The following is a 68,682-nucleotide window of genomic DNA, read 5'->3' as shown; positions in this document are numbered from 1 at the left end:
GTCCAGGTGAAAGTTTGGAGGGGAATGCAGGAGGCAGCGCTGGCCGGATCCTGGATTTATAGGGTTGGCTGGACTCGCTGAGAGGAAGAGAGGGGTCAGGGAGGACTTGAGGATGTGGGGTTAAGGGCGGTGGTGGAACAGGCTTGCCTAGGCGTGCAGTTGGCATTTGTGTGGTGGTCCTGGGGTTACTGAGTGCTTCCCCACAGAGACTCTGCTTACTTCCTGCAACAGACCCTCCAGGGCTAGGTGGAGGGACAGGTCTGGCATCAGCCCCAGGCTTTATGGCTCCAAGTTACTCAGAAAATGCCCTGGGCATCCTGGCAGATGTGGCTGGACGATCTGCAGTGTGCACGGCACCAGATTCCCCATGCATGAAATGCAACAAGGCCTGCCACCCGCAGGGCTGCCGGCAGTGTGATAGCAGATGATGGCACGAAGGTCCTTTAGGACATGGCCCGATGGGAGCAGTGATTCCATTTGCTTTGGCCTTGTGAGGTCTTGGAGAGGGTGGCACACAGTGTACTATAGAGGTTCCCTGACCCCTGTCCACTCCTCAGGCAGCTGCTGGCTTCTGCTCAAAGCCAGAGTGAGTGACCCCATACCTGGGAGAGCATTGGGTACAACTCCTGATTTTCAGACAAGGAAGCTGATGCCCAGAGAGGGGTGGGGCCACTCAGCAAGAGGCAGCGCCGGCACCTGGGTGCCTTCCACCTGCCTCCTGGCCCACACTGGTCTCCTGTACTGAGTCTGGCCTGTAGGTACTGGGCTTCCCGGGTGTCTGCTGTTCGCTGCTGTCTGGGCAGGTGCCTGCCGTGATGGGCTCTTTGTGTTTCAACAGAAATGACGAAGCTGGGCCATGAGCTGATGCTGTGTGCGCCAGATGACCAGGAACTCCTCAAGGTAAGGGGGCCCCTGTCTGCTCTGCAGATGACACGCACACTTTCTGCCCTGGGCAGGGAACCTCGTGGTGCCTGCTGACGTGGGAGAATTTTCCTCCCCTAGTGCCTTTGAAGTTCCTCAGGCCCTGGGGCTGGCTGAGTGCTCGGGCAGGCTGCTTCTCTAGGCATCCCTGGGGCCAGAACTGCTGGAATTCTCTTGGGTAGACCCTGGTTGTCCTTGGGGCACAGGGGAGAGGGCAGCTGTGCAGGTAGGGGCAGATCTCTGGCTTCTGATGACCAGTGGGGTGGAGAGTGTCCTGTCCTTGGTTGATGACTTCATTCTTCATTCATCCTGGCGCCTAGCTCCCAAGCCCTTGTGGCCTGAGAGTTTCTCCCGAGGTCCCTCATCTACCCCGCGGTAGGTCAAAGAAACCCCAGCACCCACCTTATCGTTTCTAAATTTTGAAATAATTGTTTTCACTCGATGATTATGAGTAACGCTACTATGAACATTCTTGCATGTGTTTTTTGACTGAACAGGTTTTCTTTTTTTTAATGTCTGAAGAGATTTATGACATAGTCCCAGGAGGTCCTGAGAACACGTGCCCAAGGTGGTCACTTATGCAGTGGCACACTGCATAAGATGTCAATGAATACATGTGAGATGCACATTGGCTGTTTGAACATGTGTTTTCAGTCCTCTTGGGTGTATAGCTAGGAGTGGAATTGCTGGGTCACAGGATCACTCTGTGCTTAACTTTTTGAGGAGCCACCAAACTGTTTTCCAGTGTGGCAGCACCATCTTCCTTTTCCAGCAGCAGTGCGGGACAGCTCCAGTTTCTCCTCATCCTCACGGGCACTCGCTGGCATCCGTCTTGTTGATTCTAGCCACCCTGCTCGGTGTGGGGTGGTATCTCATTATGGTTTTGATTTGCATTTCCCCATGACCGATGATATGGAGTGTCTTTTTGTGAGCTTGTTGGCCATTTCTGTATACACTTTGGAAACATTTCCATATTCATGTTCTTTGCTCACTTATTAATTGGATCACTTGTCCAGTGAAGTCTTTTTTTCTTTTTTTTTTTTAATTAATAGACTTAATATTTTAGGGTAGTTTTAGGTTCACAGCAAATTTAAGCAGAAAGCACAGAGAGTCCCCACAGGCCCCCTGCCCCACACATACACAGCCTCTCCCGCCATGGACACCCTGCACACGGTGGCCCCTTTGTCACAGTCCATGAACCAGCATGGACACATTGTCACCCAAAGTCCATATCCAGTGAGTCTTCTCTCCTGTGGTTGAGAGTCCGTGGTTCTTCACGTGCCAAGTAGTTCTCTGGACATTTTACCTATTACTTTGGCTCTGGGAGAATGTATTCTCCACACAATTTATATTTGTATAAATATTTGTGCTTTAGCAGGCACTTGACCTGCTTAGGTTTAAGCAGCAAGTTCAGCTGCCTCCCGCCTCTTGCCTGCGGTTCCTTCCAGCATCAGCTCTGTTTCTGCAGCCTTTGCATGGCTCTTCGGGTCCCCCCTGTGTGTGCGCCACCCAGTGGTCAACCTGGGAGTCTTTGCTGGGCTCATCAAGATCAGAGCCACTCATGCACAGGTGGGCCTGAGGCCAGGCATTATAGATTTGCGGGGTCACTTTCTTGAGCTGTTTCTTCTCCACTGTCTCTTCAATACTTTCTAGTTCCCTGGGGCTCCCTTTTTCTGTTCTCCGGACATAAACCACCCACTTCCGTGACGGTGGTGGCATGGCCAGCCCCCTGCCACTCTGCAGGAGAACTCAGAATCCTGGTGTTCCTCCCTGACCCACGTGCTGCCATTCGCTTCTCAGAGCGTGCCAGCACCTGCCCCGTGCTTTCTGCCCAGCCACGGGAGCGCTGTGCTTGCTTTATATTTCCACATTGGCATTGTGGCAAAATGCACTTTACATAAAATCTACCATGTCAGCCATGAAAAACAATTTCCTAACAGGCCCTGTGGGAGCTCGCTTCTTTTTTTTTTTTTTTTTTTTTAATTTAAAAAATTATGGTAAAATACACATCACCTCAATTGTACCACGTTCACTATTTTTAAGTGTGCAGTCCAGGAGCATAAGCACATTTACGGTGCTGTGCAGCCATCACCATCATCCAGCCGCAGAACTTGTTCATCTTCCCAAACTGAAACTTCGTCCTCAATTTTTAAGCTGTGTTATAGCACACAATTTAGTGGTCTTTAGTACATTCACAATGTTGTATGACCACCACCTGTATCCAGTTCCACATTTTCATCACCCCGAAAAGACCCTAAACCACTGAGTAGCCACTCCCCATTCCCCACAGGCCGTGGCAGCCACTGAGTTACCATCTGTCTGTATGTCATTGGAGTGGAGTGCTGGAATATGTGGCCTTTGGTGCCTGGCTTCCTCACTGAGCACAAGGTTTTCAAGGTTTGTCCATGTTGCAGCAGCACGTAGCAGGATTGCATTCCTTGTTATGGATAAACAAAGGAATTGGAGAATTCTGTTGCCATTATTGAGACCTGGGAGTTGAAGGAGGGAGAAAGGAGATACAGATTTAAGATCATTAGGTAGGGTCAACCCTTGTAGTCCTGAGTTTTAATTGGGAATATCTGCATGAGCCCCCGGGCTTCAAGCGATCCTCCCACTTCAGCCCTCTTGAGTAGCTGGGGTCACAGGCATACACCACCACACTCCACTAATTTTTAAAATTTTTGTAGAGACAGGGTCTTGCTATGTTGCCCAAGCTGGTCTCGAACTCCTGGGCTCAGGCGATCCTCCCGCTTTAGCCTCCCAAAGTGCTGGGATGACAGGCGTGAGCCACTGTGCCCATCCTCTTAATATATTCTTACCTTAAGGAACATGTATGTATTTCCTTATCTTATGCCCTGAAAATGCCTAGAACGATGACATCCCGGCTGTAACACAGGCGGAAACACAAAGAGCAGCAGTCACCCAAGACTTGGGTCATGTCCGAGGAACTCAGGAGCCAACTAGCAATAGTCAGAGAGGGGCCAGTGGGAGCCTCCTAAGCATAGGGGTTGCAGTAGGCAGGCACACTCCATATACGCCCAAATCCAGGTGTTCATAATGATGTTTTATGAAGTCATCAATTTGACACTAAAAACGTAAGTGACAAAAGAAAAAGCAGATCAATTGGACTTAATTAAAATGAAACACTTTGGTCCACCAAAGGACACCATGAAGAAAGTGAAGAGACAGAAAAACCTACAGAATGGGGGAAAATAGTTGTAAATCACATGACTGATGAGGGACTTGTATCCCAAATCTTTTAGCAACCTTTACAACTCAATAAGAAAGACAGAAAACCCAGTTCAAAACTGGACAAAGTGTCTGAATAGACATTTCTCCAAAGAAGATGAACAAATGGCCAACAAGCAGATGCAAACATGGCCAGCATCACTGGCCATTAGAGCAACACAAAGCAAAACCATCATGAGATGCCACTATACACACACTAGGATGGCTAGAATCAAAAAAGGAAAGGAGGCCAGGCCTGGTGGCTCATGCCTGTAATCCCAGCACTTTGGGAGACCAAGGCAGGAGGATCACTTGAGCTCAGGAGTTTAAGACCAGCCCGGACAACATCGTAAGACCCCGTCTCTACAGAAAGTAAAAAATTAGCTAGATGTGATGGCACACCCCTGTAGTCCCAGCTACTTGGGAAGCTGAGGCGGGAGGATCACGGAGAGCCTAGGAGTTCAAGGCTTCAGTGAGCTATGATGGTGCCATTGCACTCCAGCCTGAGCAACAGAGCAAGACCCTGTTGCTTAAGAAATAAAAGGAAAATCCCAGTGCTGACCAGGATGAGGAGAGACTGGAACCCTCCTGCATTGCTATAGGAATATAAAGTGGTGCAGCTGCTGTGGAAAAGTCTGTCAGTTCCTGAAAGATGGCAACACGGTTACCCCGTGGCCCAGCAGTTCCAGTCCCAGCTGTCCACCCAGGAGAAGTGAAAATACACATGCACACAAAATCCTATACCTGAGCGTCCATAGAAGTGTTATTCTTAATGGCCCGAAAGTGGAAAGAGCCCAGATGTCCATCAACTAGTGAATGTATAAACTAACTAGCAATAAAAAGGAAATCAACTGTTGATCTGCACTAGGACACACGTGATCCTCGCCAGCCTCATGCTTGGTTGTGTATGATTCCATTGCTGTGTAGCATCTAGATAGGCCAGGTCAGTGCTGTGGGGACGTGGCAGCCCGCTGCCCCCAGATCACCTTGGAGCACATGATTGTGGCCAGCACCACTATGCAGGCAGTGAGCCCTCCCAGTGCTATCACCCCTGTCCTGGGTGCCCTGAGCTGCTCGCACCTGTGCTCCTGAATCTGCCTCAGTTGGATGTCATGGTGATGCCCAGTCTCTATGCTATTGACAGTGTTGCCAATTTTACCTTATCATTGCCCCCGCCTGCCATACACTGTTCTGAGGAATGCACCAGAACGGACTGGCTCAGCCAGCCACTCTGGCAGCTTCACCAAGCCCCCCAAGGAGCATTTGCATGACAAGTTGGCACTGAAGGCACAGGCCACAGTAAAAGGGCCGAGGCACTCCCGGTGGCATTTCATACCCCATGGAGTTGACCCTTTTGACGTGGTTAGGAAGTTCAGAGCTCAAGAAGTGGGTCTGGATGGGGGCTTTCTGGAGCAGGCATAGCCTCTCAGGTCCTGGAAGTCCTCAGCGAACCTCTTCCCTTTTCTGGAAGGAGGAGAAAGCTGTGCTTCTGGAAGCCTTGAGCTCCTGGCCGGGTGGCTCCCATGGGCATCTCACTCACCTTTCCGGCGAGTGGGGCACTAAGTCAGCCCCTCAGGAGCTGCTGCTCCTGGAACCTGGGCCTTCCGGGCTGGAACGCCAGTCCCCTGGCTGGAAAGCAGGCCACCGCTCAGCCCCATCCTGTCAGCTTCATCTGTTCCCAGCGGGGACGGCAATCTTTGGAGGAGAACAGGCCTTGTCCTGGAGGTGTCCCTGTGGGCTGTGTTCTGTCACAGCAGACCCTGCTGTGTGCTGCCCGCCCACCCAGCAAGCCATGCTGTCAGCTGCACGACAGACACACGCTCTCATAGGTTTCCGCAGTGCTTAGCCCATTCCGGCATGTGGTCCCAGCATCATTACAGCCCAAGGCAGGGAGCACTCGCTAGTCCAAGACATTGCCGGGCAGGCACAGAGTCGTTGATGGGCCAGACCCCTCCTTTCCACTGGCTCCTGGCAGGGGTGGCATGTGGGGGCAGGGGCACTGGGGACAGCTGGTATTGGCCTGGCTTAGGGGGAGCCACTGAATGCCTGTGGCCTTCCTTGCCCAGGGCTGTGCCTGCGCCCAGAAGCAGCTGCACTTCATGGACCAGTTGCTTGATGCCATCCGGAACCTGACCGTTGGGTGCTCCAGTTGCTCGAGGTAAAGGTGTGGATGGCCCAGGTGGGCAGTATTCACGGGCTTCTCTTGGTCCTAGTTCTAGAGCTTTTAGGGGCTGGGGTGTCACTCCCCCTCTGATCCTGGCTGAGGTGGGACACCCCCCTTGGGAATCTGGCTGGCCAGTCGGGCCAGGCAGCGTACGGGCAAGGGGCGTCTGTGTCCCAAGGGTGCTGGCTGCTGCCCAAGGCCCTGGGGGTGAGTGAAGGTGGGATGTGGGACTCAGAGCAGACGGGCCAGGCACAGAAGAGGGTGAGCACCTAGGGTGCCCCATGGGTGGGTGGGTAGGCGGACATAAATGGAGGAGCCAGGGCAGACAGGTGGGGCAGGATTCCGCGCGGTGGGGCTGGTCCTGGCCTCTGTGCCTAGCCCCAATGTGCCTCTGGGGCCTTCCCTGTGGGGCTGAGGGCCTGCTGGGCCAGTGCTCTGGCCTGTGACGGTGTGGCCCTGGGGGCTGCCTTTGCAGCCTGATGGAGCACTTCGAGGACACCAGGGAGAAGAACGAGGCCTTGCTGGGGGAGCTCTTCTCCAGCCCCCACCTGCAGATGCTCCTGAATCCAGAGTGCGACCCATGGCCCCTGGACATGCAGTCCCTCCTCAACAAGCAGAGTGATGACTGGCAGTGGTATGTGCTCCTGGAGGCCTTGGCAGCAGCACCCTGGCCCTGCTATCCCAGCCCCAGGCTGCTTGGTTCTGTTACTGCAGACAACCCTGGCAGCGGTGAGTTGCAGGTGTCCCCTTTCTCTTCCTGCAGGGCCAGTGCCTCTGCCAAGTCCGAGGAGGAGGAGAAGCTGGCGGAGCTGGCCAGGCAGCTGCAGGAGAGCGCCGCCAAGTTGCATGCGCTTAGAACGGAGGTAAGGGTGCTAGCTCCTGGGAGGGGGAGCTTGGAGGCAAGGCCCTGCTTTGTGACCTCCTTCAGCATGTGAGGCTTAAGTGAGGTTGCTTGTGCACTGGGCCTGACATGTTCTAGAATACTGTGGTGCTCAGTCCATGGGGAGGTGAGAGGCGGGTGCCGTGGCTGGGGGAAGGGATCAGCCTCAGGTATTGGGCGGTGCCCATGCCTGAGCACATTGCCATGTGCCTTGCCGCACGTGGTCCTCCTGGCAGCCCTTGACCTGGCCTCTGTTTGATTGTGGAGGAGACTGGGGCCCACGGGAGAGTGAGTGACGGGGCTGAGGCTGGGAGCCAGAAGGTCTTGCCCTGGCTTGAGTTGCTCGGTACAGCTTCCCTGTCTCCCTGTTTCTGGAAGCTTTCTTCCTCGCCCTGATTGTGCAGTGTCTGAGGTGAGGGCTGGTGGCAGCCTGGCTGGCAGGCAGGGCAGCCTCGAGGGACTCTGCCTCTGGCTTTGCAGTACTTTGCACAACACAAGCAAGGGGCCGCTGCGGGCGCAGCCGACCTGAGCACCCTAGACCAGAAGCTGCGTCTGGTCACCTCCGACTTCCACCAGCTAATCTTGGCTTTCCTCCAAGTCTATGACGATGAGCTGGGCGAGTGCTGCCAGCGCCCAGGCCCCGACCTTCACCCGTGCGGCCCCATCATCCAGGCCACGCACCAGAATCTGACTTCCTACAGCCAAGTAAGGGTCCCCTTCCCCTCCCCTCTAACTGCCCCCCTCCCCTGTTCACTCAGAGCTTATATCCTGCTTGGGCTCAGGGGCCTCAGTAGTCCCTGACAAGGGACCACAGGGCGGGACCAGGGGCTGGGAGGGGCTGAGCTGGGCTGGGCTCCCTGCGGGCCAGTGGCGTGGCAGGGCTCTGGGCCCCTCAGTGGGCTGGGGCAGGTGCTACTTCTGGTCTGTAGACCTGCCCATCTCAGCGCCTGCCTGTCTGCCCATGAGACTGCTCAGACAGGACGGGAGGAAGCAGGCTCATCAATGTTTGCTTGTTTTGTTGTTCCACATGTGAGATCCCCAGAGGCCAACCTAAAAGGCCGGCTTTAGTTACGATGACTACAGTTGTTATATGCGCAACTCTGCCCTTGGCTCAAAGATTCCGTGATGTTTATTTTGTTTTTTTAACCGAGAGGCTCCAAGCCTTCCAACCTCTAACTGGCTGGTCCTGTGAGACTCCTCGATCAGGGATGGTGAGGCCAAAGGCCTCTCCTGTCCATTTTTCTTGGGACATTTATTTTCCCACCTTGCCAGTTGCTGGGGCTGGGAGGACATGCAGTGCTGGCTGGCATGTCCCTAGGCATCGAGGGTTGCTGGAGTGACATGATAGTGTGGCATCCCCGCTGGGTCAGGAAGAGGGGACTCAGGTCCGAGAACTCTGATTGGTGACTTTCCCGCTGGGAGTTCTGGCCCTTACCCTTGACTGTCTTTTGGGTGAGTGCCACCTGATCGTTGTGAACGGGGGTGGGAAGCAGGAGATGCCATCGCTAGGTGAGACTAGTGGCATTTAGTGCCCGGTTGCTGGCTTGCTCCCTCCCTCCCCGCCAGCTGCTGCAAGTGGTCGTGGCAGTTGCTGACACCTCTGCGAAAACCGTGGAGACGGTGAAGAAGCAGCAAGGCGAGCAGATCTGCTGGGGCGGCAGCAGCTCCGTCATGAGTCTAGGTATGTGGCCACCCTCCTGGTCCTCTGCCTGGGGCTGCCCCATGCGTGGGCTCCCTTTTCTGTGCTCCACTAACCCTGGAGGAGCATTTGGGGACCGGCCCCTTCTTTTGTTTTTCATTTTCTAATGCATGTTTTCCTTCACTTGAAAAAATGCTTTCAGTGGATTATCAAGTGAAAACACTCATCTTAGAAAATTGAGGTAACCCAGTAATAGAAAATGTGAAGCAAATGATAGCAAATGCCTGAATGGAATAGTATTTGGCAATTAAAAATGTTACTTGGGCCAGGCGTGGTGGCTCATGCCTGTAATCCCAGCACTTTGGGAAGCGGAGGAGGATGGACCACTTTGAGCCTAGGAGTTTGAGATCAGCCTGGGCAACATGGCAAAACTGCGTTTCTACTAAATTACAGAAACTAGCTGGGCATGGTGGCATGCACCTGCAGTCTCAGCTATGTGGGAGGCTGAGGTGGGAGGGTCACTTGAGCCCACGGGAGGGAAGTTGCAGTGAGCCGAGATCACGCCACTGTGCTCCAGCCTGGGTGACAAACCCTGTCTTTAAAAAAAAAAAAAAAAAAAAGTTAAGGAAAATGGGAAAATGCTTATAATGAGGGCCATCTTCCCAGAGTTGATTTTTGCATATGGAGTGAGGTGTGGGGGTCTAGTTTCCTTGTATCCTATATGGATACACATTTGTTGCAGCACCATTGACTGGAAATCACTCTTTCTCTCATTGATCTACAATACCATCACTCTTGTGAATTATTAAGTATCCGTACGTTATGTGTGGGTTTCTGGGTTCTCCTCTGTTCTGTTCATTCCTTTTTTTTTTTTTTTTTTTTGCTATCTCTGCACTAATACCACATTTCAGGGGGCTAGAAAATAAAATAAACAGCAAAATAAACTCAAAGAAAGAAGGTAAAGCCAGTTTTCTACCTCTTCTAATTTATTTTTTAAATAACAGATCTACTGAATTCAAATTCATATAACATAAAATCTGCCCTTTTAAAAGTGTACAATTTCATGGTCTTTAGGATATTCACAGAGTTGTGTAACCATCCTCTCATCACCATCTGAGTCCAGAACATTTTTATCACCCCCAGAAGAAACCCCACATGATTAGCAGCCAATCCCCATCCCTCCCTAGCCTCAACTCCTGGCAACCACTGTCATAGAAATGCTGTCTGTCTCTATGGGTTTGCCTGTGCTGGACATTTCCTATAAATGGAATAACAATGCGTGGCCTTTTGTGTCTGGTGTCTTTCACTGAGCATAAAGTTTTGTAAAGGTTATCCACGTAGTTCATTCCTTTTTATGGTTGAATAATATTTGATTGTCTGGATATACTACATTTTGTTGTAGTTTGTAGACGTGGGTTTCTACTTTTTGGCTATGTACATTGTAAGTCTTTGTGTGAACATATTTTTCTTTTTCTTTCTTTTTTTTTTTGGAGATGGAGTCTCACTCAGTCACCCAGGCTGGAGTGCAGTGGTGCAATCTCAGCTCACTGCAACCTCCACCTCCTGGGTTGAAGTGATTCCGCCTCAGCCTCCCGAGTAGCTGGGATTACAGGCACCCACCACCACGCCTGACTAATTTTTGTATTTTTAAGTAGAGATGGGGTTTTGCCATGTTGGCCAGGCTGGTCTCAAACTGCTGACCTCAGGTGATCCATCTGTGTTGGCCTCCCAAAGTACTGGGATTATAGGCATGAGCCACCGCGCCCAGCCTCTTTAACTCTGTTTTTTAAAGTTATTTTTTAAGTGGTTGCCTTTAGAATTACAGTTAGCATCCTAACTGAAAACAGTCTAGTACCAAATTAATTTCAGTAGTATACAAAAACTTTTTCCTATTAAAGCAAAATATGTTAGTGTTAGGTATTTTTGGGTATACCATTTTAATTCCCTTGTTGTTTCTTTAACACTTTTTTTAAAAGTTATTTTTAAGCGGTTACCCTTAGAATTGCATTTAGCATCCTAACTGAAAACAGTATATTACCAAACTAATTTCAATTGTATACAAAAACTTTGCTCATTAGAATGAAGCTGTATTAAATGTGTACATTTGTGCACATTTTCATATTTATCAATGTTGTTACCTTTATTGGAGTTCTTTATTTCCTCATGTGAATTTGTGTTACTGTCTAGTGTCCTTTCATGTCAGCCTGGAGGCCTACCTTTAGTATTTCCTGTAGGGAAGGCTCACTAGTGATGAACTCCCTCATTTTTTATCTGGGAATGTCTTCATTTCTCCTTCATCTTTGAAGGATAGTTTTGCTGAATATAGAATTCTTTTGTACTTTGAATGTGTCATTTCAGTGTCCTCTGGCTGCCAAAGCTTCTGATGTAAAGCCAGCTGGTATATGATGAGTCTCTTCACTTTCTTTTCAAAATTCTGTTGGTCCCTGGCTTTGGACACTTTGATTATAATGTGTCTTCGTGTGAATCACTGTGAATTTATTACATTGGGAGCTTTTTGAGCTTTGTAGATGTGTCATTCATGTTTTTCAACAACACTCAGCCAGGCAGTTGACAGCTGTTTCTCCTTCACGTCTTGCTTGCTCAGAACCTCAAGGTCAGCCAGAGGTGAGAGCTCAGGGCTTTCTCAGGTCTCTCTCTCTGGGATTTTCACAGCCCGGCACACACACATGGTCTTTCAGATTCCCAGGACTGTGCCAGAGCTTTGCAGAGCCTTTGTGGACCTCTGATTCTTCAGGCCCTCCTTCTGAGCTTCTTGTTTAGTCTCTTGTTTGCCCCGGCTATTATGCACTGCCTCAGGCAGCAGCAGCTAAAGCATTTGCTGTAAATGTTTTCCACTGTTGCACCCCCAAGTAGTGGTTTAAAGTCCATAGCCTCTGAGCCCTCGTTTTGGAGACTGTCTTTGAATGAACCCTCCAGCCAGCTGTCTCCTTGGAGAGCCAGGCTTCTCACTGCTCTTGGCCTTGGCACATATCTGCCCCGTGTATACCAGGCCCTGAGGAGTCTCTTCTTGCCGATTGAACTGCAACAGAACCCTCCACTTTAAAATTTATTATAAGCGTTTATCCTAATCACCACTGTCACTATGACTCTCTCCCCAGTTTTTATAATTGCTGTTAGTAAACTGCTTATAATCTATGCCATCATTCTTATAATGATAATTGGTATTCTTAACAGTGTGCCATCTCACCTGTGACTGTGGCACCATAGGACTGGTGGCAGGTCTTGCCTTTCAGAAAAGCCCTTTATCGCTTCTTGGCTAAGATCAAGTGTAGTGTCTGTTCTTACCAGAAGGGCACCCTTTGCGTCCAGGCTGTGTGAACTGGGCAGTGCGTTGTGTACAGGGAAGTGTCTGTTCACCCTCGAGCCCCATCCACTTCGGGGGTCTGGAGAGACGCCAGGGGAGCAGGCCCAGGGCGGGCATTGGCCTCTCTTGGGGCTCTCAACTCAGCTCTCATCAGTTCAGCATCCTGATTTGGTTTGAGATGAATTCTCAGTGTCTGGACACACCAGAGAAAGGGTCAGCATCAAATCCACAAAAGGCCACTCGGGACGGTTCTTTACTTGTCCCGTTTCCCATCTGACCCCTTGAGGGCCCTGGTCTCAGTGGCCCTCCTCCCATTGTGGAAGGCCTGTGTTTCTGTGCTGTTTCCCGTCCCAGCAATCTGCATGCCCGCAGCCAGGCTCTGTTGGAGGTGTGGCACCACCTATGAAGTGAGGAGCAGCCGGTGTGACTTCTGGGCTCTTGCCGGGGGGCGTGGCCTGTTGTGAGTTGGGAGGGCCTTGGCACTGTGGGTCAGCATCACCCACCAGGAGTCGCCCCCCAGGCTTCCTGAAACCTCACTGCCATGAAAACATCAATGTATTTGGAAACCGAAGCAATATTGTCAGTGCAAGAATGGGGCAAGAGAGTTGAGGGTACCAACAATGGAGAGATGCCACCGACCCTGGAAGTGGTGACGGGCTCAGCGGGCAAGGAAGGCGGCAGCCGAGAGGACAGCCCAAGGGGCAGCGGGGTGCCGGGGATGGGGCAGTGGTGAGCAGATGGAAGCAGAGGGCACAGGTGAAGCAGGTCTGGAGAGGGCCACCTGCATGGGGTAGTGGCCCCCGGCGAGACCCTAGCCTGTTCTTCTGTGAAGAAAATGATGGAAATGAATAAGCAAACCAGCTCCCAAGCCGCTGGCCTGGCCCCCACAGAGCCTGAGCGGCTCCTAGCTTGGCTCTTGATGTGGCTGATGTGGCTGATGTGGCTGGCGGCAGCCCGGGTGAAGCCTACCTTTTCGCAGCCTCTGAGGGTCCATGGGGCAAGAGCTGACCCCTGCCTCACCTCTGTGGAACTCCTCCAAACTGTCCTCCGGAGAGATACCCCACAGGCCATGGCTCCACCACAGCGGACCAGGGGGAGCGGCAGCTACCCAGATCCTCTCCCCAGCCGCGGCGGCTCGAAAAGCAGCCCCATGCAGGAGAGAAGAAAGCCCTGGATGAGCAGGAAATCTGACCCAAAGGACTTTCCGACACTGTTGAATACACTTAGTGCGACTTCCAGACGTGCCTGGACAGCTGTGAAAACCCAGCCACAAGGAGACTAGAAACGAAATGAGGCTGGGATCTCTAAGAAGAGAGAAAAGAGACAGAAAAACCAGCACAAAGATTAGCGTCGTGCAGGCCCCAGCCAGGCACAGGGTCTCCAGGAAAGGGGGCAGGGGAGATGGGGGGCAGGGGAGATGGAGGGCAGGGCTCCGGAGGAGGCGGGCACACAGAACAAGCCAGGTGAGTGCAGGTGCTGAGCACAGGGCGGGTGGGACCCACCTCCTGTCATCTGGAGTACAGGGGCCAAGGGCTGGGGCCAAAGCTTCGGGAGAGACAACCTGTGGCCTCAGGAGCAGCCAGGATGCCTTACAAGCACTGAGGGCCCTGCACACCCGGCCTTGGGCTCTGGACCCTGCCAAGCTCTGCACCAAGAGTGAGGGCAGAGCAGGAAGGCTGGGATGGAGGTCTAGACGATTTGATAAGGGCAGATGCCACACGAGGGACACCGTCTGGAGCCTAGGAAAACAGTCTAGAGCAGTGCGCATTGCGGCAGGAAGCCCCTTAGCTGGGACGCCACTGGAAGCTGATGGCTAGTGGAGAGGGTCCTGAGGCAATTCCGGGCGGGCTGAGCACATTCCCCAGCTCAGTGTCACCCCGAGGCACACCCCATGATTCTTGAGCTTCAGAGTCACCCTCGGGATGGGCAGAGGATGACAAATTCAGGGTTCACAGCACCTAATGTCAATGCTAATGACCTCAACATGTAAAAGGCAAAGTATAGCTGACAGTGGGGCCACGGATGGGGAGCGGACAGGCAGGGCAGGTGAGGGGCTGTGTTGTCGTCCTCTGCTGGGGGAGGGGGATGATGGCCATGGTCTGGCGACTGAGAGGCAGATGTGGTTATGGCAGATAAGGTGCGGTGCAGTCACCACGCCCGCCACCCGGCTGGGCAGCCAAGGCCTTAGGGCTGTCTGTGATTGGGTTTGTTGTGTGTGCAGTTATCCATCTGGTTAATACTGAACGTGCCACTGAAGTCAGGACAGTCCCTGCCTCCTCACTGTGTGCCATATGCTGCCCCTGGGACTCTGGGGGCAGGGGGCAGGTAGGCGGGGGCACAGCTGGGTCAGCAGACCCTGGCCTGGGTCTCGGAACTGTGCTGCGGTTGGTGTGACCCAGCCCAGGGCTCCCAAGCTGCTGTCCTAGCCCCCACAGAGCTTGAGCAGCTCCCAGTTCGGCAGTGCCTGTCCCTTCCCTGCCGTGCTGGTGGTAGCTGGGGCTCAAGGAGGATCAGCTGAGGACATGTGCGTTGGGCGGCGGGCAGGAGGCGCCTCGCCTCTTGCGCCAGGCTCGCTTTCCTGTTGGTTTCTTTCCTCTGCAGCTACCAAGATGAATGAACTGATGGAGAAATACAGAGTCTTCAGTGATGGCCCACGCGAAAGCACAGGATAGTGGGGGCAGGAAGCCCTCTCCCAAGATCGAGTTGGCCGAGGATGGATGATTGTGGCAGCAGAAGCCGTTGCAGCCCCACGTTGTGCTCTAGGCAGGGACCTTTGGCCCCTTTGGGGACAGAGAGACAAGATGGGTGGTTTGATTTGGACACAAAGAAAGCCTCGGTTTCTAAGCAGCCTCCTCCAGCCTGCTTTCTGCTTCCGCAGCTCCACGTCTCTCTCCTTCCCCCCCATCCTGAGCTGCTCAGGTGGCCCAGGTCTGGGCAGGCTGGCCGAGGCCTTCCTGTCGTCTTGGCGGGCCCGGGCTGTGTCCTCTTCCTGTGGCTTCACTCCTTCCTGCTGTTGCCAGCCACTTGCAAGCAGAGACCCGACTGCCGCCTCCCCTGGCTGGCCTCAGGGTCCTGTGTGAGACGTACCCCTCAGCCGCCCTCCTTGAGTGCTCCTGGATCCCACGCGGGGTACCTGTTTCCTGCTCCTCCCTGGCTGGGCACTCAGCTCTGGGCTGGGGAATTCAGCCTGACTGGTTGTCCAGGAAGATGCTGTCTGGGTTTCCCAGGGTGACCCAGTATCTCCCTGAGCAGTGTGCCTGTCACAGCTGCCTCCCTCCCTGCGAGCACTAGAACAGGCACAACTAGTGGGGCCTCTGCCTCTTTGGGGCCATTGTTGCACCTGCTGCTGCCCGCCCCACCCTGCTCCCTCCTGGTACCATCTCCTTTGCTTCCCCAAGGACCCCGTGGGCACACAAGACAAGGAGGCCAGAAGGAGCCAGGTGCCAGACCCCTCCATCCCAGTCGCCTGAGGCATCCCCCAGCCACCGCTGTGAGAGGTGGGAGGCCAGGCAGGCCTGTGGTCACCACGGTCCAGGTGCACCACCTGATTTACAGGCCAAGGGACTCCTCTTGGTCACCTCTCTGTGCCCCCAGCAGGGGGCTGGCCCTGCAGTGCACCCACCACCGAGGGTTTGCTCCAGAATGAGGTCTTCAGGGCACCACTCCTCCCAGGACCGGGAAGGACCTGGTGCCTTTTGCCTGGAGTGGGGTGGGCAGGGTGGGTCCCCGAGACTGGGGTCTGCAGGACTGGGCTTCACTCCTCCTGTAGTCCCGGTGCTCCCGGCCCATCCCCTAACATTGCTTGTCTCTGGTGGGGGAAGCATTAACTCAGCTGCACAGCTCCCAGGCCAGGCTCATCTCCCTTCCCCAGCAGCGCTGTTAGGTGCACGGTAGACATGATGAAGCGACGTCCTTAAAGCAGCATCTCCCCTTCGCAGTGGGAAATGAGCCGGCAAGCTGTGTGAGCTGGGGTGGGCGGTGTGTGGGCAGCCCCGAGGCTGCCCCATCCCTAGGTTTTGGGGGAGCACCCCATTCCCCTTTGGAGGCTGAGCACGGCATGTGTGGGCACCTTGTTCACACTCCAGAGCTTGCTTCATCCCCATGAGCAGCACCTGATCTCCAGTGACGGGAGACTGAGGCCTGGCAGAGAGGACCTGCTGCCTTTGTGTGACTGGCCCCAGCATGGGGGAGGCATTGGCCCCAGGCCTGTGAGGCCTGGCAGCCACAGCCTGGCTGGGTGGAGGTTACTGCCTTCTGCACCGCTCTGGCTTCCTCCCTGTGCCTGTGAAGAGCTCCTGGAGTCTGCGTGCGTCCCGGGGCCTGCTTCCTAATCTGTAAACACAGGGCGTGTGTCCCAGTGGCTGTGAGCTAGCGAGGGGGCGGAGAGCGAGCCGGCTGCACAGGTCCTGCGGCCCCAGGCCTCATTGTTGGCCAACAGGCAGCTGGGGGCGGGCCGCGGCCGCTGATTAAAGGCCGCCTGGAGCAGCCTATGTGGCGACAGGTGCCCAGAAGCCCAGGAAGCCGGTCAGTGCCCGCCCCAGGTAAGCTGGTGCGGTGGGGTTGGCAAGGACAGTCGCCCCAGGAACCTGGGGGCAAGCAGGCAGAGGCCAGCTCGGGGCCAGCACCTGTGTGCCAGGGACAAGGCCAGGGAGGTCGAGCCCAGGGGGAGCTGAGCGCACTGCATGGGCTCTTTTGGGTGGCTGCTTGCCTGCTTTCCCGAAGCTGGTTCCAGGGCTTGAGACCCAGCATGCTATGCCCCAGGTTCCCAGCCAAGGCATTCCGGTGAAGGGGCTGGACCCCGCTGAGGCGTGGTCCCTGAGCTGCCTCTGCCTCTCCCAATCCCTGCTGGGGACTGTGGCTGGAGGCAGGCAGTAGAGCGCTTGGAGGCCTGCCTTTTCTGTTCGGTAGGTGGCAGGAGTGGGGCTGATGCTCCCAGAGCCAAAGGTCACAGGCGCTGTGGTTGGGGGTGGCAGGAAGTGAGCCCCAGAAGGGTCAGAGCTTTGGCTAGGGGGAGGGTGGTACACAGCAGGGCCTGGGCGAACCCCTCTCTCCAGTCCTCAGAGTTTGTGCCTCTCGCTCTGGCAGTTTGAGGCCTGGCTATCCCCGTGGGAACATCACCATGTCAGAGACACCCCGGGCTGAGACCTTTGTCTTCCTGGACCTGGAAGCTACTGGGCTCCCCAGCATGGATCCTGAGATTGCTGAACTGTCCCTCTTTGCTGTCCACCGCTCCTCCCTGGAGAACCTGGAGCGCGACGAATCTGGTGCCCCAGTACTGCCCCGGGTCCTGGACAAGCTCACGCTGTGCATGTGCCCAGAGCGCCCCTTCACCGCCAAGGCCAGCGAGATCACTGGCCTGAGCAGCGAGGGCCTGGCGCGGTGCCGGAAGGCTGGCTTTGATGGTGCCGTGGTGCGGATGCTACAGGCGTTCCTGAGCCGCCAGGCAGGGCCCATCTGCCTTGTGGCCCACAATGGCTTTGATTATGATTTCCCCCTGCTGTGTGCCGAGCTGCGGCGCCTGGGTGCCCGCCTACCTCGGGACACTGTCTGCCTGGACACACTGCCGGCCCTGCGGGGCCTCGACCGTGCCCACAGCCACGGCACCCGGGCCCGAGGCCGCCAGGGTTACAGCCTTGGCAGCCTCTTCCACCGCTACTTCCAGGCAGAGCCAAGCGCGGCCCACTCAGCGGAGGGCGATGTGCACACTCTGCTCCTGATCTTCCTGCACCGCGCCGCAGAGCTGCTCGCCTGGGCAGATGAGCAGGCCCGCGGGTGGGCCCACATCGAGCCCATGTACTTGCCGCCCGATGACCCCAGCCTGGAGTCCTGAGCACCAGGGCCACCTCCTGTGCCACAGGCAGCGCCAGTCTCCACCGTTCAGCCGGCCTCTACCAACCCCGGCTCCTCATATCTGGGCAGCCTCAGGTCCATGCACCTGCCAGGCCTTCCCTGGCTGCCTGACCAGCCACAGAGCCCTGGATTCCTCTCCAGTCCCCGCTTCCAGGGCCGTGCTCTCCCAGCCAGCCTGTATGCCCAGCAGAGTTTGCTGTTTCCCAATAAACATTGCCAACTACTCACCCTCTGACTCACTGGCCAGATACTAGGGGCTGGACTCCCTTGACCCACTGCTGAGCAGGGCCAGGCGGTGAGCCATGCTAGGGGCCAGCACAAGACCTCCAGGGCTGCCTCCCTGTGGCCTCTTCCCGCGGTGAGGTCCGCGGGTGGCTGGGTGGGGAGATGTCAAGCTCTTGGGTTGGTGTGAGGGCTGATGGGTTGCGGCTGTGGGCTGAGTGCGGCTGTGGGCTGCATTGTCATCCCAGAGGCCCAAAGAAGCCATGAGTAGGGACTGAAGCCCACAGAGCCGGCCACCTGCCTGGGCACAAAGCTCAGCTGCAGTGCTCACCCGCCGTGGGACCTGGAGTGTCTGTCCCTGCTCTGTGAAGTGGTAACAGGGTGAAGTGTTAAGAAACAGGGTGCTGGGGAAAAGGGAGGTGCCCCCACATGCGGGCATGCACATATATATGCTGAGGGCTCTGAGGGTGCATGGAGCAGAGGTGGGGTGGCTGGTGCTGTGAGGGTGACACTGGAAGGGAGCCTATCTTGCACCCCATGTCCCCCTAGGGCCAGGAGGCCGCTCGGTGGGAGGGCAGCTTCTGCCCACCACACTGCACTTTGGGTTCCCTGCTAACCTACTTCAGGGGCCCCACCCTGAGGCACTCCCAGTCTTGCGAGAGGCCTCATGGGTGGGGAGAGACCTGTCACCAACGCCGGGTCAGGTAAGAAGGGGTGGGGTGGCCACGCCTGAGAGTGACTCACACGAGCAAAGCCTGAGCCTCCAGCCAGCTGGACAATCCGGGAAGCCCTAAGTAGGTCAGAATGACTGGAGCCACTGCAGCGTGCACGGTGGTAGGATGGTGAGGCCAGAGCACAGGCAGTGACCACCTCAGACCTTCCTTGTGGCCCGGGCCAGGCCTGACCCTGAGGGCAGCGGGGAACCGTGGAGGGTCATGAGCAGGAGAGGGGCAAAGTCTGGTGTAGGATTCTGCCATATGCTGCTTGGGCCACGTGCCGAGCCGTTCGCGAGTTGCTGTGAAGAAATACTTGAGGCTGGGTCATTTACAAAGACAGCGGGTTTGTTTTGGCTCAGCAGCACCGGCATCTGTTACTGGTGGGGCCTCAGGAAGCTTCCACTTATGGCAGAAGGCAAAGGGGGAGCAAGAGAGAGGCAGAGGAGGTGAACTCACAGTGAGAATTCAACTCCTTCCGGAGGTGAGGACAGCACCAAGCCATTCATAAGGGATCCAACCCCATGACCCAAACGCCTCCCACCAAGGCCCCACCTCCAACATTGGGGGTTGCATTTCAACCTGAGATTTGGAGGTGATGAACGTCCAAACCACATCAGGTTGCTGCATGGAGAATGGGCCAAACAAGAGAGAGGAGAGTGATGGCAAGGCAGGCAGAAGCAGAGCGTGGAGGGCTTTGGTGGAGGGAGGGAGAGCCATGGGCCTGGCCAAGGGGAAGGGGAGGGGCACAGTCTGGGGAAGCCCCACAGGGGCTAGTTTGGGAATGTGGTTTGTAACCAGAAGATCTTGTCACAGCCAAGCTTCCCGAGGAGAGCATCCACCTGGGAGAGTGTCACAAGGCCTGGGCTGGCCCTACAGAAGCTGGAGTAGGGGACACTGAGCTCCCAGATCTGCTGGTGCCCAGACAGGGCCTGCTTCTGTTTATCTGACTGGCCAGGCTCCAGCTGTGCAGCCGAATCCAGCAGGTGGTACCCTTAAAACCCTGGCCTGTTGGGCACGGTGGCTCACGCCTATAATCCCAGCACTTTGGGAGGCCAAGGCAGGCGGATTGCTTGAGCCCAGGAGTTTGAGACTGACCTGGGCAACATAGCAAGAACCTATCTCTACAAAAATTAAAAAGAAAAATTAGGAGTGGAGGCACACATCTGTAGTCCCAGCTACTCAGGAGGTCGAGGGCCAGTGGATCACTTGAGCCTGGGAAGGTGAGGCTGCAGTGAGCCATGATGGCACCACTGCACTCCAGCCTGGGCGACAGTGAGACCCCCCTCCAGATCAAAAAACAAGAGAAAAAGCCCAGTCTTGCCACTGACTTGCTAGGTAGGTGACACCAGGTGGGGCCCTTCTCATTGGGCATGCTAGAAGAGTCTCAATCCCGGGATGGGACAGGCAGGCAGATGACAGCCTGATTTTGGCTGCTGCTGCCTCTGTGGAGGGATCTCTGGTTTTGGGCCCTCTCACCTGTCTTGAGCTGAGGTGCCTCTCTCTCATCACTCTGGGCTCCCCTGGCCTCACGGTGGCCTGGCCTCAGGTGCCCTCCCCAAGTCCATGTTGGGATTGGCTAGGCCAGGCGTCTTGCATACCATGCTTCACAGACAGGCTGTGACCTGCCTCTCTGCTGCCTCAAAGCAGCAATGTGCTTATAAATGGTTAACAACCAGCTTTCCAGGAAAGGAAATGTACATGTATGTATGTAGGCATGGATCTCTCTCCCTTCCTCCCCTGTCTCTTTCTCTATATACACACAGGCACATGCATACATATACATGAACACACGATTTACAAATAATAAAATCCACAATATATAAAAAATGCAACAAAATATACAATATACTCTTCACTGTAAATTCCACATGGCCAATCGATACTCACAAAATACCTCCATTGACTTTTACTGAGTTCTTGTATCTGTATCCAGTACTTGATTGCAACGGATGGACAGGGGTGGTTCCCACATATATGTTGGCTGATGTTTTCATTTATTTTAATAAGATAAACTTGAAGCAGCTAAGATGAACAACTTCTTTGCTTAATTGGATGATAGTTTTCAAATACCAGAAATGTTTCTTTTTCTTTTTGTTTTCTATTTATAATGTAATGACCACAGACCCAGCGTTCTTCAGTTTAATCTGCAATGTTAGCATTTTTCTCATCGCTTTCTAAAGTCTAGGCAATCAACAAAGCAGTAATACATCAAGCCCTGGCATGCCGTGGCATGCCGAGCTCTGTGGTGTAATACTTCCACTTGGCCAGTCTTGAGCTACCAACATGAAGTCACTGAAGGTGACCTTGGGAAGAGATTCCAGGATTTCCACCACACACATCTGACAGATGTCAACACACAGCAACAGTAAAGCATGCTCGAATCATGAAGATGTGAGTTTTGAGTATCTCCTTTGTTTTTCATATAATTTGTCAGTTTACATAATTTAACTTTTAATAATGATATTGTTTGTTTAGCTCTCAAAATTCCTGGACGTTTAACATCTATTAGAATGGGTAAAACAAAAACTACTGACCACACCAAGTGTTGGTTTAACACGGAGGAGATGTGGAGCACCGGGGGTACCTGTGCGTTTCTGGTGGGAAGGGAAAATGGGGCAGCCACTTGGGAAGACACTTCGGCAGTGTCTGAAAACGTTAAACATGCACCTACCACATCAGCCAACAATTCCACTCCTAGATATTTACTCAAGACAAAGGGGTCGATGTAACCATACAAAGACTCATACTCCAATGTTCACAGCAGCTTTTTCATAATAGCCCCAAACAGGAAACAGCCCAAATGTTCATCAGGTGAGTGGTTGGACAAGCCGCAGTGCATCCACACCACGGAATACTACTCAGCAGGGAGAAGTGAGCTCCCAATGTGCGAGCTCATTTTCATGGGACTCACGGTGACGCTGCGGAGCCAACAGTGAACCGACTCCACTGCTCCAGCTCGCCCCTGGCCAGCTGCCTGCCCCTCGTCAAGCTGCGTCACTGACTGATGAGCCACATGAGGCCACCAGGGGTGTCTGCCAGTGGGGAGACAGTGGTGATCACAGAAGTGTGCCTGGGGGACATGTGACATAAGCCTATTGAAAATGGAGTTCACTATGGAGAGGGATGAATACTAAAATCAAAGGCCATAGCATTTCCAGCTTGTCTTTGTGCAGAAGACAATGTGAGGAGCACATTGAAAGCCGCAGCAGAAGGTTGGGGAGTGCCACGGGAACACAGCAGGATGTCTGCATTTCTTGTAAATGATATCCGCCCCCTGCCTGTTGCAAAGAATTCAAGCAGCATTGATGAGTGTCAGCTGCAGAGGTTTCATGTAGGGGACCTCCAGAAACAGTATCAGCATTGTGGGGACACTGCTTTCCTGCAGCTCAGCTTGTGAACACACCTCCCACTCACAGACGTGCACACTCACACACTTGCCCGCATGCAGACACACTTGCACACACACCCTCACACATACATACACGCACACACGTGTGTGTGCACACACGTGTGTGCACACACCTGCACACACTTGCACACACCTGTGAACACACTCGTATACATCTGCACACTTGCACACACACATTACCACGTGTGCACACCTGCATGCACACACACACCCACACAGACTCACTCTTGCACACACCCACACACTTGTCCACACACCCATACACTCACAACCACACTCAAGCACTCACACACCTGAGCACATACACCCCCCAAACACTTGTGCACACACACATGCACACACCTGCACACATACTTGCACACATTCGTACACCCACACACACACTAGCACACTCACACACCTGCACACAGTTGCACACACCACACGCATGTACATACACTTGCACATACACTCAGACACTCGCACACACACTTGTACACACTGTCAATCCATTCTAGACTTGTATTTGCCATTTAATGTCTCTTGAGCATCAACCTCTTCTAAGGGATTCAGCTGGGACAAGGACCTGGGAAGTGTTACTTGCATTTTGTCTTAGTCCCTATGGGCTGCTATAACAAAAATACTTTAGGTGGCTTACAAACAACAAACAGTTATTGCTCACAGTTCTGGAGTCTGGGAAGGCCATGATCAAGGCACCAGCAGGTTCAGAGTCTGGCGAGGGCTGGTTTCTCAAATTGTGGAAAGGACAAGCTGGCTCACAGGGTCTCCTGTAAGGGCACTAATCTCATTCATGGTGGTGCAGCCCTCGTGACCTACTCACCTTCTAAATGCCCCATCTCCTACTACTGTCACCTTGGTTATTCAGTTTTAACATGAATTTTGGGGGTACACATGCAAGTCCCCACTCCCCCCACCACATACACATACACCCCCCCACACATCACATACCCCCACCCCCACAATCTATACATGCACACACACACATTTACAGTTGTACCACACATACTCCTGTGACACATACATGACACTCCCACACATTCACTTATGATTTGGCATAAGTGGGATCTCACTAGGTGATGCTTTTAAAAAATCATAAACACCTTGGTGGTTTAGGAGTCTTCATAGTCAGTTCCCTCTAGGGTTTTAAGTGGATTGACATAATTCTTTTCATTTGTTCAGTCTCTGTAGTGATGTCTCCTCTCTCATTTCCTCATCATGTATAGTTTTCTTGGTACTCAACAAGGATTGTAAGAGATTTATACATTTCATTGGTCTTTTTCAAATAAAAAAATAGATTTTGACTCATGTTTTCCTCCATTTTTAATTTTCTGCTTCATTCATATTAGTTTTTTCTTTATTAATTCCATTTGGCTATTTTCTTTTGGTTTAGTTTTCATTCTTTTTTTAAAATTTCCTGAGATAAAAACCAACCTTTGCCATCTTCCTTCTTGAACAACTAAGGCACTCAAAGGCTGCAATTTCCTTCTAAATGTAGATTATTTTTTGGAATCAAAATCATGTCCTTTAATTGCCTTTTATACTTGGTATCATGCTGAACATAAATTATTTTAAGTTGTAGCATAGACATGAATCCATTTACAGCACGGCATTTCAATCAAAATACTGAGGAAGACAGCATATGTGTGTCTGTGTATATATTTTGTGCATGGACTTTTTTTTTAATCTTTACAATTTATCCAGTATATCTTTTGGGTTTTTGGAGTAAAATTGGTGTGTTATTATTGATATCAGCAATATCTTCCATGATAGAAAAGTTAAGGTTTTATGAAGTTTTGAAAACTTTTCAAAAATAAATTTAATACAGTTTCTGATAATTTCTTTAAGATTTCAGAAAGTCAAGAGTGTACAGATATTGATCCTCAGGAGCTTCATTTACCTGGCCCATCACCGAAGAGGCAGAAATGGAAGACCAGGCTGAGGGAGGCTGGGGAGAGGAGTATCCGGAGGCTGAAGAGGAAGACGATGAAGAAGATGCCGAGGAAGAATGAGAAACTGAGGTGACGGCAGCTGGCAGTGAGTGTGGGTTTCTTACTTTACAGACACACCCTGTGGCATTCTTTTTGATATGGGAACTAACTTGTAAGAGAAACGCAGTTTCTCCATAGGTTTTCTAAAAGGATATGATGGTCTGAATTTGCATTGGCTGACACATGAGGGAGCTCTTACAATGGCGCTAGTGCCACTTTTATGCTTTTGGAGTGCACGTTCAGGGCTGAAAAGCTCTGGAAGCAGGCATGTCAGTTCCTGCTCCAGGGAGCCTCATGTGTTAAATGACACCCATGGGTCACTGGATAAGGTCATTCAAAATATATCCTCTGGGGGTATCCAGTTGTCCATCAGCCTGGCAGATCTCTGCGTGGTGAGGAAGAGAGCTGCTTTCTATGCCTGTTAGGAGAGCCAAATTGTTTTCCATGTGTAGAACTTTTAAAATTACAAATACCACCCACTGACTACATTCCTATTTCAATAGGGAGCAGCAGTATATGTGGGCATAGCATTGGCTGGGTGAATACAATTTCATACTTTCATATTCCAAAGCTACAGATAGATAGTTTTTAAAGGTAATTATATGTTTAAAGAGAAGTGTCCAATCTTTTTTTTTTTTTTTTTCTGAGATGGAGTTTCCCTCTGGTCACCCAGGCTGGAATGCAATGGCACAATCTTGACTCACTGCAACCTCTGCCTCCTGGGTTCAAGCGATTCTCTTGCCTCAGCCTCTCGAGTACCTGGGATTACAGGTGCATGCCACCATGCCCAGCTAATTTTTGTAGTTTTAGTAGAGACAGGGTTTTGCCATGTTAGCCAGGCTGGTCTCGACCTGACCTCAGGTGATCCACCCACCTTGGCCTCCCAAAGTGCTGGGATTACAGGCATGAGCCACCGCGCCCAGCCGAATCTTTTAAAACTTTGATGTATTAGTATCTTTTGAGTGATTTGGGTATTTCAAATTAAAGTGTGTATTCAATCTGTACCCTAAACATTATGGCCAGTGATGTATTTGGTGTTGAAATTGTATCTGTCAATAACCTTGACACTTTATTATCGCTAAATGCAGATTTTACCGTGTCCTATAGGTTTGCTATTAAACATTCTTCTTTGCTTTGCTTTAGGGATAGACTGTAATTTTGCTTTCCATTCCCTTCTTGATTTCATGCTTATATAGTGCAGTTTATCTTAATTTCTGAGTAATTATGATTTCATGGTTTTTTTTTTTTTTTTTTTTTGAGACAGGGTCTCATTGTCACCCAGGCTGGAGTGCACTGTTGCTATCTTGGCTCACTGCAACTTCTGCCTCCCGGGCTCAAAGGATCTTTCCACCTCAGCCTCCCAAGTAGCTGGGACTACAGGCATGCGCCACCACAGCCTGCCAATTTTTGTTATTTATTGTAGAGATGGGGTTTTGCCATGTTGCCCTCTGGTCTTGAATTCCTGAGCTCAAGTGATCAACCCTCCTCGGCCTCCCAAAGGGCTGGGATTACAGGCATGAGCTACCACACCCAGCCAATCATGTTTTATTGTGTATTTTAGTTCTATTGGATAATAATCTGAGGATGTGTTGCTTAAAATATCACCTTTTCGAATTAAGGTAGTTTGGGGGCTGCTTGAGTTCTCTAGGGATGCCATAACAAAGTTCCATAAGCTAGGGGGCTTCAACAGCAGAAATGGACTGTTTCTCAGTTCTGGAGGCCAGAAGTCAGAGATCGAGGTGTTGGCAGGGCAGGGTTCCTCCTGGGGGCTGTGAGGGAGAATCTATTCCAGGTCTTTCCCCAGGTCCAGGACTTTGCTGGCCATCTTTGGTGTTCCTTGATTTGTGGCAGCCTCTCCCCAATCTCTGCCTTCATCTTCACACAGCCCTCTTTCTCCCTGCATAGAAGGCGCTGTGTCCACATTTCTTCTTTTTATAATGACACAGTCATATTGGATTACAGCCCACCCTAATGACCTCATTTTAACTTGATTACCTCTGTGAAGATCCCCAAATAAGGTTCCATTCTGAGGTACCGGGGGTTTGGGCTGTAATATATTTTTTTTTTTAGGGGGAGGAGGGAGGCAGACACAATTCAATGGATAACAGAGGCTGAATACATAAATAATTGTAAAAAATGTTACAGACTCTGAAACAGCTTTTCTATATATCTCTAAAATCTGGTTGACAATTGTACTATTCAATTTCCTTTACATTTTTACTTGTTTTTTTGTTGACTGTATCTGTCTGATTTAATGACAATATATTAGAACATTCCATTGTAATTGCATTTTCTTGAAGTCTTCCTTCATGTCTAGTCATTTTTCTTTATGCATTTAGTTGCTGTGTGTTTGTGCTTACTGCATTATGACTGTATTAGAGCTCTAACATACATATACACATGACACATATATACTGATGAATACATGATACATATTATAGCCAGGCACTGTGGCTCATGCCTGTAATCCCAGCACTTTGGGAGGCTGAGGCAGGCAGATCACTTGAGGCTAGGAGTTCGAGACCAGCCTGGTCAACATGGTGAAACCCTGTCTTTACTAAACATAACAAAAACTGGCCAGGTGTGGTGGTGAGCCTGGGCGACAGAGCAAGACTCGGTCTCAAAAAAAAAAAAAAAAAAAAATCCAAAAAACCACACCAAAAATACACATTCTATCCATGCCACGTATATAATATATATCATATCGTGTGCGTGTGCGCGTGTGTGTGTGTGTGTAGAGAGAGAGAGAGAGAGATTTTAAGGAATCAGCTCACGTGACATAGAGGTTGGCAAGTCACTGGAGACTCAGGAAAGAGTTTAGTTTGAGTCCAAAGGCTTGAGTTGGAGGCAGAATTCCTTCCTCTTTGGGTGACCTCAGTCATTTTCTCTTTAGTCCTTCAACTGATTGGATGAAGCCCACCCACAGCATGGAGAACAATCTGCTGTACTCACTCTTCTCATTTAGATGCTAATTTTATTTAAAAACACCCTCACAGCCACATCTAGACTGGTGTTTGACCAAAACTGGGTACTGTAGACTGGCCAGGTTGATGCATAAACCTTCCCAGTCACTATTGCATGGTCTGGTCTTTGTTCTCTGGAATTTTCTTTGTGCGTAACACCCACGAATCTATACTTGATACTTACAGACAGCCCAGCCAGCTCCTCTGTCGTCACTCATTTCAACTGCACACTTTGCAAGGGTGGCTGCCCACCACCTCTTCCTCTCTGAGGCCTCTGCTCTGTTGCAGGGGTTGTTTGGTCTTGCAACTTTGCAGTGAGCAGATGTTTGCAGAATGTAACCGACTCAAGTCTGGCCGCTTGCTGTTTGGAGACCAGAATACAAGAAGCAAAGTGTGGTGAAAGCAGCTTTTTTTTTTTTTTTTTTTTTTTTTTCAGAATCTTGTTCTGTCATCCAGGCTGGAGTGCAGTAGCACAATCTTGGCTCACTGCAACCTCCGCCTCCTGGGTTCAGGCAATTCTCCTTCCTCAGCCTCCTGAGTAGCTGGGATTATAGGCACGCGCTACCATGCCTGGCTAATTTTTGTATTTTTTGTAGAGACAGGGTTTTGCCATGTTGGATAGGCTGGCCTCAAACTCCTGACCTCAAGTGACCCACCCACCTTGGCCTCCCAAAGTCCTGTGATTACAGGCGTGAGCCACCACTTCTGGCCGAAAGCAGCTTTTACTTGAGCGCTAGCAGGTGGGAGAATGGCCAGGCTGGCCAGGCTCAAGCCTCAAAGGAACCATCTCAAGCTTTATGCGAGTGAGAGGGGTAAAAGGGAGCCTGGAATGGGAGACATGCAGGTGGGGCACTGGGCACAAGGTCTGTGTGCCTTGTTTCCTTGGCTATCTTGAGTCATGGTCCACCGGGAGCACGGGCTAGCATCATCTCTACAATGGCCAGGTTGTAGACTGACCACCTGGAATTTCACAGCTGGATTTCCACGCTCGGTTTTTCTCAAGATTAGCCCCCTGGCACTACTAAGCAAGCACAAAATTAGGTAAGTGAGCAGTGCAAGGGAGTGTCTGGTGGAAAGGGAGGGAAACAAGGAGTTTCAAAGTATGTTAAGGCTGAAAGCAAGAAAGGAAAGAAGTTTCAAAATGCATTTTGAAGCTAACCTGCTTGGTCACAAGGATTCTTACTTTCCTTCCCTGCTGGGTGAGTGGTGTTTGGCTGGGATGAGGATCTGCGGGCTGCCAGAGTTGCACAGGGAAGCTGGTCCACTCTGATCCGTTTCTGCTATTGCTGGTTCTTTCTGTTTGGAAGCTTCTGAGATGCTCCTGTTGTCCTGGGAGTTTGGGAATGTTTGCCAGGCAAAGCCCAGTTCCCTGACAATCTGGTCTGGAGTGGAGCTCAGCTAGCTCTCCTGAGGTGGAGATGGGCTTTTACCTCCTCTGGGAGGCCTTCTTCAGTCAAGGGCTGACCTGTCTGTCCTCTGCCCCTGCTCCTCACTTCTTGTTTGCTGGCCAGCATCCTCCCAATTTCCATCTTCTTGTTTCTAGCTGGATTTGTAGAAGCAGCGGCAACCCCTTAAGTGGCGTGGGATGTGACAGTCGCCACAGTCCCAGCGGAAGCCCCAGCCTCCTGGGTTGTCAGTTACCCAGGTACCTCCACAGGCCCAGCTCATTCCAGGTAGCTGGATGCCGATCCTCACCCCGGGCCCGGGATCCATGGCCTCCGCTCAGCCCCTCCCACCTCTGGACCCTGGGTGCTCCATCCCTGCATGTACTGGGAAGACTGGAGGTCCTGCCAGCCTGGAGAGCCCTCTCCACAATGGGGGAAAGAAGGCAAAGGTGAGCTCAGCTGCAATGGGCATCACAGGCCGAGAAGGAAACCTCATCCTTTGCACAGTGCATGTCAGCTACCCTTTGATCTAGTCAGGCAGATGCCATCTCAAGATGCCCTGCTGCATGTTCTCATCCATCGTGAGTGCACCTGGTCAACAGTGTGGCCATTCTGTGCTAGTGAGTTGCCTGTATCCAAAGGAAAATGAAAACTTTCTCTTGGCAGTTAGGGCTTGGAGCCGGGACCTAGGCTAAGCTCCCAGGAAGGCAGGGAGCTAGGGGTGCTAGCTTTATGTTTGCATTTCAAAGAGATGTGTCCGGGGGCCCTGCAGACACACCTCCCTGGGCCCTAAGCCTAGCGGGAGCTGTATTGAAAAGGTTTACAAAGTATCCTTCCAACCTGGAAATCACGCATGTGCAGCATTCCCTCTCCTGCCGGGGAACCGGAAGCTCTGCAAAAGAACCCTTGGCCTTTCCCAGGTCCCCTGGGGTGGAGAGGAGGACTCAGCATTTGTGGTCCCCTCCCTCAAGGTCCAGAGCTGAAAGGGACCCAAGCCGTCGGGAGGGGGCCTCAGCTAGTGGTGACAGCCTGGGTGCCAGGCGTCACCCCCAACTCTGTGACTGGCAGAAATGACCTCACAACCTGGCCTCAGTTTCCTCATCTGTAAAATGGAAACAATACAGTGATCCTGGGAGGGTGGGTCATGCCCAGGGCTCGGTACATAGCACATGTACAGTGCATGTCAGCTACGGTGACAGCTCCTATTGTGTCTGAGCCCTTGCACTTCTTGTCATGCCCTCTGAGCCCTATATGACTGTCCCTGGCCCTGCCACCCTCATCCCTCCCCACTGCTCCTGGGAGGCCCACTGAGCTCCAGCCACACAGGCCTCAAACACACCAAGCCTGTTCCTGCCTGTGCTGGGTTGAAGGCAGCCCCCAAAAGATGTGTTCATGTCCTAATCTCTGCCCCCTGTTAGTGGGACCTTATTTGGAGAAAGGGTCTTGCAGATGTAATTACATTAAAGATCTTGAGACAGGGTCATCCTGGATTACCCGGGTGTGCCCTAAATCCATTGACAAGTGTCCTTAGGAGAGACACAGAGTGGAGGCACACAGTGGGAGGACAAGGCCACTTGAAGACTGAGCCCGGGGTTATGGCGATGCAGCCAAAACCCAGGGAAGTCTGGGGCCACCAGCAGCTGGAAAAGGCAAGGGAGGGGTCTTCTGGCTCTACAACAATAAGAGAGTAAATTTCTGGTGTTTTAAGCCACCTGGTTTGTGGTTCCTGTCTCTCTCTTCCCTCCCTCCCTCCCTCCCTTCCTTCCTTCCCTCCCCCGTCCCTCCCTTCCCAACTTCCTTCCTCTCTCTCTCCCTCTCTCCTTTCTTTTCTTTCTTTTTTTTTGGGACGGAATCTTGCTCTGTTGCCCAAGCTGGAGTGCAATGGCGCGATCTTGGCTCACTGCAACCTCTGCCTCCTGGGTTCAAGGGATTGTCCTGCCTCAGCCTCCTGAGTAGCTGGGACTTACAGGCACGCACCACCATGCCCGGCTAATTTTTGTATTTTTAGTAGAGAGGGGTTTTTGCCATGTTGGCCAGGCTGGTCTCAAACTCCTGACCTCAAGTGATCCTCCAGCCTTGGCCTCCCAAAGTTCTGGGATTACAGGCGTGAGTCACCCCGTCTGGCCCAGTTTGTGGCACTTTGTTACGGCAGGAAACCAACACAGGAAACGAACCCACTGCCTCAAGGCCCTTGCATTGGCTGTGTCTCCACCTGGACTGCGTTGCTTCTAACATCCACCTCAACTGGGTCTCTGCTCGAGTGTCCCCTGCCCCAAGAGAGACCCTGTCTGACCACTGCCTCGCTTCTACCCACGCAGAAGGCAGCCCTCCAGCCACACTTTCTCTCCTTCCTCTTGGTGTGTGTCCCTTCATTAGGAAAAAGGCCAGCTCTGTGAGGGCAGGACTTGGTCTTGCTCACTGCTCCCCAGCACCAGCCCAGGGGCTGGCATGGAGCAGTACCCCAGCGTGGATTTGCTGAATGAGAGGATGGATGGAGGCTCTTTTCATCTTCATCACAGTGGGGAACTGTGGGTCCCCTCCACCTTTTTTTTTTTTTTTTTTTTTTTTTTTTTTTTTTTGAGATGGAGTCTCACTCTGCTGCCCAGGCTGGAGTGCAGTAGCGTGATCTTGGCTCACTGAAACCTCTGCCTCCTGGGTTCAAGCGATTCTCCTGCCTCAGCTTCCCAAGTAGCTGGGACTACAGGCATGCACCACCATACCCGGCTAATTTTTGCATTTTTAGTACAGACGGGGTTTCGTCATGTTGGCCAGGCTGGTCTTGAACTCCTGACCTCAGGCAATTCGCCTGCCTCAGTCTCCCAAAGTGCTGGGATTACAGACGTGAGCCACCACACCTGGCCCCCTCGGTCTTACAGAAAGGAAACGAAGGTGCATGGCATCCGGAGTGACCAATGGTGGGTAAGGGATGGAAGAAAGTACAGGTGGCAGGGCTCCAAGGCCCACAACCCCAGCGCTCCTGAGAGTCTCACCAGCTGAGAACCTAGATGGTGCAGGGGCGAGGAGGGGGATGACCAAACGCTTTCCCAATTTCAAGGCAGGATTTAACCTTTGGCTTCTTTCCTTTTGTACAATCTTTTCCAGAAAATCAAATGATTTTTATCTTTGGTTATGGCCAACTTATGGGCATCATCTCTCCAAATGGGTAAAGTTAGGAAAATGGTAAAGGCGACTGGACTCCCTCTAGTTTGGGGGCAGAGTTCACACAGCTGCTCTCCCTGGTTGACTGGAGTGAGCAGTAATGCTGGAGTCCCGGAACTTGGGCACGAATCTGTCGCCGCTTGCTAGTGGTGAGTCTCCAGACAATTCCTTCCCATCTTTAAGCCTCAGTTTCCACATCTGTAAATGGTAATCAGGATGCCGACCAGTGGGAGGGGCTTGAGCAAGGCTGGCCTCCTCCCCCTCACCCCCAGCCTTCCAGGGTTCAGGTATAAAGAGCTGAGGGCCCTCAGGTTGATACCTAGGTGTGGGCAGGGCTGAGCTCCCTCCAGAGGCTCTAGGGGAGGGTCCTTCTGCCTCTTCCATCTTCTGGTGGCCCCGGGTGTTCCTTGGCTCCTGGCCTCATCACTCCTATCCCTGTCTCTGTCTTCACATGGTCTTCTCCCTGTGTATCTGTTCCTTTGCATGGCATTCTCCTCTCTTTGTAAGGACAGCAGCCATATTGGATTGGGGTGCACCCTACTCTGGTATGACCTTATTTTAAATATTTACATCAACAATGACCCTATTTCCAAATATGGTCACATTCTGAGGTATTGGGGGTTAGGACTTCAACCTACTTTTTTGGGGGATACAATTTGACTTATAACACCACCCAATCTGCATCCTAACCTTTTTCTCTGGGGATAAGACCCCAACTTTGTTCAAGACATCAGTGGGCTCAGCCCCAGGTGATAGGTCATGAAAATCCATCCCATCCCCAACTTTCTCAGTCTCTCTTGAGGTTAGGGGTGGCCACATGATCTAGTTCTGGCTCCTGAGATCTAAGTGGAAGTCTGCCAGGCTAGTTTCTGGGAAAATTGCTGCTTCCTTGATAAAAGGGGACAGAGTGTCTGTCTCTGCCTCTTTCTCCTTCTGTCTAATGCATATGTGATGGCTGGAGCTTCAGCAGCCATTTTGTGATCACACAGCAAAGTCAAGCAAATCAGAAAGATGCTGGGTACTGCCAAAAGCTCTGCTGCTGAACCGATGCCAGAAAGCTACCCCAGAGTCCTTAGGTGAGAAAACAAAGCTTCTAATTATTTAATCCACCATAGTCAGGTTTTCTACTACTTGTGGCCACTTTCCTAACTGATATGCTGTGTTTATTTCTTCCTCCATCCCATTTCCATAACCAGAGGAGACCCTGTGGTCTGAGTGTTCAGTCACTGCAGTCAAGCTGCTCTCCTTCTCCTCACCTGTGCTCTCCTCTTTCCTCCTTTGTCATTCTCTACCTCCTCTTACCTTGTTCTCATGTAACCAGCTAGAATATGGAAGGAAAATACATTATATAGTAGGTGAGGAATATTTTCATTGAAAAAAATGAAAAAAAATTAATTCTTACTTTCTTATTTTGATTTGATTTGAGCTCTCACAGCTCTGGAGGCTAAAAGTCTAATGTCAACGTGCCAGCAGATCTGGTTCTTGGTGAGGTTCTGTCAGAAGCCTTTTCCAGAAAATGGTACTTAAAAATTCTTGGAGCCTGGGCAACATAATGAGACCCCTATCTCTACAAAAAATAATTAAAAAATTAGCCAGGTGGCCGGGCAAGGTGGCTCATGCCTGTAATCCCAGAACTTTGGGAAGCTGAGGTGGGCGGATCACATGAGGTCGGGAGTTTGAGACCAGCTGATCAACATGGTGAAATTCCGTCTCTACTAAAAATACAAAATTAGCCAGGTGTGGTGGCAGGCACCTGTAGTCCCAGCTACATGGGAGGCTGAGGCAGGAGACTTGCTTGAACCCAGGAGGTGGAGGTTGCGATGAGCCAAGATCGTGCCACTGGACTCCAGCCTGGGCGACAGAGTGAGACTCATCTAAAAAAAAAAAAAAAAAAAAAAAAAAAAAAATTAGCCAGGTGTGGTGGCACATGCCTGTAGTCCCAGCTATTTAGGAGGTGAAGGTAGAGGCAGGAGGATCGCTTGAGGCCAGGAGGGCAAGACTGCAGTGAGCCATGACTGAACCACTGCACTCCAGTCTAGGTAACAGAGCAAGACTCTATTTCAAAAAAAAAAAAAAAAAAAAAAAAAAAAATTGGACACAGCTAAAACATCTTGGACACACAGACACACATAATATAAAACACAACTCTGGGCCGGGCACAGTGGCTTACGCCTGTAATCCCAGCACTTTGGGAGGCCGAGGCAGGTGGATCACGAGGTCAGGAGATCAAGACCATTCTGGCTAACGTGGTGAAACCCTGTCTCTACTAAAAAAAAAATAATACAAAAATTAGCTGGGCATGGCGATGTGTGCCTGTAATCCCAGCTACTCGGGAGGCTGAGGCAGGAGAATTGCTTGAACCTGGGAGGTGGAGGTTGTAGTGAGCCAAGATCGCATCACTGCACTCCAGCCTGGCGACAAAGCCAGACTCTGTCAAAAAAACCCACAAAAACACAAAAACACAACACAACACAACAAAACAAAACTCTGGCCAGGCGTGGTGGCTCATGTCTTTAATCCCAGCACTCTGGGAGGCTAAGGCGGGCAGATCACCTGAGGCCAGGAGTTTGAGACCAGCCTGGCCAACATGGCAAAACCTCGTCTCTACTAAAATTACAAAAATTAGCTGGATGTGGTGGCAGGCACCTGTAATCCCAGCTACTCAGGAGACTGAGGCATGACAATCGCTCAAACCCAGGAGGTGGAGGTTGCAGTGAGCCAAGATCGCGTGACTGCACTCCAGCCTGAGGGATAGAGCGAGACTCTGTCTCCAAAACAAACAAAGAAACAAACGGACAAAGAAACAAAAAAATAGCTCTGTCTTATATTATGGCTGAGGCTGCAGTCAAATATGGGCTGGGCTAAACAAAAACATCATAGGAACAAACAAATACACCTAATTCTGTCATCCTCATCCTCATATCGCAGCACACAGTTAACTGTTCAGTCTATATATTTGTTAGATAAATGAATGACTAAATGAGAATGCAGGGTTACTAGGAATGGTTGAAACAATACCCATAAACTCAATAACCATATGTAGGGATCTACTAATTATTTAATCCACTCTAGTAGGTTCTCTAGCAACCCATATCCAAGGTCTAGACATTGAAAGTACAACCCATTGTTGAGAGAAATTAAAGGCGGCTCCCAACATGGAGAGATACACCATGTTCACAGATTGAAAGGCTCAATATTGTTAAAGATATTGATCCTCCCTCAAATGGTTTATAGATTCAATGCAATCCAATCAAAACCCCAGTAGGCTTTTTCCCCCCATAGAAATTGGCAGGGTATTCTAAAACTCATGTGAAAGTGTGACAAATTTTGAATAGACAAAACAACTTTGAAAATGAAGAACAGCATTGGAGAACTCACAGTACGTGATTTCAAGACACGTTACAAAGCTACAGTAGTCAAGAGAGTGTGGCATTGGCATCAAGATAGACATTGTCTCAATTTGCTTGGGCTGCTATAGCAAAATACCACAGACTGGGTGGCTTAAACAACAGACATTTATTTCTCACAGTTCTGGAGGCTAAAAGTCTAAGGACAAGGTGCCAGCAGATTTGGTTCTTGGTAATAGTTCTCTTTGGCTTGGACACAGCTGCCTTCTTGCTGTATCCTCACACACAGTGGAGAAAGGAAGCCCTAGTGTCTCTTCCTCTTGTTGTTGGGAACCAACCCCATCATGAGGGTCCCACCCTCATGACCTCATCTAAACCTAATCAGCTCCCAAAGGCCCCACCTCCTAATGCCATGTGATATGGTTTGGCTGTGTTCCCACCCAAATTTCATCTTGAATTGTGGCTCCCACAATTTCCATGTGTCATATGAGGGTCCCAGTGGGAGGTAATTGAATCATGGGGGCGGGCCTTTCCTATGCTGTTCTCGTGATAGTAAGTCTCACAAGATCTGATGGTTTTATAATGGGCAGTTCCCCTGCACAAGTTCTCTCTTCCCTGCCACCATGTAAGATGTGACTTTGCTCCTCCTTGCCTCCCACCATGATTGTGAAGCCTCCCTCACCGCATGGCCCTGAGAGTCAATTAAACTTCTTTTTCTTTATAAATTACCCAGTCTCGATATGTCTTTATTAGCAGCGTGAAAATGGATTAATACACCATCCCACTGGGGATCAGGGCTTTCACATATGAATTTTCAGGGGACACAAACATTCAGTCCATAGTGCTGACTGATGAGGTACCATGAAGAGTCCAGAAACAGACTCACACACATGTGGCCAACTGATTTTCCACAAAGGGGCTAAGGTAGCTCAACTGGAGAAAAGATAATTTTTTCAACAAATGGTGCTAGAAAAACTGGGTATCCATATATAAAAAAGTGAGATGTGAATTTGCCTCACACCATACATAAAATGGATCATAGACCTAAATGTAAGAGTTAAGATTATACAACTTCTATAAGGAAATAGGTCTATGTTTTTATAAGAAGACACTGGATAAAGTCTTAGTGACTTGAGTTTTGCAAAGATTTCTTAAGTATGACACAAAAAGCACAAACTATAAAATTTAAAAGTCCATACCTTAGACTCCATCAACATAATGCAAATTCTGCTCTTTAAAATGCACTGTTATGCAAATGGAAAGGCAAGCCAGAGTTTGGAAGAAAAATATTGCAAAATACGTATCTGACAAAGGACTTGTGTCTACAGCTCTTACAACTTAATAAGAAGACAAACATTCTCTTTTAAAAATGGGCAAAAGACTTGAACAAATACTTCCTCAAAGAAGACATATGAATGGCCAGTGGGCACATGAAAAGATGCTCAACATCATTAGTTATCAGGGAAATGCAAATCAAAACCACAATGAAATACCACACCACACCCACTGGGATGGCTATAATGAAAAGACAGTAACAAGTGTTAGTCCGTCCTTGCGTTGTTATGAAGAAATACCTGAGATTGGGTAATTTATAAAGAAAAGAGGTTTAATTGGCTCACAGTTTTTCAGGCTGTACAGGAAGCATGGTAGCATCTGCTTCTGGGGAAGCCTCAGGGGCTTTTACTCATGGTGGAATGCAAAGCAGGAGCAGGCACATCGTGCTGCCAGACCAGAAGCAAGAGAGGGAAGGGGGAGGTGCCACACATCTTTAAAGGACCATCTCTCGTGAGAACTCAGTCACTGTCATGAGGACAACACCAAGAGGATGGTACTAAACTATTGTTGAGAACCCTGCCCCCATGATCCAGTAACCTCCCACCAGGCCCCACCTTCAACATTGGAGATTACAATTCAACATGAGATTTGGGCGGGGTCACTGATCAAAACTTCATCAGTTGGTGAGGATATGGAGAAATTGAAACCCTTGTACACTGCTGGTGGGAACATAAAATGGTGCAGCTGCTGTGGAAAAGCTTGGCAGTTCCTCCCACAGTTAAACACAGAGTTACCACATGACCCAGCAATTCCACTCCTAGCCATATATCCAAGAGAAATGAAAACATATGTCCACGCAGAAACTGGTACACAAATGTTCACAGTAGCTTTATTTGTCATGGCCAAAACCTGGTAACAACCCAAATGTCCATCAACAGGCATTCAACAGGTATTGTGGTCCACCCATACAATGGGATCCTACCAATAATGAAAATATTAAGTATTGACATGCACAAAAACATCTGATGAAAAAATAATTGTGCTGAGTGAAAGAGGCCAGACGTACACTGTATGAGTCCATTTCTATGGAATTCTAGAAAATGGAAATTAATCTATAGTGACAGCAAGCCAAGCAGTGGCAGTTCGGATGGGGGACAGTGAGAAGCAGGAAAGAGGGGTTGCTGGGGGCGCAAGGCCACTTTTGGGAGTGGTGGATCAATTCACTGTCTCGATTAATGGGGGAGGTTTCATGGGTGTACACACATGCCCAAAACCCTCCAACTGTACACTTTAAAGACGTGCAGTTTCTTATATACCCATTATACCTTCATAATGCTGTCAAAGAAAGATTAAACAATCACTGACCTTCAGGTCTGCAGCAGGCCTCCATTTCCCACATGAATATTCCCCGGTAGTGGAGAAGGATCTAGTTTGGCCTTCCTGAACACAAAAGGAGGGCACTGCGCTCCTCTCAAAAGTCCAAGGACTTCAATTAAAGGTGTATAAGAATCTGCAGAGCAGCTGTCCAGAACTCCTGGAGGACCCCCGTTTTGTGAAGACAGTGACAGGTGCACTGGGGTTGGCATCAGATGGAACCAGCTGCAAGTCCCATGGCAAGTGGGAGCCCCTGAGACACGTGGCTGGGGCCCTTGTGTCAAAGCAGTCCCCTCTCATGCTGCCTCAGCCTCATCATGCCCCCAGCCCAACACCTCATGGGCATCACAACCATCCGGACGACTACAGTTATAAAATCTGTGGTGGTCAGTGTGTAAATTCAAACCCTGTGGTAGTCACAATTTACATTAACTTCCCTTTGTCATTCTTAGAATAATTCTTTCATGTTTTGGAAAATTGCTTCTCATCAGGAGCCTGTTAGAGCCCAGACTTTTGTATATGGCATCCCAGACTCACCACACTCTGGTTCTAACTGACCTTTTAGCTCATACATGTCCTACCAAAACCTCTCTGCCCTTCTAAGCTTCCCTGAACACACCTCATACTTTCCTTTCTTCCCTGCCTGTCCCAACCCAAGTACTTCCCAGCCAAGGACTCCCTTCCTTTCCCTCTACCTCCACTTCCTGTCTCCAGAGCTGCCCTTGCAACTACACTGGCAAGTGTGGGAGCTGTCATGTTGCCTGAAGTCTGGAAACAGAAACGACTGGAAAGAACACACAGCTGTGTTCTCAGGAGACTGATGTGGCACTTTGCTGGGGAACACAGCGGATCAGGTCCAGCCTCCCTTCCCTCTGGTCTCAGAGTCATGGTGTCTGAGTGGCCTCGGGTGGCTGCCTGTGGTACCAGTCAGAGAAGCCTGCACTCCTGGGCTGACCCGAGGCAGTTCACCCACAAGGCCTTTCTGTCTCACCTTCACAGGGACCCCCCAAGGAACACCCAAGGCCTGGCTCTGGCCATTTCCCACAATCCCAGGCTTACAGCCTTTCCTATAACCTTGAACCCAACGTCTTCCCATATAGTTTAAACCCTCAGAATAGCCCCTCTACACTAGAGGGCTCATTTCCAGGCCAATGCTCATAGACCTTCCTTATTTGCAACCAAAGTAAATGAGAACAATTCCATTTCACAACGAATCCAGCCAGGACAAGTTACTAGTTACATGGAGACACTGCCAGAGCATTTATGTGGCTCTTGAAGCATTCACAGTTTCAAAGGGCAAAAAGCCCAAAGGCAAAGGGGACCCAGGTTGGCATCCAGGAAAGTTCTTGGGTGGTGGGGTGGAGGAAGCCTTGGAAAACAGGCAAGACCTTCCCCATAGTTTAAGCTTTTACATTCTAGCTGTCCATCACAAAGCAAGCATGGGCTACCCTCCCAGTTCCCCACACAGCAAGAGGGAGGGAGCCCAATTTCAAGGCACCATTGAAGGAAAAACACAAATGTCCTTTTCGGACATTCTGACTTTAATTCCATGTGAAACCCGTTCAGTTCACGTGGCATACCTAACTGCCACACCCAAAAGAAAATGATAGCAATGACCACCTTTCAGTAAGAATGTCATTAAGAAGAGCTAAATTAGACCAAGCAATGATAAAAGGCTGCACTATTTTAAATGCCATTTATCTAAGTAAGCACTGGGGACCCTGGAGCTTTTCCGGGCACTCCAAAGTCACAGTGCAAGTGCCCAGCATATCTCCTGGCAACTCCACTTTCTGTTGAAAACTCCTGTACCTTGTCCTGCCTATATCTAGTCAGTCTTGGGCATAGGTCCTGAGGTGGAAAAAAAAAAAGGAGCTTCCATTAAAAACAGAGTTTGCTTATGCATCAGAACCAACAGCATGACAAGATACTAAGGAGTCGACTCTTCTTTAGTGAAAGCTGGCTACTGTCTGGCTTGTAGGAACGAAATCATTTACCTCCTAGAATGACGGAAATGGGTATCCGAGTGCGTGGATCTGTTTCTTTCCTGGTTCAGTTGAATGAAGCAAGACTTGAGCCCAATTACATGACCTCCTGCCACGGGCACCTACTCTGCATGAGGATTGCGTTCCTGGACCCATGCCAGCCCTTGCAAAGACTGTCTGCACAGCAGAAAAACCCAGACTTCCCAATGGCCTCATCAGGGACCTCAAATACACCATTCCTAATACTTCTTTTTCTGGAAAATCCAAAGTCGTAGATGCTTCGGATTGCCTCAAGGCAAGGCTGGAGCCGACGATGGTCCCAAGCCTGAGTCTGAGGTGTTAGGACTGCAAGACCCATTTCACTCATGCTTACTGATTACCAGCACTGGGCCTGGCATCAAGGACACGGGGACAGGCATGACACACACTTGTGGGCTTATGAGACAGGCTTGCAGACAAGAACACAATCACAGGACAGGGGACAGGGACCTGCTGAAGGACGCTACGGTATAAGTGCAACTTACAAGAACTCTAGAAGTTTTCAAAAAAATATATATATATAACCTGTGTGTGTGTGTGTGTGTGTGTGTGTGTGTGTGTGTGTGTGTGTGTATAACATTTCTGGAGTTGTCCTAGTGATTGGCACTCCAAGCAGTATTCTCCGAGGGAATCCTGTATGTTTGGTCTTCCCACACTATCCTGATAGGAGCCAGCTGTCTTTGAACCTCCTCCACCTCCACCACACCTACCACCCACCTGCCCTCAGGCCTTGTGAATGACAAACCCCCTCTCCCCTGGGAGGGGACAGGGCTGGAAGGAGTTGGCCGCTGACCAGGACGCTGGGCTGAGAGCACCAAGGGGCAGAGCTCGTGAACCCAGCTCTGGGGACAGTGCTGGGGGACTAGGATAAGGCCTGCCAGCAGCTGCCTCTGCCAGCCCCTAGCCTTTTCCTTGAGAATTGCCCTTGGCTTTCAGTAAAGTGCCATTTGAAGGGTCTACCCTGTTTCTGCAGGGCTAAGGGGAAGAGGAGTGGACTGCATCATTGTAGGGAGAAGAGGGGTCAGGCTTGCCACCACACTCATTGGTTTGGGGGACAGGCCTGGAGTGGCCCCCTTTCTCCTGCCTGAGGTCTTCTCAGAGGGCTGGGGGAACTCTTATTTAGGGAGTGATTCCCTGATACTCCGATATGGCAAAATCTCTATTTTCAATGTACATTACCCCTGAATACAAAAACATTCAAAGCAACCGAATGTCCAATATTCTACAAAATGTCACGCAAAAGACATTTGATGAAAGATTTGTTCCTGGGCTTGCTCTTTTGCCTAAGTGCAAATTCCTAACCCGTCTGGCTTTCCTCCTAATCGTCACCAGCCACAAGAGAGGCTGCCTGATGGGGAGGAGCAGGTAAGTGTGAAGCTTTAGGCACTGGTGGTGGGGCGGGGCAGGGGGACAGGGGACAGAGAGGCCAGGGTGGCCTTTGCTGGTGGGGTCTGGGGGGAAGAAGGTAGTGGGCGGGCAGGGGGGGAACCAAAGTCAGCAGGGTGGCTAGCTACAAATGTCCAATTGTGAGTGACCTGAAGGATCTTATCCTCTCTGCAGGGCCTGGGCTAGCCATTCCCAGAACCACAGGTGCTCAGGGATGATGGGGCCTGGGCGCTGCTCCTCCTTCCAGAAGCAGCTGGGGGCACCCAGACAAGGCGGGAGTTTTCCGGCACAGCCCCCCATCCTGTACCCACATTTAGGGAGTCTCTTGCCTCTGTGCTAACTTTAGCGCCTCCTCCACCTGCAATATAAGCGCTTAAAGGATTAAAGTGCTTTCAGTATCTTCTACCTGGGAACACTAACAACTCTTAGGACGAGGGGAACGACCCCCAGGGAGGAAATGAACCACTCCTCTGTAACTCAAAGCCAGCGTGCCCCTGGCTGGCTGGCCTCACTGGCCTCACGCGGCCTCCCCGCTACCCGCAGCAGGCGATTCTGATGCAAATCCGAGGGATGGTTCGCGCATCCCCTCCACACACGCCTGTACACACACAATAGTACCTGTGGCTCAGGGACGAGTGGCCCAAGTGCCGTCTCTATGCCTCAGCTGCAAGGCCCAGGACTCAGGAGGGAGTAGAGGGCCTCCATTCCCAGCCCGCACTGCCGTTAATGGAGGAGCCAGGGCAGGCGGCAGTCCTCGGTTTTGAGTCCTTCCTGCGTTTCTCAACTTCAGGGTGAGGCTCTGCCTGCGGTCTTCTGATGACCAAAGAGGTCAGGGCTGTGGCCGAAATCGAGGCCCTGGGAGGGCAGTCTTCCCATCTGAAGGGGGCTGAGCCTCGACGTCCCCTGGAAGGCCCCCCACGCAGACCGGCCCCGTGGGGAGTCAGCGGCGACTGGGCCTGGAAGGCCTGGCGGCCGCGCTCGGCGGCGGGGGGCTGCTGGCCGCCAGCGCGCTGCCAGGGCCAGTGCTCCCAGGGCCCGCTCTCCGCCGCGCGGTCTCCGCCTTCGCCGGGCGCCTGGCGCCGTGCACTGCCTGGTGCTTGAATAGGTTGGCGCGCCGGCCGAAGGCCTTGCCGCAGTCGCTGCACTCGTAGGGCTTCTCACCGCTGTGCACGCGCCGGTGCTGGCTGAGGCCCGAACGACCACGGAAGGCCTTGCCACACTCGCGGCACGCGAAAGGGCGCTCGCCGCTGTGGCTGCGCTGGTGGTGGATCAGCTGCGAGACACCCTTGAAGGCCTTGGCGCACTGGCCGCAGGCGTAGGGCTTCTCGCCGCGGTGCGTGCGCTGGTGCTCTATGAGGTTGGAGCTGCGGCTGAAGGCCTTGCCACACTCGGGGCACGCGTAGGGCCGCTCACCGCTGTGCACGCGCGCGTGCTCCAGGAGCGCGAAGCTGCGGCGGAACAGTTTGCCGCAGTCGCCGCAGGCGAAGGGCCGCTCGCCGCTGTGGATGACCTGGTGCTTGATGAGGTTGGAGCTGCGCGTGAACGTCTTGCTGCACTCGGGGCAGGCGTAGGGCTTCTCGCCGCTGTGGATGCGCTGGTGCTCCAGCAGCGCGAAGCTGCGGCGGAACAGCTTGCCGCACTCACGGCACGCGTAAGGTTTCTCGCCACTGTGGATGATACGGTGCTTGATGAGGTTGGAGCTGCGGCTGAAGGCCTTCCCGCACTGCTGGCACAGGTACCGCTTCTCTGCGCCTTTGGGGCCCTGCGGCCCCGCGGCCGAGCTTGGCCCCAAGCCCTGGGAACCTCTCTGGAGCACAGACGACCTCGCCGCCTGCCCGTCCTTGCTACCTTGTGAATCTACCCCGGGGAGTTGTCGTCCAGAATGCTTCTGCGTTGAAGTCGAAGTCTTGCTCTGTGTTCTGTCACCTGGAAAGACAGTGCACCAGGCAGTGTCACCCTCATGCCAAGGCATGAGAGAGATGAATGAGCAGGAGGTGAGGACATAGGAGGATGGAACAAGGTGACCAGAGAACATAAAGTAATCACACAGGCAGACAGGAGAGATGAAGGGGAGGGAGGATGGGCTGGAGACAGCAGGGCTGCTGTGACACCTGGAGATTGACACCTGCCTCCAAAGAGGATTTCCCACCCAAAGCGGCAGCATACCTTCCCCTGCCCCCTTTGCCACTGCTATTTCTTTTCCCCCCGACGGGGGGCTGGTTGAGCACCTCTCACTCACCTATGTGCAATCCTGCAGTGGTCCAGGTTCTGGGGATGTCTGCTACCCAGGGTCCTTCCCCTCGCTCCAATTGGGAGATCAGGTGAGGCTTGGAGAAGGAAAATCCTGGGCGTGGAATATGAAGCAGGTCAGGACCACTATGGCTAAGGACAGGATCGCTCCTGAACTCAGGGCATTCTCAATATCTTCAGGTAACAGAGAATAAAGAACTCTCTAAAGAGCACTACTGGGAAGGCCCAGAGAAAGGGCCGAGTCCCTCTAGGAGGGCAAGGGCTCCTGCGCGTCCAGGGCCAGGTGGGCATGGAGATCTTCAGTAGCTGGTGATTTGAGCCATGAGGGCAACTGTGTTTGTCACCTGGCCTGCAGGGAGGCTGGGAAGCTCACGAGAACTCGGGAATGTGTGTGGGGACCCTGAGGGACAGAAGAAGGGCTTGCAAGCCCCAGGGAGTATTGGGAGGCCAACAGCCATGTGCTCCAAAAGCTGAAGTGCCCTGTTTCATAATCCAACTCCACTGAGGATCCCAGACCCCTCCCTGGAACCCCAGGTCTGCCTGGTGAGGGTCAGAAGGAATCCAGGGGATGAAGCTGCTTTCCCTCTATGGGGCTAGATTATAGAGGCAAAAATCTGTGGAGTCAGACCCCCACAACCCCAAAGGCAGTAGGGTTCAATGTTGAAGCCCCTCTGGATTTTCCCTCCAGCGGCAACGGGAAATGGAGTGTTTCCATTTCCACGGGGAAGTGGAGTGTCTGAGCTAAGCTGCAGCAGCCAACCTTGCTGGGCACACTGGGAGAAAGACCAGAGGCCCAGCCCCACTCTGTCTCATGCATGCATCTCTCATCAGCTGCGCAAGGCAGGGGCAAGTCACTGGCACCCTCAGAGGTTCTGCGCCCCACCTGAAAACATTCCTGAGTGCTCCGGCCCCCATCTGTCTAGCCTGTGAATCCTGCTTTTGCCTTTTAATTGGCAAAATTGCTGCCCCTTCTGGCAGTGGGGGTACACTGGCATGGAAGGGGGAGAGCAGCGTGCTCCAAGCTGCCCCAGCTCCTCCAGGGACTTCTCAAGGCTTGACATCCAAGTCTACACTTTGTCCTTATGTGGGACCTCCCTGGTCAATGGAAGGAAAAGATGTTGCTAAATTTTATAAAGTGGAATGGATGCAAAATGCAGCCGTCATAGAAACAAATTAAGTCTAAAAGAGTGCACATAAATATTCCAGCAGAATTTGCATCTCTCTTTTGAGTAGAAAAACATTTAGTCGATTCATAACTTTATATACAAGATAAGTCTGATACTGAAACTTACAGGCCAAAGCATTTACCTAAAACATTTACAGACCACTTAGCTAAAAAGCATCTTACTGAGATGGCGGCTAGCCTGCAATGGATTACTGGTATTACTGGCCTGATGGAGAAATGCATTTATTCTTGGGCTCATAGCAACCAACAAACAGGAAACTCAGAAATAAATTGAGCCCAGAGACAGAGTAGGTGGGACTGGGTGTGTGTATGTCATGGGGGGATCACTTACCCAGTGACACCAAATGGCTATAGTTCTCCAGCATCACCCGCTTGTAGAGGACCTTTTGTCTGAGGTCCAGAAGCTTCCATTCTGTCTTTGTGAAGTACACGGACACGTCCTCAAAAGATACTGGCACCTAAAAGAAGGCATTCTTGTGGCCACAGGGGAATTCAACCCCCTGGGTCCCTGAAGGAGCTGACAGAAACAAAATGTGGGGTTGGGGGAGCACTGGAAGGCTCAGCAGGTAGAAAGGCTTGGGTTGCACGAGTTGTAAGACAGAAAAACAGGCAGCACAGCCGACAGAGGCAGGAAGCCCAGATTGTGGGCCTCAGGAAATGAGAACGATGCTAAGGGCAGCCTAAGCTCAGCCCAGTTGGACAGGCCCGGGCATGAGAAGGCAGCAGACAGGGGCTGCCAAGGGGAGAGGCCAGGGAGAGGGGCCACCACTCACCTTGGGTCTCGTGGTCAGAAGAATGGCCGCCATCCCCAGGGCACAGAGGAGCTAAGGGAAATGCAAAGAGCCCCCTGTGAGCCCAGGCCAGCCTGGAGCAGCCAATCTGTGACCTGCTTCAAGACCCTGCTTAGTTTTTCTTGTGAAATAAGAAGCACAGCAGCCACCTGTGGTGTTCTCACTCCTGCAGCTTCACCAAGGGCACCTGACCATCAGACCTTCTGTATGGCTTCCTGGGGCGGCCATAACATGTACTACAAATTGGGGCCTTCAAGCAACACACATTTTTTCTCTCCTGGTTCTGGAGGTCAGAAGTCCAAGATCCAGGTGCTGGGAGGCCCCCGCTCCACTGAAGCCCCTTCCTTGCCTCTTTTAGCTTCTGGTGGTTGCCAGCAATCCTTCTCGGCCTCTGTCTTCGTGCAGCCATCCTCTCTGTGTGTGTGTCTGTGTCCAAATTTCCCTGGTCTGTTGAGAATGCCAGTCACTGGATTAGGGCCCACCCTGCTCCTACAGTATGACCTCATCTTACCTTGATTACAGCTGCAAAGACTCCCTTTCCAAATGAGGTCACAGTCACAGATACTAGGAGTTGAGACTTCAATATGTCTTTTTAGGGGGCACCATTCAAACCCAGGACACTTTCTGCAACTGAGCTGCCATGCCCACTTCCCATACTGGCACTTGCCTGACCAGGCTTTCAAGGGAGCCCATTCCTTCTTTCCTTTCTTCTTTTGCTGCTTTTCCTAGCTGTCTCCCCATGTGGCCAGTGCCCCCGACCCCAACTTTCCAGCCATTCCTAGAAGCTCCACTGCCAATCCTCTTCCCCCAGGTTGGGATTCTTAAGGAAACTCCAGATGCACATGTATCACCTCCCCTTGTGACATGAGACTTGCTTTCAAGGAAGAGAAGAGAGGTGAGGGCAGTGCAGAATCAAGGGGGACCTACGGTAGTGGGGGTGCTCTCTGAAGGGGTGACATTCAGGCGGAGAGCTGGAGGCTGAGAGTCGCAAAGAGAGTAGCCAGCCAATGACACAGCACATACCCTGGCCCTCAGATGGCCCTGCATTTGGCATTCATGGTGCTGAAAATTAGGGAACAGGCGCAGAGGATGACACCATGTGGGACCCTGGGGGGACAGCAGGAAGTTGAGTTTCAGGCTAAGAGTAGGGAACATGAAATTGACAAAGTGGACAAAATTCATCTTGGCCTCAGGACTTCTCCATATCAGTTCTCAATGCCAGATGACAGTCAGTGCTGTGGGTTGGATATCTGAGCCTCCAAACGTCACGTTGCAATTTGATCCCAATGTTGGAGGTGGGGCCTCATAGGAGTTGTTTGGGTCATGGGGGTGAGTCCCTCATGAACAGATTAATGCCCTCCCTCAGGGGTGAGTGAGTCCTGCTCTGTGAGAGCTGGTTGTTAAAAAGAGCCTGGCCCCTCCCCTCATCTTGCGTCCCCTCTGGCCACGTGATCTCTGCACGTGTGCCACCAGCTCCCCTTCGACTCCCACCCTGAGTGGAAGTAGCTTGAGGCTCTCACTAGATGCAGATGCCCGGTCTTGAACTTTCCAGCCAGCAAAATCCTGAGCTAAAGAAACCTTTTCTCTTTATAAATTACCCAGCCTCTGGTATTCCTTTACAGCAACACAGGAGGACTAGGACAGGGGGGTAAAAGATTGTTCCTTTCTCAGCACACACCCCCACCAGCTACTTCCTGGTTTCTCTGCTTCTCTGCCTGGGATTTCCATTTTGTTGGTCTCCAAGCTTTTATTGATGTTCCAATGGGCGACTACAACAGTTTGTTTGTGCCAACAACACCACAGGAGAGAGGGAGAGGGAACAGGGTCCCAGGAGCATAGAGAAGGACAGCTATAGTATTCACCTGGCATTTAAATTGCTCCAAAGTCCCTTATCATCCATGATGACCTGCCAGCCAACATTGGTCCAAGATACATAAGCTGATGTTCTGAATCCCTGAGGGTGGAATGGATGCTAAACCATTAGTTTAAAGACTGAGAGAGAAAGGGGTATCACATATTAAAATGCCATCCTGTGATTATTTGAGGGCTGCAAGAGAGCAATCTAACCTAGCAGTGGGACATAGGGTGGAACAGTCCTGCTGCCAGGATGCAGTAGGAAGGTAGCCTACCAAAGCAGTATGACTGGATTTGAAGCAACCTGCCTGACCCAGAAAGTGGGCTGTTCCATAGAGCAACGGGTCCAGTATCCTCTGCAAATCAGTGTCATGGGGGGAGAAAAGAGACTGGGGAGAGAGGCTGTTCCAGATGAAAAGAGATTTAAGGGGCCCAGCACCCAAGTGCAAGAGGGGTCATCAATTAGATGCTGGCGTAAATGAGAGAGTCGTCAAAGGCATTAGGGATCACTGGGAGGGGGTGACTATGGGGTGGCCCTCAGAAGACAGTAGGGGATCATTACTGTTCTTATGTTGGATGGATAGTGTCACTGGGTCATGGAAGAAAATGTCCCTTTTAAAGAAATGAATATTGAAGCATTTGGGGGAGGGAATGACATGCAACTTACTTTAAAACCTTTCACAAAGAGAAAGAGAAAAAAGCTGACACAAAAAAGGCAAGATGGTGGCTTGTCACTCACTGGTGGCTTGTCAGTGAGTTAAACGTAGTTACCACATGACCCAGCAATTCCACTTCTGGGTATATACCCCCAAAGAACTGAAAAGAGGTGGTTCACACAAACCTTTGTGCACCCGTGTTCACAGCAGCATTAATCACTACAGCCAAAAGGTGGAAGCAGCCCAAATGTCCATTGATGGATGGATGGACCAACACCATGAGTCTATATATATAAAATGGAAGAGTATTTGGCCATAGAAAGAAAGGAAATTCTGACACATGCTACCATGTGGATGAACCCTGAGGACACTACTCAGTGAAAGAAGCCAGATGGAGACTTGAAAGGTCACATATTGTATGATTCCATTTTGTGATGTAGCATCACATTTCCCAAGAGCCGTCTTGACCTAGTTTTGAAATAGTGGCTAAAACCTCTCATCTCTATGCCCTTCGAGGGCAGTTTGCTAAGTCCCCACTCCCACCACTTCTCTACAATTTCCCTTTCTCTGGGGCCACCAAACACACATCCAAATGGCCCCTGCCTCATTGAGCCCCCACACTCTGGGGCCAAGGCACCAGACAAATAGGGACAGCCCCTATGCCCTGGAGCCTGAAAACTTATGCAACTCAATCAATCCAAAGGAAGCCCGAGAAACCTAGCCACCCGCCTCTGCTGGCCCCTCCAGCCCCAGCTGCTGTTTCCCTTCTCCGGGTCTAACCCCTGTGTGGCCCTGCCTGGCAGCCTTCTCTCGTTCAGAGCTATACAGAACAAAAAGCTGAGCCTTTCATCTATCCCAGGGTCCTGCCATCCAAAGAAACTTTAACTCTCATAAAACATGTTTGTCCAGATCTGGTAAATCCATCGTGTCAGAAGGCAGATTGGTGGGTGCCAGTGTCTGGGGGGATGGGGAGTGACTGCTAATGGGTCTAGAGGTTTTCTTATGGAGCGATGAGAATGTTCTGGAGCTAGATAGAGGTGGTGACTGCACAACATGGTGAATGTACTAAATGGCCTCTGAATTGTTCTCTTTAAAATGGTTAATTTGGCCAGGCGTGGTGGCTCACACCTGTAATCCCAGCACTTTGAGAGGCTGAGGTGGGTGAATCACTTGAGCTCAGGAGTTGGAGACCAGCCTGGCCAACATAGTGAGACCCCATCTCTACAAAAAATACATAAAATTAGCTTGGCGTGGTGGCATGTGTCTGTAGTCCCAGATACTTGGGAGGCTGAGGTGGGGTGATGGCTTGAACTGGGAAGGTTGAAGCTGTAGCGAGCTGTGATTGCACCACTGCACTCCAGCCTGGGCGACAGAGTGAGACTCTGTCTCAAAAAATTAATTTTTATGTTGTGTGAATCTCACCTCAATCAAAAAGGAGGAAATAGAAATGTTCCTGTAAGGTAAAATCATTCTAATGTCCGCGGGCAACACCTCATTTCATTATAACACACTGTCAGTCACTGGGAGTCCTGTAAAAGTAAAGGTGCGGGGGGAGGTACTACTGATAATTTGCCAGTGCATTCAGACTAGTATAAAATTATTGTTTTGAAAAGCAACATAAGCTCATTTTTTTCCCTACCATAACAGTACTGAAAGTTCACTACCCGTTTTGGACAAGTTGAAAGGGGGAGGAGTTATCTCTAGTCCCTCCACCCCAAGATGTACTGAGGCGGGTCTGAGCCCCAAGGGAGCACAGCACTGTTGAGTGGTGACCCCCTGAGTGAACACCCCATCGGCGGGAGTCCGCCCAGAGACAGAGACCCGCACTCAAGTGCAGCATCGGAAGACCCAGCAGAGGTGCTGGTCACACCAAGCCATCACGCAGAGCAGTGCCTATCCTTGAGAGCTAGTTCCCGAAAATCATCTACAATTTCAACTCCTGGAAAGAAAGACACGACAAACCCTGTGCCCATAGAACTTAAGTAACACCCAGGCGGGCACTGCTCTGCGCGTCTGAGGACAGAAGCACCTGGAAGGCGCGTGGTGGAACTAGAGAGCAGCTTCTTCCAGCTGGACCAGAAAGACCCTGTGACCTTTGGGGACCAGCAGAGCAGAAGCCAAGCAGAAGGATAATCCTGGGCTCCAAAGCCAAGGCTCCCCCGAGGCGCAGCATTGGGCACGTAGGTGAGAATCCACCAGACCTCGGCACCTCAGGTAAGAAGCCAGGAAGGCCCATCAACCTGGGTGACCCGTGCCACTGCCAGTCCCTCCATGGCTGCTCCACCTCTGTGAGGGGCCTCGGACCTGAGACCCCTGCTTGTGGACCTTAGCCTATGGGTGGAACTGAGTATGCAGGGTGCTCCACGCGGGGAGGGCCGGGAAGGGGATGAGTGCAGGGCCACTGCTGGCAAGGAAGCCTGGTCAACCAAGGGGAGAGCTGGCTCCAGCAGGATGCCTTAAGACGACCACTAGATGGGGAGATATTCCCAGAAAAAGAAAAAGGAACCCACACAGACAAACAACATTCAGAAAAGCATTCAGCAGTCCCACTCAGTGGGAGCAGGAATTGGGGCTTTTTCATCCACAACAAGGGACAGGCATGGCCACTTTGGTTGGGTTTCTTCCATCCTGGGAGATCTTGCTTTTCTCAGCCCCACCAGCTTTCCTTGGCCTGAGGCCCTAGTTACCTGCTGCCCACCTGGCAGAACGGCTGGAGAAGGAAACTGGAGAAACCCAGAGCCAAGGCCTGGCCTGGGTGCTGCATGGGTCGACCAGGGCCCTCCATGCAGCCTAGCCTGAAAAAGTCCTCTGAGGAGCTTCCTTGCAGCTGGGCAGGCCTTGCCCTCTGGGGGCAGAGGCTAACCTAGCCAAAAGGGGGCCACCCACGCTGCTAAGGGATCCTTCTAAGAGGCGGGTCGGGTCCTGTCCTGCTCTGCTCACAGTTATCCCTGGGATGCCCGTGTCACTCAGAGTAAACTCACACAGCCCTTCCTGACCTTGCCCAACCCTCCTCCCACCTCTGCACCTCCCTCCGCTCCTGCCACACTCTTGCTCCCTTGAGCCAGGCCACTCCTGCCTCAGGGCCTTTGCACAGTGGATTCCCTGTGCCTAGAATGCTCTTCCCAGACCATAACCACATGCCTCGCTCTTTTACCACCTTCGAGTTTTGGTAGAAATGTTGCCTTTGAAATGAGACTTATTCTAACCACACCACCTAAACTGGCAACCAGACCTCCCTTCCCCAGCTCTTACTGCCTTTTAACAGACTCTGTAATTACTAATGGAAAACATTTTCTGCTTATTGTCTGCGCTCAGCCACTAGAATGAGAACCACAGGGCAGGGCTTACTACTGCCGTGTCCCTGGCAGATCTCAAATGCTTGCTCAGGAGGTATCTGTGGGATTGAATCAGTCGCAACTAGCCCTGCAGGGAAGCGCTGGGCGCTGCTTTCTGCCCAGCTCGACTGGCTCCTTCTCTCACCCTTGCCCACCACCTTCCATAGGCCCTTCGCTTCCTCCTCGGTTTGGCTAAGCTTATGCTTTTCCGTGGCATGCCAGTCACCTGGTCAACACCCTGCGCCACCGCGAGGCACCAGCCCCCACCTGATACCCCCTGGAGCACAATTTTGGGCATCCTGCCCCCATCCGGAGACCCTCAGGGCCGGTGCCTGGGCAGCAGTGCCACAACCTCACAATACCAGTCTGCCCAGCACTCTCACACCCAGAGGTGCAAAATCCAAACTCACCAGGTGGATCAGGACGGGATGCTCTTTAGCCAGCCTCGGGACCAGTGGCTGGAAACCAATCAGGAGAGAAATTGACAAACACGGGCCGCGGCTCCCAGCGCCCAGCCCTGGATGGCTCTTCTCCCCTGGCGCCCCTGGTACCGGGCGGCCCCGAGGGCTGGTCCGGCTGCTCAGTGCTAGCCCGCCTCCCAGGGCGTCCCTGCCTGTCGCCGCCGCCGCCGCTCCCTCGTCCCCCTCGCCACCTGCACCCTGCCGAGACGGGCCCCTTATCCGCTTACCCGCACCCCTGCGGCCCAGCTCGGCCCTCCTACCTGGGCTCGGCGGGCGGCCTTGGGAGTCGGCCTCCCTTCCCGCCCCCGGCAGCCCGAGGCCAAGGCCGCCACCTCCTCCGAGAAGCCCTCGGAGGCCGCGTCCCCAGGAAACGGGGGCGGGGATGGGGGCTCCCAGGCGTGTCTCGACCTCGCCTCTGGGTACCGCTCGCGAGGAGCGTCCTGAAGGGGAGTCTCCGTCCGGTGCAGGGAGCGGGCGGGGCCGGGGCGGCGGCAGCGTGGGAACGGGGCGCGGGGGGGAGGGTGGGGGGCATGGAGCATGCGCGGCGCGGCGGGATGGCGGCCCGCCCCGCGCCAGCCCCGCAGGGGCGTCTGGCCTCGCTCCCCACGCGCCCCGAGGCACTTCCGCTTTCTGTCTGGGCTACTCCGAAGGCTGGGGTCGAAGTGGTCAGCGCACCGCGGTTCCTGAAGGGGACAGGGGAGAGACCCGCGTTGACAGAACACCTCCTAATGGGCTAGACCCCTGGGCATTATTACGTCCATTCATTCAGTTATTCATCTCGCTGGGATCCCCGGGACCTCTGCAGGGCAGCTAGCACCAAGTGGCCCGGCCACGGTCATTCAGTAAAGGAGCATCCCTGGTGACCCAGGATGGCAAGGATCAGAAAGTGGGGAAGAGGTGAAAGGTGACTCGGAGGATGGTGTGGAGACACGAGGAGGGGAAAAGGGAGGTGAGGGAAGTGCAAGAAGCCAAGACCTTTTGGGTGCATCTGGCTTTCCCTCAGGTTACCCCCGATCACATCCTTTTCCAACAGGTCATGCTCCACGTGGTACAGCCGGGATTGAAATCCAAGGCTGGTTGGGCTATTGCTCTGTTGACAATTGTGAGATCCTTAACAAATAGTGAAGTGTATGAAAAAGACCGTAAAAGAAAAGCAATAGGGAAAAATCAGCCACATCACATATCCCAGCCCCGGCCACTGGGAACCAAGCACGAGGTGGGAGCCCCCTTGGCCTCTGAACCAGAGCTCAGAGGTTTTTCTTCAGAGGCCCTGGGCCCTGGCCAGGAGCACTTAGCCCGCAGCAAGGAGCGCTCTGCAGGCCTGTGCTCCCAGAACAAAAGCTGTCCATCCGGGGCATAGAGGAAGGGCCAGGACGCTGCTCAGGAAATCCCCGGTTGCAGGGAGCAGGGCCCCCAGGGGGCCCAGTGCAGGGACAGCTTCGGAGCCCCTTTCCCACAGCAGGGCAGGGAAGCTCCCGGTGGGCCTCGGCTGTGTGTCCTGGTGCCCAAGCTTGTCCCTTCACCGGGGCTCTGGCTGTGCAGGCTGGGGCCTGGGCTGTTGAGATGTTGTGGGGTGACTGGTTGGTGCCCCCTGAAAGATATGTCCATATCTTAACACCCGGGCCCTGTGAATAGGGCCTTATATGCAAAAAAAAAAAAAAAAGGGTGTCTGCAGATGTCATTAAACTGAGGATGTGGAGATGAGAGCAACCTAGAGGATCCAGGGGGACCCAAATCCAAGGACAGTTTCCTTAGAAGAGACAGGAGACAGAGATACAGAGAAGGCCACGTGGAGGCAAAGGTGGGGAGTGCCCGGGGCCCCCAGAAGCTAGAAGAGGTGGGAGGATCCTCCCCCAGAGCCACCGGAGGAAGCGCCCAATTCTGGCCTCCAGAACTGGGAGAGTCAATTCCTATTGGCTGAAGCCACACGGTTTGTGGTCATTTGCCTCGGCAGCCCAGGCCACTCCGACACGAGGGAATGGGCTGAGTCCAGAGTCTTCCTGGGCTGTGGAGGCGGGCGGCAGGGGGATCTTTGCACCCACATTGTCCAGTAACCTGGTGGGGACTGGGGCAACCTTGGGAAGGCAGCTCCTGTTGTCCTTGGCTCATTTCCAGAGAGCGTGAGTGGCCAACCTCCATGGAGGCTGGGGAGTGTGTGCCTTGGGGAGGGGAAGGGGGCCCTTGGGAGTGCACCCCACTTCCATTGCAAGAGAAAGGGGCATGTACACTGGGCTGCGGGTCCCACACAAGCCTAGAAATGGGGGAGCAGGGGCCGCCGTGTGCACCATTGCCTGCACTGCGTGTGTGGACACATTGGTGGTGGAGGCAGCACTGCGGTCAGCTGAAGAGCACGACGCCTAGAGCAAGTGAAGGGGGCCTTGACAAGTCCGTGATCCTGTTGGGAGATCAATCTCCCTTCCAGCATGTTTTCAGTTTTTTACTGTAAAGAATTGCAAACACACGCCCAGCCTACAGAGGATGACAGGGCACACTGGCCCCGCTGGCGGTCCTCACATGGCCCTCTCTCCTCCTCTCCCCTCCCCTTATTGTGGCTCTGAGGCCTGGGGCCTCCTGAGAGAGGTATGTCCATCCCTGCTTTAGGTAGGGGCAGGACCTCCCGGGCAGCAAACCTGGATTCAGCACCTGGGGAGGAAGAGTTGGAGTCTGGAAGTGGGGAGATCTCCTCTCCTCCCTGGGTTCCCACCACCCCAGCCCTCTCCCAGTCTGGCTGGCCTGGCTGCTCCCCAGCTCTGGTCTCCTGTTCTCCCCTCGTCCCACGCTGGCCCAGGACAGGCAGTTGAGGTAGCCGGGGCACAGGAGAGTGGGCGCTTTCCCACAGCTGTGGTGCTGCCCACTGTGCTATGGGCCCCCGCCAGGCCACAGGCAGCCCCCTCCTGGGGGCAAGTTGGCAGCAGGTCTCCCAAGCCACAGAAGGTGCCCAGGGGCCCAGCAGGGAGGCCCAGGGTGAAGCCAAGCTGTCTGTGGGAAGTGAGCGAGCAAGTGGGGGAAGGCCAGACCAAAGGGGACTGTAAGCCACCTTCACAGCAGGGCAGGGGTCAGGGCGGCACCTCTCCCAGGGGTCAGCTGGGCTGTGGCTGACTGCTCTGCTGGCGTGCCCTTGGAGGGAGGTGGTCTTAGGCTGCATGCAGAGCCTTGGGAATATGCTGCCAGCCTCAGATATCCATTGAGGGTGATAGCGACTGTGAGCTCCTATAGGGACAGGATGTGTGTCTGGACTGGATGAACTGTTTTTGTGCAACTCCTGCCCCCGCCCCCTGCCAGAAAAGTGCTGTAGATGGGGTGTAGCTAGTGAGTGGAGGAGGGGATGTCCAGGCTGCAGTCCCAGGAGACAGTGGCTCTGGGGAAAGCAGGGGATGGAATGCACGCGGCAATGCCTCAGGTCACGCAGGCTGCTCCTTGACCCTGCAGAAGGGTTGGAGTACTGCGTGGCTCATGGCGTGGAGAATGCCTTGTGTCATATGGGGCAGTTTGTCCAACCCTGGGACCCTTGAGGCTTCATGGGACCCTCAGGGTGAGGTGGGTAGGGGCAAAAGTGTCAGGCCTGGGTGCCAGGAGGGAGCAATGCCCAGGCCTCAGAGCAGGCCATCTTGGCCTTCAGAAGCCTGAGGGCCTGCAGCTTAGCTGGGCACATGCCCCAGGAGGTGGCCATCCACTGCTGGTGTGGCAGCTTCTCCCATGGCTGCAGCTGTGGCTCCAGTCCCTGAATGTCCCAGAGGGGAGCCACCACTGGCCCTCTGCTGACCCTCTTTAGTGTGGCCACTACCATTCTCACTGTCCCTCCCAGGACGGCCTCCCTCTCCCTTCACTGACACTCCCAGTCTGATCATAACTGTTTCTCAACTATCCCTCCCAGTGTGGCTACAGCTATCCTTATCGTGCCCCCTCTAGTGGCTTCACTGTTCTGAGCTGTCACCCAGGCCCCAGCCTCTTTTCAACCTCAAGTCTTGGCTCTGGCTTCAGGCTGCTGCCTGTGTGCTAGAGAATGTTTGTCAGTGTCCGCTGGGATCACATACTTCCTTGTTCCTGCTCAAGGAAAGAGAGGCCCCTCCTCTGTGGATAAAATCTAAAACCTTCCCTTTGGTCTGACTGGGCCATTTGGGCCATGGACTGCTAGGATCACTAACAGTTGCCCCAGGAACACATATGCAGCTGCATTTGAACCAATCAGGGCCACCTGTTGATTTGGGGATGGGAGTCACCATGCCCTGAGCCATGTGGCTAGTGATGAGGGAGGGACGGAGGCTGGAACAAAAAGGGGGTTCTAGTCGGCATGGTGGTTCATGCCTGTAATCTCATCACTTTGGGAGGCTGAGGCAGGAGGACTGTTTGAGACCAGGAATTTGAGACCAGCCTGGGCAACATGGTGAGACCCCATCTCTATAAAACATAAGACAATTTTAGCTGGGCACAGTGGCATGCACCTGTAGTCCAAGCTACTTGGGAAGCTGAAGTGGGAGAATTGCGGGAACCCAGGAGTTTGAGGCTGCTGTGAGCTATTATGGCCCCACTGCACTCCAGCCTGGGCGGCAGAGTGAGACCCCGACTCTACAACAAGCAGGAGTCCACTGAGGAAAAAAGAGGGGGAATGGCTGCTGGGAGGGCAGCCAGCAGCGTCTAGTCTCCAGACATTCCTTCAGGTTATAGGGACCAAAGCCAGGAGGGTCACCAAAGGTAAGGAGCTGAAGAGTCACCCAGCCTTGCCAAGACATCCTGGCATAGGAGGAGGCTTAGCCATCTACTGGCCTGGAGGCTGAGCTGGAGCGTGACTGTGCCTGGCCTCTTGGCTGGCCTCCCCAGCCTCAGTGCCTGGCATGCCCCCACCTGGATACACCTGCTTTTTTGGTATTTGCACTTGGATGCGCCAATGCACACATCCAAAACTGAGCTTGTGATCTCGTGCCAGGGCTAGTGCTCTTACCAAGTCCCCAGCTGCGGTGAGTGGAACACGCCCATGTCAAAGGCTAGAAGGTGGGGATACATCCCTTGCCCACCCTCCACTTCCCGTCATTCATGGTGTCTGGTTAGTTCTCTGCATGGTTTAGATCTGTTAAATGGACCCTCTATATCTGCTCCATGACACTGCCCTTGCTGTCATCTAGGCTAGTCATCTCTCACAGGACAACTCCAGCCACCCTTTGCTAGTCTTACTGTATCCACTCGGCTCCCCACATAATTTCTCCACAAAGAAACCAGAGATAACTCTGTAAAATGCAATGAGCTTGTGTCACTCACACAAATACATGTCTGTGCATGCATGTGCAGCACTGGCTTCACATCTGTCAGTGAGTTCTCAGCTGTTTCAGGATGAAGATGAAACCCCTCCGAGGTCCATGAGGCCTGCACCGTCTGGCCTCCGCAGCATCGGTGCGTGGCATCCCCATCCCTGCAGTCACACCAACCTTTCAGCCCAGTACTCTCCATGCCCCTTCCAGCTCCAGGACCTTTGCACATGCAATTCTCTCACCTGATGGGGAGCTTCCCTCCCAAAAGAGGAGTGAAAAATGTCTGGGCTTTCCCAGCTTCCCTTGTAGCTATGGCATGGGCACCTAACCCAGGCTCTACCAATCAGATGCACCCGCTACCCACTGAGTGTGAGGCCCAAGGTATGCCTGTGGTATACCCTCTAGCTGTTTTCCCCTGGGCTTCCATCAGCCAGTCTGTTCCTGTTGTGTGCAACTAAGAACCCTGAGGGACTAGCTTTCCATTGATGCTGTCGGATCTCCCGCTGCTTTAAATGCTCCCCTCCCCAGGCTCAGGATGCCACTGGCCCTTGGTTTGCTTCTCAGAACTTGAGCAGCTCTCTGCAGAGTCCTTTTTTGACTCTTGTTACTTCATCTTTCCTCTAAGATTGGTGTCTGCTCATGGTTGTGAATATTTAGAGGCTTCATATTACTTGTGGGATTGATGATCCACCCGACAATGCCTCCCTGGGTGACTTTTGGTGCCATTTACTAAGACAATGCTGCTCAGAAGAGTAGGCTTGGAGGAAATCTCACCGTGACGCTGTAGACTGCTGGGCATTAAGGGGATATTAGAGTCTTAGTTATCTATCGTTACATAACAAATTACTCCCGATGGCTTAGCTGAGGGGTTCTGGCTTAGGGTCACTCACGAGGCGACAGTGAAACTGTCATCCAGGACAGCAGCCTCTGAGACTTAACTGGGGCTGAGGGATCCACTTCCAGGCTTACTCACGTGGCTACGTGGCTATTGGCAAGTAGCTCAGTTCCTCAGCACGTGGGCCTCTCCGCAGGGCTGCTCATAGCAGGGCTTCCTGCAAAACAGTGATCTATTTTGGGGGATGAGGGAGAGAGAGCGAGTGAGAGAGGCAGGGGGATCTATGTGTGTGTGGGGAGACAGAGTGAGGGGTGGGGAAAAGGAGAGGGAGGGAGGAAAGCGGGGGAGGAAAGGAGAAAGGGGAAACAAGTGCAAGAAGGTGAAGAGAGAGCACCCAAGACACACGCTGCCTTCTCTGAAAAGCCATGCTTGCCAGTTACAGCCCACGGATTCTGCTGAACTCTATTTGTTACTAAGTCTAGACTCCACTCAAGGGGAGAGGGATCCAGCTACACCTCTTGAAAGGGGAGTATCACAGAGTTTGTGGACATATTCTTCAAATCCTCTTTTTAGTCACCTATGATAACTGCATCAGGTCCCATGAATGAGAGGATGGGTTGGACAGGCAACAACACTTGAAGGAAAGTGGGGGGGTAGAGTCTCAGTTATCTGTCACTACATAACAAATTACTCCTGGTGGCTTAGCTGGGAGGTTCTGGCTTAGGGTCACTCACAAGGCGACAGTGAAACTGTCATCCAGGACATCTTGTTAAAACTTGCCGTAGTGTTGGCCCCAGGGATCTTGTTAAAACTTAAGTCAGTTTCTGCCTTCAGCAATGGTGGAGTCACTCCTATCAGATCAACCCTCCCACAGATGACACCTATGAAACCAGGATGAAATACTAACAACAAAACCTTCTGATGGCATGAGGGACTAAGCAGTAGAGGCAGAAACCATAGGGGGTTAACACCTGGAAGAAGGGACCGGCACTAGGTGAGTTTCTTGCATGTGAGCATGGGCCACAGAGGACGCCGTGCTGGGTGACCAAAACTCAGAGACCCAGAGAGCAGGCTTTGGGGTGGCCACGGGAGAGGGAAAGCAGGAGGGGTATCACCTGGGAGCAGAGAAGCACCATGTGGAGGAGCCCTGTGTTTGGCCTGTACACTCTGCCCAAATCTCTGGCTGACCCCAGAGCTATTAATACACGAGGCAGAGTCTGAGAAAAGAACTGAGCAGAGGTTTCGGCTGATGCCCAATACTGTGGAAACGGAGTCTGGAGATTGCAGTTGGTACCCAATACAGGGGAGACTTAGTGTGAGTTTAGCTAGGTTAGTTGTCTACTAAGACAACAAATCATTGTCACCACCACCACCACCACCACCACCACAACAACAACAACAGCAGTAACAATAACAAACAATGATCCGTCTTTGGAGAAATATAATAGAAGCCAAGAAGCCAAAGCTACTAGAACTCATTATGGACAGTGTCCAGGATATAATGCTAGATTACTAAAAGAAACAAGAATTGTCCTGATACTCAAGGAAAAAAGCATTCAAGAGAATCCAACCCCTGAGGTGACCCCAGTAATTCACAATATTAAAAAAAAATATTCTTAAGGAGATAAAGCACACTTCTGCCTGTAATCCCAGCACTTTGGAAGGCTGAGGTGGGTGGTTTGCTTGAGCCTAGGAGTTTGAGGCCAGCCTGGGCAACATGGTGAAACTCTGTCTCTACAAAACATACAAAAAATGTAGCTGGGCATTGTGACATGCACCTGTAGTCCCAGCTACCTGAGAGGCTGAGGTAGGAGGATTGTTTGAGCCTGGGAGGTGGAGGTTGCAGTGAGCCATAATCACACAATTGCACGCCAGCCTGGGCAACAGAGTGATGCTGTGTAAAAAAATAAAATAAAATAAAAAAAAGCATGCTCCTAACACTTTATTTATTTATTTATTTATTTATTTATTTATTTATATATTTATCTATTTTGAGGCAGAGTTTTGCTCTGTTACCCAGGCTGGAGTGCAGTGGTATGATCATGGCTCACTGCAACCTCCACCTCTCAGGCTCAAGCAATCCTCCCATCTCAGCCTCCCAGGTAGCTGGGATTACAGGCATGTGCCACCACACCCAGCCAATTTTTGTATTTTTTGTAGAGATGGAGTTTCTCCATGCTGCCCAGGCTGGTCTCAAACTCTTGACCTCAAGCGATCTGCCCCCTTCAGCCTCCCAAAACGCTGGGATTACAGGTGTGAGCCACCATGCCCAGCCACCTAACAATTTTTTTAAAACCCATCTCACTGCTCACTGATTATGATTTTTTTAAATAGGACATTTCAGAAGATAAACAGAAACTATAGATGTTCCTTGACTTACTGTGGTTAAGTCCTGACAAACCAGCAGTAAGTCAAAATATGGTAATTTGAAAATGCATTTAATAGCCCAATAAACCCAGGTGCTCCTTGACTTAGGATGGGGTGATGTCCCAGTAAAGCCAGTGTAAAGTTGAAAAATCATAAGTCAAACCATCATAAATCAAGGACTGTGTAAGCTGTAAGTGTAAGTAAAGAACTAAGTGTGAGTTCTAAACTGAAAAACAACATCGGAAGTAAAATCTCCATTGGATGATCTTAATAACATTGTAGATGACAGGTGAGTTGCAAACTTACAGATATATAGAAATAATCCTTTCTGAAAAACCAAGAGGAAAAAAAAAGTTTTCAAAAAATGAAAAGGGCACCTCAGTGAGCTGTGGGACAATATATAGAGGTCTAATGAATGTGTATATGGCCTCCTAGGAGAGAAGGGAGAGAATGGGGAAGAAAAACTACTTGAAGAAATAATGACTGAAATTTCCAAAATTTGGAGATAGACATAATTTACAGATTCAAGGAGCTCAGTGAATTCCAAGGAGGATAAATGCAAAGAAAAAACACATGTAGACACATTGCAGTCAAAGTACTGAAAACAAAGAGTAATGAGTGAATTGTGAAAACAGTAAAATGCAACTCGAAAAAGAAGAGAACATTCACAAGTTCTACCAAATTCTCATTAGAAGTAATGGAAACCAGGAGAAAATGGAACAGGATCTTTAAAGTGGTGAGAGAAAAAACAAACAAACAAACAATCCTTTCAACTCAGAACTCTGTATCTATATCCAGGGAAAATACTCCTCAAGAATGAAGGTGAAATAAGGATGCTTTGAGACACATGAAAGCTAAGAGAATTCATCAACAGACTTGCATTAAAATAAATGCTACAGAAAGTCTTTTGATCTTAAGGAAAAGAGGGAAATCTCGATCTTTGGTTAGAAATGAATAACAAATTATGTGGGTAAATATTAAGGAATATTTATTTTATCTTTATAAGTTCTTTATGATACACATGATGGTTTAAGATAAAATTATAAATAATGTATTGTAGGGTTTATAATGTGTAGATATCACATATATGACAACTATAGCATAAAGGATGGGGTGCAGGGGGGAGTAATCTATATAACGAAAATGGTCTTAAATTTAGGTGATGTGGTACAATGTAAACTGTAAGTAGAGAGTGAAAAGTAAAGGATATATACAGGAATCCCTAGAGCAACCACTGGAAAACAATGCAAAATGTTATTGCTGAAAAGGTAAAATAAAAGGTAATAATGATACAAGGATTGATTAATCAGGAACACATCGAATTCATACATGTTTGCACCCAATAACAGAGCTTCAGAGCTTCAAAATATATAAAACAAAAGTTGACAGAATAAAGAGAGAATGGCATCTTCACAACTATAATTGGAGATTTTAATACTCCTGCCCCAGTCATTGTTACTACTAGAAAAGGGATCAATAAAAACATAGGGCCTGTCATCCCAGCACTTTGGGAGGCCGAGGTGGGCGGATCACCAGGTCAAGAGATCGAGACCATCCTGGTCAACATGGTGAAACCCCGTCTCTACTGAAAATATCAAAATTAGCTGGGCGTGGTGGCATGCACCTGTAGTCCCAGCTACTCGGGAGGCTGAGTCAGGAGAATCACTTGAACCTGGGAGGCAGAGGTTGCAGTGAGCCGAAATTGCACCACTGCAGCCTGGCAACAAAGCGAGACTCAGTCTCAAAAAAAAAAATAAAAAATAAAATATCCAGCCTGGCGACAGAGCAAGACTCAGTCTAACAAACAAAAACAAAAACAAAACAAAACAAAAACCCCAAAAACAAAAAACCAAAACAAAACATAGTATCTCTTTATGACATTACCAACCACATTGGAAAGCAAACAGTGGAGAAAACTGGACCGATTTACCGCAATGAACTTTCGCTTTGCAAATGTACTCCCCCGATCCTCGTGGGCAGGCCTTTCCATTGGCGGAGGGTCAATGGTGTGCCTGCCGCTTCTGGGCTTCGAGCCTTTCCACCTTTTGATTCACGTGTAGTCGCCATGGTAACAACAGTGCATTCCCACGTGCTCCTCTCTGGTGCTCTCCCTGTCCAATCATTTGCATTGCATAGCGACACTGGCCTGGAACTTTCTTTCGGAACTCCCTGTGGCTTCTGGGAGAACCAGGGATTTCTGGGAGCCCGGGTGGCCGTTGGCGCCAAGTGCCTCAGAGAACCATACGCTTCCACACTGCGGAGCTGAGGTGATCTCTTCAGACCCTTCGGAGAGACCCAGACATCTGACTTCCCACTGAGAGACCCGGAATTGCCCAGAGTTTGAGAAAGTGAGTAGACCGAGGGGGTTTGCCAGGACCCAGGCCCGGGAGGTGTTGCCGGAGCCCAGGATGGCGGGCCAGGAGGTTCCTGGGGTGGGGGTGGGAGCGGGCGGTGTGGCAGGCCGTGAGGAGCCGGCTGTGGAGCTGGGGGGGCCGTGGTCCCGCCTGGCCCGATTTAGGCGCAGTGTGGGTGTCACCATGGGCTTCTCGCCAAGGAAGGCCCCCTCGGGAGGGCGGTTGGAAGGAGGGCTGAGGGGAGGGGTTCCCCAGTGTGGGGTGGCCAGAGGAGGACCCTGGGCGGAGGTCCCTGGGCGGAGATGGTCACGGAGCACTCGGGATAGAGGAGGCAAGAGGGAGGGCGACTCGCCCAGTGCTGGGGTTAGGGGGCATCGAGGGCTTCCGGCTGTGGGGCTGGGGTCGGTAGGGGGCTCCCTGGGGTGGGAGGGCGAGGGGGCCGCAGGGCGCCACGTGGGAGAGCAGGCTGGCGGGCTCCCAGTGTGGGGCGGCGGCGATGGAGGGTGGCCCAGCCTGAGTCTGAGGCGCGAGATGGGAGGGCCCATGGCTGGTGCCGTGGTCAGGTCCCAGGGGTGGGTGGGTGAGGGCAGAGGTGATTCCTAAGCCTGGTGGAGGGCCGACCAGAGCGGAGGGCACCCTGCCTCTGTGGGCTATGGGGGCTCCCGACTTGGGGGTGTGGGGCGGGATTGTCGGGTCCCCCACTGTGGGGAAGCCTCTGAGGGAGGCTCATGTCTAAGCACGTGGGACGCCCTGCTGCCCGGGGCTAGAGCGGATTGCTGCCAGCTGGGCGTAGGGGGCGCCCGGTGTGGAAGGGCACGTTGGAGGCAAGAAGGGACTGTCCCCGGTGCGCGGTGGGGGATGGGCTGGAAGGAGGGCCAATGCCTGAGAGTGCACGGGGTGCGGAGCCGGAGGCTGCCTGGCGGCCAGTGGCACAGGCGACGGTGAGCGCCCCCTGGAGGCTGTCGGATGTGGCAGTGCCGTGAGGAGCTTGGCCCCCTACAGGTGGAATTGGAAAGGCTTCAGGTCGCCTCTTCCGTGGAGAATGGCGACAGGAGTTGCAGTGGTTGGAGGGGGCAGACCTTGGCCTCTGTAGAAAATACGGATTCATTACAAGGGCAAATTGTACATTCACTTAGATAGACCATATGTCGAGCCATTTAAAAATCTTCAGAAACTGAAAAGGATCACACGTTTTCATAAGTTCTCTGATCACAGTGGAATTTTATTTGAAATTAATAACAATAACATCTATCTAAATATTTTGAAATCCATGGGTCAAAGATGAAATCACCAAGGAACTTACAAGATATTTCGAACTGCACAAAACATTCAACTTACCCAAATTACTAGCCATTTGGAAGGAAGTGGTCAGAGGAAAATTTCTTGCTTTCAGTGCTTATAACAGAAAAATAGAACATAAAATCAATGGCCGAACAGTCCATTTAAAGAAGCTCGAAAAAGAACAAAAATAAACACAGAATGAGTCAAATAAAGAAATAACAGAGATAAAAAGGACAATCAGTAAATCCCGGCTTTTTAGAGTACCAAAATTAATGAACCCTAGCAAGACTAATTAAGATGGGAGACGACTGGGCACAGTGGTTTATGCCTGTAATCTCAGCACTTTGGGAGGCTGAGGCGGGAGGATTGCCTGAACCCAGAAGTTCAAGACCAGCCTAGGCGACATAGTGAGACCCCTTCTCTACAAAAAATACAAAATATTAGCCAGGTGTGTTAGTGTGTGCCCGTAGTCCCAGCTACTCAGGAGGCTGAGGTGGGAGGATCGTTTGAGCTCAGGAGGTCGAGGCTGCACTGAACCTAGATCGAGCTGCTGCACTCCAGCCTGGGTGACAGAATGAGACTCTGCCTCAAAAAACAAACAAACAAACAAACAAACAAACAAAAAACAACACACACAACACACACAAGAGAGAATGAACACTAATCAATGTCAGGAATGAAGGACAGGATATTACTACAGATCTTATAGACTTTAAAAAGATAATGAGGGAATATTGTGAACAGGTTTTTATCAAAAGTTTTGAAAACTTAGATAAGCTTCCCACCAGGATAGATAAGCTTGGCACCAGGTAACATAGAAAATGTGACTAGCCCTGTATCTTGCAAATAAATTTAATTTGCCATCGAAATTTCACTAAAATCAAAGCGACAAAACAAGGAGGCAGATGAGCTCCAGCCCTGCTCCCCCACCCCCACACATGTAGGGGCAGATGAGTGGTGGGAGTGAATGTTTGGCACAAACAAGCTTCTCTCTTTGTACTCACAGGCTGCATCAGAGACTGCAACAGTCAGCACACATTCCTGTCTGATCAGGCTCCTTCCCTCAAGTCCTCTGCGATGGCTCTGGCGATGCTTCGGGACTGGTGCAGGTGGATGGGTGCAAACGCAGAGCGCTCCCTGCTCATCCTGGATATCCCTGACGACTGTGAGGAACATGAGTTCCAGGAGGCCGTGCAGGCTGCCCTGTCGCCCCTGGGCAGGTATCGAGTGCTCACCAAGCACTTCAGAAAGGAGCTTGGGGCCAAGGCAGCCTTGGTGGAGTTCACTGAGTATTTAAACCGAAGCTTCATTCCCCATCAAATACCAGGCAATGGGGGGCCCTGGAAAGTGATCTTCCTGCCCCAAGTACCTGATGTTGAGTTTCAGGATATGCCCAGTTTCCCTGCACAGCCCCAGGGGCAAGCAGTGGCAAAAGCTGCAGGTGAGGTAGGAGGCACAGGTGAGGCAGGAGGCGCAGGTGAGGGAGGAGCAGCAGGTGAGGGAGGAGCAGCAGGTGAGGCAGGAGGCGCAGGTGAGGGAGGAGCAGCAGGTGAGGCAGGAGGCACAGGTGAGGCAGGAGGCACAGGTGAGGCAGGAGCAGCAGGTGAGGCAGGAGGCGCAGGTGAGGGAGGAGCAGCAGGTGAGGCAGGAGGCGCAGGTGAGGGAGGAGCAGCAGGTGAGGCAGGAGGTGCAGGTGAGGCAGGAGGTGCAGGTGAGGGAGGAGCTGGAGATGAGTTGAGAGTTGTAGAAGAGGCAAGAGAGTCAGATGAGGGAGCCGCAGGTGATACAGGAACTGCAGGTGAGGCAGGAGCTGTGGGTGAGGCAGGAGGGACAAAAGCCTGGGTCCAGCCTTGGCGCTGCACCCTACAGGCTGTGCTGGAAAACAGGGCCTACCGGGAACTGAGACCCTTTTCAGGGAGGGAGCAGCCAGGCCGCGAGGAAGAGTCCTTTGAGAGCTGGGTGGAGCACGCCAAAGATATGCTGCAGCTGTGGTACCATGCGTCGGAAAGGGAGAGGAAGAGGTGGCTGCTGGAGAGCTTGGGCGGCCCGGCCCTGGATGTCGTGAGCGGCCTCCTGGAGGAAGATCCCAACTTGTCCGCGCTGGACTGCCTGGCAGCGCTGGGGCAGGTATTTAGGAACCAGGACACTCGAATGACTTCGAGGCTGAAGTTCCTGACCTGCACGCAGGGGCCCCAGGAGGGGCTGTTTGCCTTCGTGGTGCGCCTGGAAGGCCTGCTGCAGAGGGCTGTGGAGAAGGGGGCCGTCCACCCAGCCTTGGCCAACTACCTGCGATTGCGGCAGGTGCTGTCTCGGGCCCGCCTAAGCGAGGCACTCCAGGATACCCTGAGGGGGATGCAGCTGGAAAGGAGGCCACCTGGCTTCCTGGGGCTGCTCCGGCTCATCCGGGAGATGGAGGCGTGGGCAGCTTCCCCGGCGAGGAGCCAGCAGGGTGTGGCCTGGCCAGCGGTCCCAGTGGAGAGTGAAGACCCAGCTGCTGCCCAGGCCTCCCCGGCCCAGGGGGACGCCAGCGAGTCTAATCCTGGAGTGGAAGATGCTGCCGAGGCCGCTTCTGCCACCAAAGAGGCTGCAAAGGGAGCCCCTGCCGCTGGGGAAGATGAAAGTGCCCCTGCAGACCTCGAAGGCCTAGGTCAGGCAAGGCCCATCGAGGTCCCCTGGAGCTCCTCCCCAGCCCGGATGAGCAGTGCTGCCTGGGTGTTCCCAGGAGGTCCTAGCTGGGGTCCAGAGGGCCTCATCCAGGTGAGAGGCCAGGAAGCCAGAAATCCCCCACTGGAAGGGCTCCAGACCATCTTGGAGGACCCCGAAAACGAGAATGAGGACGGGGCTGGGGATGCGGGCCAGCCCAAGTCCTCCCAGGGCAAATAGGCTCCTAGGGCCCTGGGGCCTCCTCTCCTCTCAGGCAGTAGTGCCTTGGAGGCAGACGGAGGCCAGGCCAGGGCCAGTCTCTCACCCCACATCAGGAGTAAGGGTCCCCCACTTCCCGCAAGGGGCTCTGGCCTCCACCCCCATTCCTTCCCCGTGACCCAGATGACCAGGTTTGATACGAAATGGGGTAGGGAGAGGCGCCCCTCCCTCCCTCCCTTGCACCCAGCACACCCAGCCCCAGCCCCAAACCCTGCTGCCACAGGGAACTGGCTTGGAGGGAGCCCTGAGTGGCCAGTTGTGGCCTGGGTGGGAGCACCTGAAGATGTCTGCGCCCAGCCCAGGCCCTGAGTTGGGAGAGACAGGGGGAAAGAGGCCCTCTCAATGGTGCCAGCTGCCTGGGTCGTTCAAGAGGGGTCCACCCACTTGCCATCCCTGGGGCAGGCTGCCCCCTGTTCCGGGAAGCTCACCGTCACCTGTGTAGGCCCTGTGTGACCCACACGCCCAGCAGACGCCCACCCACTGCTAGCCATCACTCCTGCGAAATGTCGTGTACTGTGCGCCCATGCAGACGGCCGCCTCTGGGCCTGGGGCACGTGCTGTGAGCTTCCTGCGAGCCCGGCTCTGCTCGCTGCTGTCCCGCATCATGAGCACCACCTCTGCTTTCCCGGCATAGATCTAGGCCAGGGACTGCTTGTTCTTGTGGAGCTGTGTGTGTTCTCTGAGCAGCTTCTCCCCGGAGGCCCCCAGCGCAGTCCCAGGAGATGGCGGGAAGGAGGCGCCAGGGCACGGTGGACGCTCACCCCATGACCGTGATGGTGACCGTGACTGCGGGAAGAAGAACCAGACCTGGGGCAGAGTGGGGCTGCGTGAGGCTCCATAGGGACTATGCTTTGGCGTTCCAACCCTGTTGTTACTTGTGACTCAGTTTCCTCAGCCTGGTGAGGTGTTCCCTGGTGTTTCCCAGTGTTCTGTGACTGTTCTGTGAGGGCCATAGGGATGGGTTCAGGAGGGGGCTCCCTGAAGCCAGTGGACACTGCCAGAGTCCACTGTCCTGGCAAAAGGCAGACCCTGGGGCCCTCGGGAAGGAGGGAGGTGGCGGCAGGGGCAGCAGCGGGAGGGGAAGCAGATGAGGCACCTTGCCAGGAACCCCAGGAGGAGGGGGCCCAGGACCTGTGGCCTGTGGTGGCCGTTTGCAGTTTCTCTCTGTATTGTGGTTTCCTTCTCTTCGATAGTTTCACTATACGTTTCTCTTCAATAAATTTCATTCCATGTTCCAGCTGGTCTCGCGTCTGCTGTGGGAAACTAGGGGAGGGGGATTGGCTGGGGATGGGGTGATGGAGGAGAGGAAAAATATTCCTGCCCAGCACCCCTGGGGGACATCTCCAAAAAGACCTAAGTGAGAGCACTTTGACCGGCATGAGAGGGCATGACAAGGACTTTTCTTATATTTTATAGGTGAATTGTCAAGTTTTGGGGTTTCATTAATCCTTAAATTGGTGTTGTCCTGTTCCCTGCAGCTTTTAAAAATGTGTGGGGATGATGCTGGTTGTTTACTCGACTCGGAGGAAGGTGCCACTGGCATTCTGTCCTTAGGGTTCAGGACTTCTGAACGTGGGTCACGTGTTTCTGAGGCCATACAAGAAAGATCAGTCCTGCCCACAAGCTCAATAGCACTGACAATGAGAAAGCCAGTATTAGAGTTACAGGGGCTTCCTAAAACCCCCAAATGATTGAAAACTTGAGATATCCTAAAACTTGAAAATGTCACCATGGAACAATAACGAACAACTTCAAATCTCTAGAGCCCAGTGGGAGGATGGGTGTGAACATTCATCCGACCTCCACCTAAGACGGGAGATGCGCTATCCAGGAAGAGGAGAGGCAAGGGAGGTACAGAATGAAGGGGGGACCTGCAGGAGCCCGGGTGCTCTCCG

The 68,682-nt window shown here is 52.2% G+C and overlaps 4 protein-coding genes across 12 annotated transcripts in view; 3 read left to right on the top strand and 1 right to left on the bottom strand.

Moving 5' to 3' along the window:
- The window catches only part of HAUS7 (HAUS augmin like complex subunit 7), a 23,461-nt gene extending 5,227 nt beyond the window's left edge, over positions 1 to 18,234 (top strand). Inside the window, exons 4-11 of one of the 2 annotated variants that reach the window (XM_001083074.5) lie at positions 839 to 900; positions 6,216 to 6,307; positions 6,789 to 6,947; positions 7,077 to 7,176; positions 7,674 to 7,898; positions 8,760 to 8,874; positions 14,759 to 14,920; positions 17,243 to 18,234. In XM_001083074.5, the coding sequence (XP_001083074.1) occupies positions 839 to 900; positions 6,216 to 6,307; positions 6,789 to 6,947; positions 7,077 to 7,176; positions 7,674 to 7,898; positions 8,760 to 8,874; positions 14,759 to 14,829 (824 nt within the window). In that variant the 3' untranslated portion in view covers positions 14,830 to 14,920; positions 17,243 to 18,234. Of the gene's footprint in view, positions 1 to 838; positions 901 to 6,215; positions 6,308 to 6,788; positions 6,948 to 7,076; positions 7,177 to 7,673; positions 7,899 to 8,759; positions 8,875 to 14,758; positions 17,062 to 17,242 lie in introns of both variants that reach the window. The other variant, XM_077988800.1, reaches the window with a different exon arrangement.
- Positions 14,759 to 18,234, top strand: TREX2 (three prime repair exonuclease 2). Of its 2 annotated transcripts, none has more exons than XM_077988802.1 (2): positions 14,759 to 14,920; positions 17,243 to 18,234. In XM_077988802.1, exons 1-2 carry the CDS (start codon positions 14,871 to 14,873, stop codon positions 17,985 to 17,987), a joined length of 795 nt encoding a protein of 264 aa, XP_077844928.1. In that variant the 5' UTR covers positions 14,759 to 14,870; the 3' UTR covers positions 17,988 to 18,234. The 2 variants fall into 2 exon arrangements, with proteins under 2 accessions (XP_077844928.1, XP_077844927.1); XM_077988801.1 differs by lacking the exon at positions 14,759 to 14,920 and adding an exon at positions 16,606 to 16,698 and having other exon boundaries at positions 17,212 to 18,234.
- A 19,101-nt stretch (positions 18,235 to 37,335) lies between these two features.
- ZFP92 (ZFP92 zinc finger protein) lies at positions 37,336 to 52,261 on the bottom strand. 5 transcript variants are annotated; one of them, XM_077988797.1, is made up of 7 exons: positions 52,046 to 52,261; positions 51,735 to 51,782; positions 45,829 to 45,926; positions 45,462 to 45,512; positions 45,020 to 45,146; positions 43,492 to 43,596; positions 37,336 to 43,178 (listed from the first exon to the last, which is right to left on the bottom strand). In XM_077988797.1, the coding sequence occupies exons 3-7, from the start codon at positions 45,886 to 45,888 to the stop codon at positions 42,193 to 42,195; spliced, it is 1,329 nt and encodes a 442-aa protein (XP_077844923.1). In that variant the 5' UTR covers positions 45,889 to 45,926; positions 51,735 to 51,782; positions 52,046 to 52,261; the 3' UTR covers positions 37,336 to 42,192. The 5 variants fall into 5 exon arrangements, with proteins under 5 accessions (XP_077844923.1, XP_028697766.1, XP_014983982.1 ...); XM_028841933.2 differs by lacking the exon at positions 45,829 to 45,926; XM_015128496.3 differs by lacking the exons at positions 45,829 to 45,926; positions 51,735 to 51,782.
- On the top strand, positions 49,747 to 68,022 carry PNMA6E (PNMA family member 6E). Of its 3 annotated transcripts, XM_077988796.1 has the most exons (3): positions 62,430 to 62,578; positions 64,872 to 65,092; positions 65,789 to 66,748. In XM_077988796.1, exons 2-3 carry the CDS (start codon positions 64,943 to 64,945, stop codon positions 66,746 to 66,748), a joined length of 1,110 nt encoding a protein of 369 aa, XP_077844922.1. In that variant the 5' UTR covers positions 62,430 to 62,578; positions 64,872 to 64,942. The 3 variants fall into 3 exon arrangements, with proteins under 3 accessions (XP_077844921.1, XP_077844922.1, XP_028697972.2); XM_077988795.1 differs by lacking the exon at positions 62,430 to 62,578 and adding an exon at positions 49,747 to 50,203 and having other exon boundaries at positions 64,872 to 68,022; XM_028842139.2 differs by having other exon boundaries at positions 64,872 to 68,022.
- The last annotated feature ends 660 nt before the right edge of the window (positions 68,023 to 68,682 follow it).

Source organism: Macaca mulatta, chromosome X (genome assembly GCF_049350105.2).
Source record: "Macaca mulatta isolate MMU2019108-1 chromosome X, T2T-MMU8v2.0, whole genome shotgun sequence".
NCBI lineage: Eukaryota > Metazoa > Chordata > Mammalia > Primates > Cercopithecidae > Macaca > Macaca mulatta.
The sequence above is the reverse complement of the archived record's forward strand: the minus strand, read 5'-3'. Positions and strand labels throughout refer to the sequence as shown.

What these genes read in the sequence shown, in the direction of transcription:
- TREX2 (XM_077988801.1), top strand. Translation starts at nt 16,647, where the DNA reads ATGTGGCGACAGGTGCCCAGAAGCCCAGGAAGCCGGTCAGTGCCCGCC. An exon ending in CCGGTCAGTGCCCGCCCCAG is followed by an intron (nt 16,699 to 17,211) that starts GTAAGCTGGTGC and finishes CCCTCTCTCCAG; the next exon opens with TCCTCAGAGTTTGTGCCTCT.
- ZFP92 (XM_077988797.1), bottom strand. Translation starts at nt 45,888, where the DNA reads ATGGCTGCACGAAGACAGAGGCCGAGAAGGATTGCTGGCAACCACCAG. An exon ending in ACCACCAGAAGCTAAAAGAG is followed by an intron (nt 45,513 to 45,828) that starts GCAAGGAAGGGG and finishes CATTTCCCTTAG; the next exon opens with CTCCTCTGTGCCCTGGGGAT. An exon ending in CACTGCAGGATTGCACATAG is followed by an intron (nt 43,179 to 43,491) that starts GTGAGTGAGAGG and finishes CTGTCTTTCCAG; the next exon opens with GTGACAGAACACAGAGCAAG.
- PNMA6E (XM_077988795.1), top strand. Translation starts at nt 64,943, where the DNA reads ATGGCTCTGGCGATGCTTCGGGACTGGTGCAGGTGGATGGGTGCAAAC.